We start from the raw sequence: 72,089 nt of genomic DNA on the forward strand, positions 1-72,089 counted from the left end.
GTTTTCCAAGCATCCAACGGACTACTTCACATGTGGTTCACTTCTCATATAAAAACCTTCCAACTCCGAGTAGGGTGTTATGAGATCAATGAGCACGTTCACCCTCTTAGATCCTTCCTAAAGTGTCAATCCCTCATACCCAAATACTCTTTCAAGAAGTGGGTTGAGCTATTGGATAACTTGAAGCCCGAATATATTCGATGGCGTTTGACTTGGCCCAAGATCTTGGAAGCTCGCATCATTGGTATTGAAGATAGCCCTATCCCCTTATTGGGATGTACTAGCGCCGTGGCATATTATCCCATTCGTGTGGTAAGGCAATTTGGGATTTTACAAGAAGTGCCACCGGATGTTTGTCCCGGGATTTTCTCATTTGACATGACACGGGGAAAGCTAACTAAGGAAGCGAAAAAGTTGTATCGGGCTCGGATCAAGCTCATTCTACATGCTTTGAAGAACTCCCTATTACAACAAGTTGAATGGCTCGATTATTTAGATGATGAGATGAATGTCCATAGGGCCTCCAAGGTGAGCCGTATGTACACGAGTGCGTATCTCCTCGCATTGAAGAGGTGGAGTACTACGAGCCCGAGTACATAGTACCGTATGTGCCGGGAGTGGAGCCGTACATTCTCGAAGATCCGGAGTAGTGGGTGTCTGAAGAGGGAGAAGACCCATACCTGTGGGATTCTTATGAATCGGAAGAGCAAGAAGAGTGGAAGCGTCCTCGACTTGGATAGATATGTTCCCCATTTAGATTTTACATACTTGTTATCTTTTAGATACTTTCGAACAATCCGGTTCGTGATAAATGCATATTATTCCTTTTTATGAGCATTTCATGCATACATATAGAAAACACAATTACCACGGATCAATCCTCTCAAAATTTTTTAATACTCTTGATATTGATTCGATCTTTGTGAAAAACGGGTGATTGATAAACACGAGGACTCGTAGCAAGACGCGTCAATTAAGAATGGAACAAGAAGAGCTCGCATCTCGTGTGAGTAACTTGGAGAACCAAATGAATATGATCGCCACAATGGTGGCGGAAATGAAGGCGATGATGATTGCTAGTCATGAGAGATACCCCGTTGATCCTAATACTCAAGCCCCGTCGGGCACGTCGGATGGTACAAATGCTAATCCGGCACCTACCGCGAATCTTGCCCCGAATCCGGAGCGACCGCCTAAGGACCCTCCCGTTTTGATTAATCTGGAAAAGAAGGAAAAGCAAGTCCTCAAAATGGAAGAGGAGATCAAAAGACTCGCCAAGATCAAAGAATGTTTGGCAAGTCGGGGATATGAACTCTCAAGGTTTGACAAGGTCACACCATTTGAAAAGATTGAGGTTCCTGCTGATTATAAGGAACCAGACTTTGTGAGGAAATATAATGGGACCGGGTGTCCCAAGGCGCATCTAAAGTATTATTTGCGCCGAATGTCTCGGTTCTCGGACAACATCCCACTACTGGTCAACACTTTCCAAGAAAGCCTATCCGGGGCAGCCTTGGCGTGGTTTATTGAATTGGAGCCTGAAAGGCTTGCCGATTGGGACAAGCTGGCTGACGAGTTCCTTCGGCAATACAAGTTTAACACCACGACTACCCTTACGAGGGAGGATATCCTGAGGACCGTAAAAGGAAAGAATGAGGCCGTTCGCGCCTATACCCAAAGATGGAGAGCATTGGCCGTGCAAGTAAAACCGCCCGTCCCCGAGGAAGAACTGATAGACCTCTTTCTCAAGGCATTGCCCTTTGAGTATTTCGACAAGCTGAACACCTCTGGGTGTCGGACGTTCGCGCATCTAATCAAAGTGGCGGAATGTCACAAATGAGCACTAAGGGAAAAGAAGGTACCCGAAGCACCTTTCAAATGCCAATACCCTTTGAGGAGGGACAATATGGAGCAAACTGGAGAAGTGGCCTTTGTCCCTAATCCGCCTAAGCCCAAAAATTTCTCGCCTTCAACCCCTACCCAAGGAGCTTCTTCCTAGACCGCGTCTAGGCCGTTGGAACCAAAAAGAAGGAACCAACCTGTTTTCACTCCATTACCCCGACCCTTATCCAAACTACTACCCATGTTGTTGGAGAATCGACTAGTTGCAAAAGAGCCGCCTAGAGCTCATCCTCCAAGATTTCCCGGGTTTGATGAAATCCAAACATGTGTATACCATATGGGAGAAAGGGGGCACAACATGGACAACTGTCTCGCTCTCAAGTACAAGGTACAAGCTTTGATCGACGGTAAAGTCTTAGAGTTTGATAAGGTTGAACCGAATGTACAACAAAATCCTTTACCGAGCATCGCGAGATGAACGCGATTTTCGAGGGTGAAGAGGAGGATACTGGAGTTCATAATGGATGTGCGTAAAATGCAAGACATCTTAGCATTGGCCTCACAATACCCGGAAGGAGAGAGTATTTCTTGGGAACAAAAGGAGGCATGCTTGGAGAAGTTAATTAACCTAGGCGTCATCGGAAGAATGGACAATTCCTCTTTCAAAGGAACCTACATCATTATAGATATGATAGCGGAAGAGTTCACAATGAAGGCTACAAGAGGAAAAACCTGGAGAGTTCCATCGGGGTAGTTGATGAATATCCGAGATGGCTAGGAAATTGAAGAGATAGACGAGTATGAATTGCGCCATGAAAAGGCCCGTCGAGGCGATAGAAGATTCATACAGAAAGCCCTTGAGAGAGGCGAAATAGTTGATAATCTCGGAGAGGATAGTGGCGGTTATAACTTCAAAGTTACGTATTCAGCGCCACCAAGCTTTTTCGTCGATTCCGGAGATATAGTTCCCCATGGTTGGGGTGGCATGGATGATCCCGAAAGCGAAGAATTCGTCGGAACGGTTGATGAAGCTAAGAATCAAGAAATTCCTCACGATGAACAAGGAAATCAGGAGGTCGATATGCGGCTTTCCAATTTGGAAACTCATATACGTCATTTAATAAACATGGTGGCCGATTTGTCGCAATTGATGGCCTAAGACAATACCACAACCGTAGAGGAGAATATGCGGATTCGGAGATACGACGAGTCATGGAGACACAAAATCGAAAGATCGCTCTATTGCAAGAGCAAGGTGATGACGTGTCAAGAAAGATGGATGAGTTGAAAGAGTTGATTACGCCAATTACTCAAGCGAGAAATGTTCCGCCCCAAGGCGTGAACCCGAAAGTGACCTTTCGCACGAAGTATAATGGTCTTGGATGTCCTTCGGCGCATATCTCATATTATCTCCGCCAAATGGTTGGCCATCATGAAGATGACAAAATGCTAATCCGGAATTTCGGACATAGCTTGACGGGCCCCGCACTAATATGGTTCCAATCGATCGACCTAGGACCGGGTCCCGAGCTAGGAGAATTTATCAAAGTACTTTATACGGCGCTTTGAAGTTGGGATCATAGGGTATTTTACCAAGGCTAATTTGTTGAACATCGGGAAAAAGTGAAGACGAGAGTTTTAAGCTCTTTGCTAGGAGATGGAAGAAACATCTTTGTGATGGTGCAACCGCCACTGTCGAGAGAAAGAGATGCTGGAGTTCGTGCTCAAGTCACTTCCGGCGAGAATATTTTGATCGCATGTATGCATGACGTATTCTTCATTCCAACATCGGTGGAAATCGGCATGAGGATTGAGGGAATAATCTTGAGAGTTAGAAGGGAAAGGCAAAGGCGTCTGGATGAAGAAAATGCCACGCCAATAAGGCCATGCCCGGAACATAACCTCGATGAAGTTCATGAGGATGAGATGATCGGGATGGTAGATACCCCGATTCGTTTTGTGATTGATTTGAACAAAATAGATAATCGGGAGGCTGAAGCTTCTAGCTCGGAAAAGACGCTAGCACTAGAATCACCTCGGGAGGAGATCGGGCCGATGAAGATTAAATTGCCGCTTGTGGAAGAGTATAACTTGAAGGCGGTTCACCGGGACTATGGAACGGGCGAGATTGACGCCATTATGAGATCGGGAAGATGTTATCCACCAAGGAAGCGGAGCTCGAAAAGAAAGCGCCAACCGGGAAGAAGTTGAGAAGTTGCAATCGGTCGTGAGAACCGGTGAATATGAGGTCGTCGACCAACCTGTGGAAAATGCCGGCCCGGATCTCTTTGCTAGATCTCTTTAAGAATTCTGAAAAGCACAAGAATGCCCTCCCGAAGGTACTAGATGAGGTCCATGTCTCGGAGACCATTAATGAAGTTCAACTAGGAGACTTCGTAGGTGCCATCCTCTTGAAAGACCAGATCTCCTTTCAGATGAAGATTTCCCAAGGGAAGGACGTGTGCACAATAAAGCCCTTTATATCGCCGTGAGGTGCCATGAAAAGGAGGTACCTCATGTCCTAATTGACAATGGCTCGGCCTTTAATCTTTGTCCTCCGAGTACTTTGAGAAGCTTGGGGATAAACGAAGATCTCGTTAAGACATCCAAAGCCACTATTTGGTCATTTGACGGAGTCTCCAAGAATGTAGTGGGAGAGATTGAACTAGACATCTCCATCGGGCCGGTGACCTTCTCTGTACCGTTTCAAGTCCTGGACATTCCTAGTACCTTTATCTTGCTTCTTGGAAGACCGTGGATTCACGTGTCGGGAGCGGTACCTTCCTCCTTGCATCAAAAGGTAAAATTCGTGGTCGGGGGTCAGGTGATCACCATCCATGGCGAAACAGGGCATCGCGCTTCGCTAAAAGGAATGGTCCCATACATCGAACCCTTAAAGGAAGAAGAGCTGAGTTATCATACTTTTGATATCGTATCTGTCATGCACGTACCATCCGACGTGAGGATGATCACTCCAAGATTGTCGAAACCCGCAACTATGGCAGGAAGAATACTACTCTCAAATGGTTTTATTCCGGGTGCCGGATTAGGGAAATACGGTCAGGGGATCCGTAACCCTTTGAATATGAGTTCTAATGACCATAAGGTAGGTTTGGGCTATAAAGAGATAGTAGGGCGTAATACGGGTCGAGGCCGAGGTCGAAACAATCGTTACGAAGACCGAAGAGGTCGTGGACACCAAGGTAGCCGTTTTGTAGGCACCGATGCGTGGAAAGCTAGAGGGAAGATGTTCCTAAACCCCTTATTCGAAGTGTTCTCCAAAGGAGGCAAATGGCTGGAAGATGGGGATATTTCTGAAGATGCGGAACTGGACTTGTTCAACCCGTTCCTGGATAATCGGGTGCACGTGATCATTGAGTGGCTGGAAGATGATTTCCCCACCTCGGAGTAAAATGCTCTTTCTAAACTTTACCTTTTAATGCATTTTGATTACTGCATTTATTTTTCGCTGATTTAGCACCCTTTGGGTCTCATGCTGTGATCCAAGAAGTGCAGATCTGTATTACTTTTAGTTGCATCTATTAACGAAAATCATCTCGGGTTTTATTACGGACATGTGGAACAACGGATTGGTCCGATGATGACAATTGCTTATACCGTGAAACTTGAGGCCCGATCCGCCATGTAATCTTGAGTTTTAAAAATGGCTTTTTGAGAATAAAGATGTCCGGAAGAATTGTGGACTAGTTCTCTTTCCTTTTTCTTCAAAAATCGAATTCAAAAATGTTTTCATGTTAAAAAGATCATGCATTCTTTAATTTTGTTATCTTTGAATATTAACTTTTCATGATGGATTTCAAGCATGTCATTCCACCCATGCATAACAGGTTAATATGTGACTCGGATCGGCTCGACGACTATGCATATGAAATCGATATAGAAGAGGCTGATGTGAGCGATATTAAAAGGGAATGGGATTGTTTTGAAGAATCCAAGCCTCCCATCTCCGAAGAACCCATTACTATCAACCTGGGAGACTCTACTTGCGTCAAAGAAGTGAAAGTGGGAGGACACTTATCTGCAGCAGATGTTTTAAGAATGACGGCGTTACTCAAGGAATATCAAGATATTTTCGCTTGGTCATATGCTGATATGGCAGGTTTAGATCATGAAATAGTGGAGCATGCTCGCTCTACGGATCCTGCTTGCACACCGGTTAATCAGCCATCTAGAAGAATGAATCCCGAATTCGCAGATAAGATCAAAGAGGAGGTGATGAAGCTCCTCAAAGTTGGATTTATCGAGGTCTGTCCCATACGTCGATTGGGTTGCCAACATCGTACCGGTTAAGAAGAAAGATGGAAGAATTAGAATATGCGTGGATTATCGAGACTTGAACAAAGCTAGTCCAAAAGATGATTTTCCCCTATCGTACATTGATGTGCTCGTTGATAGCACTACGGGCTTTGAGTTATTCTCCTTTATGGATGGATTCTCGGGATATAACCGGATCATGTTGAAAGAAGAAGATAAAATCAAAACCTCATTCACTACACAATGAGGGATCTTACGTTATAAAGTCATGCCCTTTGGTTTGAAAAATGCAGGGGCAACTTATCGAAGGGCTATGGTAACCCTCTTTCATGACATGATACATAAGGAAATGGAGGTTTATGTGGATGATATGATCGCCAAATCCAGACCTGGAGAAGATCATATTCGGGTGCTGAGTAAATTATTTGATCGATTAAGAAAGTATAAGCTCAAGCTGAATCCCGCGAAATGCGTATTTGGCGCAAGATCTGGAAAATCGCTTGGATTTATCGTAAGCGGTCGTGGAATCGAAATCGACCCCTCCAAGATCAAAGCCATATGGGAAATAGGGACTCATTCCCTTTGTTAAAGAAGTGAGGGGTCTACTTGGAAGATTGAATTATATATCCGGATTTATATCGCAGTTTGTCGAAACGGCGAAACCCTTCTTCAAACTTTTAAAGAAAGGCGCGAAAGTGAAATGGGATTTCGAATGTCAACAAGCGTTTGAGAAGATCAAGAAATACTTGGTACAACCCCGAGTCTTGGTACCTCCTATCCCTAACGTTCCTTTAACTCTATATCGACGAGTTCATGATGAGTCCTTGGGAGCTTTGCTTGCTCAAACTAACCCCAAGGATCGAAAGGAACGGGCCATATATTATCTAAGCAAAAAGTTCACCACATCTGAAGCTAAGTACTTATCCGTGGAAAGGACTTGCATAGCATTGGTTTGGGTCCTCCATGGACTAAGGCAGTATACTCTGCATTATCATATTCAATTGGTCACCGAGAATGACCCCATCAAATATCTCTTGGAGAAACCGGCCTTATTAGGAAAAATGGCCAAATGGCAAGTGATGCTTTCGGAATTCGACATTAGAACCTCTCCCCAAAAATTTGTCAAGGGAAGAGCAATTGCCGACATACTAGTTGAAAATCCTCCTAAAGACATTTCAGAGCAAAACAAAGGAGGTCAAATTTTGAACATATCCGAAGATAAGTGGACTATGTATTTTGACGTCGTTGTAAATCTCACTAGATCAGGTATGCGGGCGGTCTTAATATCCCCCGAAGATCAACATTATCCAGTCTCGGCCAAGTTGGTATTCCCATGCACCAACAACATTTCTGAATATGAAGCCTACACCTTTGGATTACAATTGGCCATTTCATTAAAAGTGAAGAAGCTATTGGTATATGGAGATTCCATGCTAATCATCTTACAAACCCAAGGAGAGTGGAAGACAAAGGATCCCAAGCTTATCCCCTATCATAAATACCTCGAAGAATTGATCCAGTACTTTGAGGAGATCACTTTTGAGTATCTACCAAGAACTCAGAATCACTTTGATGACGTTTTGACCATATTATCAGCCATGTTACAAGTACAAGGTGGCCTTGAGATAGAGCCGTTAAGGATTGAAATCCTTGATCAACCCGCATACTGCATGGTCATTGAAGAAGAACCTAATGAAGAACCTTGGTATCATGACATCAAGAATTACTTGCTAAAGGGCGAATTCTCACAAGACAGTCAACCGGAAGATAAGAAGTACATTAGCAAGATGGCTTCTAAATTCTTCCTTAGTGGACAGATCCTATATAAGAGATCCTTTGACTCGGTCTTACTGAGGTGCGTAAATGCCAAAGAAGCAAATCTCATTATGAAAGAGATCCATGAAGGAGAATGTGGGCCGCATATTAATGGTCACCTCCTTGCCAAGAAGATCATGAGACTCGGGTATTCTTGGATGACTATTGAGTCGGACCGCAATCAACACGTTAAATCTTGTCATCAATGCCAAATATACGGCGACAAGATAAACGCATCTCCAAATGAGCTACATCAACTGTCGGAACCATGGCCATTCTCAATGTGGGGGATTGATATGATTGGCCCTATCAACCCAAAGGCCTCGAATGGACATCGCTTTATTCTGGTGGCTATTGACTATTTCACCAAGTGGATTGAAGTCGGCTCATATGCTAACGTCACTACAAACAGTGTGGCTAAATTCATCAAGCGGGATGTCATCTCAAGATACGGAGTTCCAAGGGCCGTCATTACAAACAATGGCTCCAATCTGAACAACAAGGTAGTCGATCACTTATTGGAACAATTTAAGATACGACACCTTAATTCTTCACCTTACCGCCCACAAATGAATGGGGCTGTGGAAGCGGCAAACAAGAATATCAAGAAGATATTAGCCAAAACTGCCGAGAAATATCGAGACTAGTACGAGAGATTGCCATATGCACTTATGGCCTATCGAACTTCGATTCGCACTTCAACCGGGGCAACTCCCTACTCTTTGATATATGGTATGGAAGCAGTCCTACCAGTAGAAGTGGAAATCCCCTCTTTAAGGATCCTGTCTCAGTTAAACTCTCGGAGGATGAGTGGAGCCAGCAGATACACGAATGATTAAATCTGATTGATGAAAAATGATTGAAGGCTATCTGCCATAGTCAAAGCTACCGGAAGAAAGTAGCCGGGGCTTTTAACAAGAAGGTCAAATCCAGGAATTTTGAAGCGGGGATGCTGATTGTGAAGAAAATGCTCCCAAATGCCCAACATCCAGGAGGCAAATTTACGCTAAATTATGAAGGCCCCTACGTGATTCGGAAAGTCTTATCCGGGGGAGCTCTTATACTTGTAAACACGGATGGAGAAGAATTGGCAAGTCCAGTAAATACAGACGCCGTGAAGAGATATTATCCTTGAAATAAAATCAGGCTTCAAAGCGATTGATGAGCGGACTCGAGTCACATAAAATTTTGCATTCGCATGACATTTGCATACATTTGTATTTTGCAGGTGAACCGGGAGTCATGAAGAATCCTGCAGAGCAATGGGTCAAACAAGGAAGTCACTTTTAGGATTTAAAAGTTTAAACATCTTTAATTGATTGGTTCCTCTTGTTTATGCAGGAAACGGGAATCAACATCCGAAGGAGATAGGAGGAAGTTTCTTCGGGATTTAAAATTTTGAATATCTTTAACTAATCGTTTCCCCTTGTATATGCAGGTAGCGGGAAGCGATATCCGAAGAAGACAGGGGAGGAAGTCGCTCGGGATTTGAAATTTTGAACGTCTTTGAACTAATTGTTTCCTTTTATTTACGCAGGAGACGGAAGTCAACATTTGAAGAAGACAGGTTTGAGGTTCTCCTCTTTTATGAAGTATTTTCATACACGGTCGAGTTTGAAATTGAAAAAACTTGGATTTGTAAAGCCATAAGGCCCTTTCAAAGAAACATCTCTTTCAAGTTTCAGAAACATCTTTTGAATACACTTTTTGATGAAAACTTTTTGCAAATGATGAATTTTGATGGAAACGCCCTGAGTTTCTACAAAAGGGCATGTTTTGAAAGTTTTTCAAGAAGATGATCCTTGGGATGAAAAGAGGCAAACCTTATCCTTAAACACGTCCCCGATACACTTGAGCGATGAGTGAGAGTGACAAAGAGAAAAAGTTTAATCTCGGGACGTAGAGATCATTCACGGTGATTACATGGATTGAAATGACGAAAGGCATTTCCATTTCAAAATTATCCATGCACATTTATATCCCTTGATAACCACTATGAACCAAAAAGAGAGAATTTTCTGAATAAAACCCTGTCAAGAACCACCCCACACTGGGGCATATTTGGAGGTTCATTGGATGATCCCTTGGAGAAAAGATCAATGTAAGACTTTATTGTGCTAACATGCACCAATCTTTTTGTGATAGCTTCGGGTGATTTCTGGCCGAGGCTTGGAACACCTCAAAGTGAGGAAAAGTGTTTCATTTTTATATCCCCAAACACTTACCCTTTGAAGAGTCAATTTGAGCCTTTAATATTCATTTCTAAACCATTGTTGATGATCACCTCCCTACACTGGGGCAAAGCGAATGAATTGCCAGCAATAAATCAAAAAGCATAATTGGAAGAATTTTGATCCTGGTCTCAAAAAGAGCCAGTCAATGCAAAAAATAGCAAGAAACAAAAGGGCTAGAAAAAGCAAGTGCCTGGTAAAAGCAAGGCCAAAGCCCATGAAAAAGGAGTATCCCGAAAAAAGGGACAAAGTTTGAAAAATCAAGATGAAAGGAGGAAAATCCTCAAAGCAAGTGAAAAAAAGCTGATCATGAAAATTCCTCGAAAACAAATGATTGTTGGTTAGAATATTAAGGTGATCACCCAAGTTCACCCTTTCTTTGGAAAATATGGCCTTTCTTAAAAGCCCACCTTAAGCCAAGATACAACCTGTCACCAAAACTTTTCTGATCTAAGAGGTCTCGGGTTGATGCAAGAGATCACACAGGAAGCTACCGCTTAAAGAGGTAAGTACAATCCTGTCTTATAATGTCTGCAGGGTTCTTGACTTGTAGACCCAAAGAAGCTATTTTTGATCAAAATACATTTCTAAGCCTCAAAATGAATATCCTTTGATAAGCCTTCGACCTGGCCCGAATTATGGTCCCTTTCAAAATGCCTTCTCTGATTAGTCGGATTGTATGCATCTCGAATGATCCCGAAACCTCAAGGTTAGGTTTCCTGTGAGTGGATTCGTGTTTTGAGAAAAACCTTTCCAAATGGTGAGAAGCCCTCTTGGATGAAGGAAAATCCTTTTGAAAAACCTTTAAAACAACCTTTTTATAAAACACTCGGGATGTGTCATTCAAAATCCATCCCCGGTGAAAAGTTGAACTTGTGTTTAGACATGTTTCTTTCACAAATACACTTTGAAAAATTTGCTTGGAATTCTTAAGTTTCTCCCCCAGAACTTAGAATTGTCATTCTAATGATGTTTTATTGGACTTTTCGTAGGTTCCCTAGTGACCCCAAACCCTCGGAAAAGTTACATTTTAAAAATTTGGCTAACTTGGATTTTCTGCAGGTCTTCTAGCATCCCCAGGTCCTCGGATCCTCAACTTTAAAAATTTGAAAATAGGATTTGAGCTTTTGTGGGTACACTAGTAAACCTAGGTCCTCGGATGGCACCCTCTCATTTGAAAAATTTGGAAATAGGGTTTGAGCTTCTGTAGGTACACTAGTAAACCTAGGTCCTCAGATGGCACCCTCCTCTTTTAAAAGGTGAATCCCCAGTGGATAGCCAATGTCTCTAGATGGCGAGTCCCTTCCTAGAGGATAGCCAATCCATTTTAATCGGCGAGTCCCTTCCTAGAGGATAGCCAATCCATTTTAATCGGCGAGTCCCTTCCTAGGGATAGCCAACCCATTTTAATCGGCAAATCCCCTCCTAGAGGATAGCCAACCCATTTTAAATCGGCGAGTCCCTTCCTAGAGGATAGCCAATCTCATTTTAATAGGTGAAACCCCTTTGTTACAAGGGTGAACCTCTCTTTCCAGGACGGTGAGTCTATTCCTAGAGGATAACCGATCCAGCGTTTCAAATGGTGAATTCCTTCTTACAAGATAGCCAATTTCTCCGGATGGTGAATCCCTTCCTAGAGGATAGCCAATCTCATTTTAATAGGTGAAACCCCCTTTGTTACAAGGGTGAACCTTTCTTCCGAATGGTGAGTCCCTTCCTAGAGGATAATCGATCTGCGTTTCAAAAGGTGAATTCCTTCTTACAGGATAGCCAATTTCTCCAGATGGTGAATCCCTTCCTAGAGGATAGCCAATCTCATTTTAATAGGTGAAACCCCTTTGTTACAAAGGTGAACCTCTCTTTCTAGGCGATGAGTTCCTTCCTAGAGGATAACCGATCTGCCTTTCAAATAGTGAATTACTTCTTACGGGATAGCCAATTTCTCCGGATGGTGAATCCCTTCCTAGAGGATAGCCAATCTCATTTTAATAGGTGAAACCCCTTTGTTACAAGGGTGAACCTTTCTTCCAGACGGTGAGTCCCTTTCTAGAGGATAACCGATATGCATTTTAAATGGTGAATTCCTCGCCAGGATAACCAATTTCTCCGGATGGTGAGTCCCTTCCTAGATGATAACCAATCTGTTTTTTAATAGGTAAAACCCCTTTGTTACAAGGGTGAACCTTTCTTCCAAATCTTCAAACCACAATTCGACACCGGACGGACGGCCACCATCACAAAATCTCGCGAACCATTCAATGGTAATTCCATACAATCACTTACTCAACCTCGGATTAACAAATCTCGGACCATAAACGGGTAATCTACGGGTAAATCTCTCTCTTCTCATCTCTCTTTCACATAAAATGAGCATGAATTGGAAATAATCCCCAGCGGATTCGGAGCTTCAACGGCAAAGGTAAGGCAATTGAATGTTAAGACTAATTTTCTTTAGATTTCTCCCAAGCAGAGTGGATTAAGGACTCATGTGTCACCTTGTCTTTGAAAGCAACCTTTAACAGAGATTACTTTCAAAGAGGGGCAGCTGTTGGCACCTGATTTTTAATCATTTTTTCTTTAGTTTTATTTTCTAAAATTCACTAAAAATTCACAAAAAATTAAAAAATTAAAAAATTAACATTGGAAGCCTTGGCCAAGCATAAGGAACCAATTTTGAACAAAAAAATAATAATTTTTCATATTTTTCACATTTTTTAATATTTTCAAAAAATAGGAAAATATTAGAAAATTCATAAAAAATATTTTTCGAGGTCATAAAAATATAGAAAAAGGTCCAATATTTTTATTTTAATTCCCTTTTCATATTGGCTTCAAGAAAAATTGAAAATTGGATTCAATTTTAGGTGTTTCTTCATAACGCTAAGGATTGAATTCACATAAAAAAATATCAATTGAGTCTTTTTATTTGCAATTTTTGCACATTTTAAGTCTAGACATTCAATTACAGTCCTTTCAAGTTTCAATTTGATCAATTGCACCCTCAATTGCGCGAATTACATGAATTAGGCAAGAATCCCCAAAAGTTTTGCAATTTAGTCCCTCAATTTGCCAATTTTTGAAATTACCTTTAATTGGGGGACTTTCTCTACAAAATTGGACTACCCCTAGGGTTTTAACTCATTCCGAATCAATTGGCATAGGTGGCTTGGTCCAATTTGATCATTAGGGCATCCAATTGAACATTTCCCCAATTTGCGATTATAGAAAAATTTTGGATTTTTGCATAAATCGATGGAAAATTTTGGGCAAAACCACATTTCTAGATGATATTCAGGTCCCTAAATGAAATTTTGAAGTTTAATTGCAAAAATTCCCCATCAATTTTGTTTAATTTCGAAAATTAAAGGAAATTCACTGTATGAACAGGTTCAGACCGGTCTGACCGGTCGAACCGGCTCAAATAGTGTCGTCTTCAACCTTCCACTTGCCCGATTCTGCGGGTTCAGTGACGAACTTTGGTGATCAAATTGAGGAGCAATTCGATGTTAATTGAATTAATTAATTTAGGTTTTTTGATCCTCGGGTCAATGACCGTCGATTGCCAACGGCGAAAGGGCTAATCGTCGCGAAGCGCGGCGGAATCAACGATCAAAGCCCCGACGTCCAAAAGTCAACATTTTGCCTAACCGTGTGAATTCGTGCTCGTTTTAGCTCGACGGTGCAGCCCAAACGGATGTTGACAGAATCACAACCGATTCCGTCACCATCCCGGCGACCTATTGGCACGTGAGGAGTGCTTGGCCAGCTCACAACCGTGCGCGCCAATTTTCGAAAGTTGATATAAATAGCCAAGAAGGTTTGCGAGAGGAGGAGAGGCTCATTCTCGTCGTCTCGCACCCGAATAGAGAGAGAGAAAGAGAGAGCGAGTGGTGAGAGAAACTCTCGAGAGCTTCACCGTAGCTCGCCGGAGCTCGGATCGCACGTTGCCCATCCGGTCAATCCGGGCGGAATCGAGGCTCGAGATCGTTCCCAGAAGCTTCATACGGGTGCCGAAGTCGATCGCGCCACCTTGATCGACCATGCAACGATCGAAACCGGTGAGTCGAGCTTTACATTCTTCCATTGTGCGATCATGGCATCTCATCTTTGCGATCATGATTTTCTCAATTAACGTGTGCCTTTTATTGCTTGAACATCACTAATCACGCTCGCATATCATTTTTGCATTGATTTCTCCCTAATCGCCCGAGTCGAACCTTCCACTCACGCCGGTGCGGCCAAACACCGGCTAGGCCATTCCGGCCACCGCGAGCTCAATCGGAGCTCGAGGTAAGTCCTCTAAACCTCCTATGATGCTCTTGTATGTGTTAATTGCTTTGGTTTGGCCTTGATCTGCTTGATTGAACTTCGAATTGATGCTCTGTGCGTAGTTCATAACTCGAAATTAGCTCGATGAAATCGTTCGATCTTTGGATATGTTATAGAGGAGGTTCAGACGAGTTGTTTGACAATGGTCTCACGTCATTCCGGCGAGATCTCACCGTTGGATCTCGCCGGAGGAATGTCAGCCGTTCGTGTAGTCGTCGTCGCAAGGTTGAAGACAAGCCGACTGGCCGGGTTAGCGAGTCAACGAAGCTGAGGTGTCAAGTCCTGATAGGGCCGGTTCGAGTCCGAGTTGGCATGGCCGTTGGCGGGAGTAGTCTGATTCGGCTTTGATCCGACGGTCGAAATAATTAGGTTAGTTTGATTTTAAGCCGTTAGATTAGAATTTTTGAATTTTAGATAATCTGTTAGAAAATAAAAAAATTGAAAAGCAACGCCATATAGGTTAAGTGACGTGCGACGTCGTTTAAGGTATGATCAAATGCGTCGTCGTTTAAGCTTTAGGATGGAGTCGACGGCCCGGATCTAGTGTGAGTCTTAATCGTGACCGTTCATTAGTTACATGATGCGGCACCGTTTTGCATAAAGAGGCAGAAGTGTTGTCTTTTTATATGTGGAAGGAACGAACGGCTCGGATCGAGCCTTAGGATTTAATCGTGACCGTCCGTGCCTTTTAGTTATGCGGCATCGTTTTAGCATAGAGGAGTCGACGGCCGGATTAGATTTAGGTTAGATCGCGGCCGTCCATTTGATTAATGAAGACAGCGTCGTTTTTGAGTGTGGAGACCGAGACGTCGTCGTTTCGTCTAAGAGGGAATCGACGGCTGAGATTGATCTAGAGATTGATCTCGGCCGTCCATTATTTTCTTTTATAGTTGAATATTAGAAAACTAATTCTGAAAATCAAAAAAATAGGTAATAAATAGATCCGACGTCGTTTGGTGTCGAGCGGTTCGCGATTTGTCTAGACCGGGTCGACCGGTCGTTGATCGGTTTGACCCGGTCCATAATATTAATAAAAAAATAAATAAAAAATAAATAAAATTTTCAAAAATCCAAAAAATTGTAAAATACTTAGAAAATTCATAAAAATACCCGGATTTTCCAAAAAAATTTCTAAAAAATTTTCTAGATCGATTTGGGACTCTTATAGTCTGGATCAAAAATTTTGAGACTTCGAGGGTCGATCTATGTCGATCCGGAAAATTCCCAATTTTTAGAAAATAAATAAAAAATTCAAAAAAAAAAATAGAAAAATTCTAGAAAATCACAAAAAAATGGGAAATAGCCACATTCAATTGGCCCGACCTCAATTTTGTGATTTTCGAATCCCGAACCCCCAAAAATGACCATTCTATCCTTACGGGCCTTTTCGCCCCAAATTTTTCTCGAACTACCCCGGAATCCAAACTCGATATTTACGTGAGTCGATAGGGCCATTTTAGATACGTCTATATGATTGATTGATTGGATTGACTATGATTATCCTGATTGTGCATCAAATTTGTTGATTGTGACTGTTAGGGTAGAAAACTCCCGTCTGCATGATATCTTAAGATCGTTAAAGCCTACTTCACCCAAAATTTCATCTGCATGAATTCGTAGGTTAGAAAATCACTCGACATCGATAACCGAAAGGGCGTCAATGTAAATCTTGGCGTAACCAAGTCCCCGGACCCAAATCTACGGTTCTCGTAGAACCGAACGGTTTCTCCCGACCTCTCGGTTGGATTTTCTGATCATACTCTCCAATAAATTGATCGGTGGCGACTCCAAAATGCATGTACACTATACACATGCCACCCGACCACACTAAGGTCGATTTTGATAAATTTTTCTCTACATTGCGATTCGAGTAATGGGTCTTGGGAGAGACCCGCGATCCCAAAAAAATCCCGCTGACAACCGGGGTCATATAAAAGGATCGGCTCGTTAACCCTACTCGTCTCGGAAAAAGGATGAAAATTTTCGGGAGGGTCACGACATCATCCTAACGGTATCATCATCATGCACCTCCGTAATGTCATATATGATACAATCTGGTATTAAAATCGGAAATCTATATATCGGCTTATGAATATCTTGGTTGGGTGTTATATTCAACACGCTATCTATTATAGCACGTAATTCATCAAATGTCGATATATTTGTAAACTCGAACATGGTAGATTGTCCACCTTTGTAATCATGCCCATATTCTTTATGTACTATTCTACCTCTCCAATATACAATCGCAAACAATGTAGATGACATTCCGCTAAATAAAGAAATTACAAATTATTTCGCACATACAATTTATTAAACACTATCCCGATTAACAAATTAGTATTGTAACAATCAATATATCAAATAAAATAAATGAATGCTATAGGCCTAAGGGCTTAGAGAATGTGTGATCAAAGTGCATGGGCAAATCGCAAAAATTTGGGAACCAATTTTTCGGAAGGGGAAAAATCATCATTTTCGAAAGAACGAAAAGTCAAATTATCGAAATTAGGATTTGGCCAATTGATTGTGGTCATTTCCTATTTTTCAGAATTTTTCAAAATTTTTTTAAATTTTTTTGGTAGAGATTTTGCTAGAAGAGCAAATTGTTATTTTTTTTAAAAAATTCGGGGGCCAAATATCCACAATAGTCTATGGCTAGTTGATTGTGGCCATTTACTACTTTTTTTAATTTTCAATGATTTTTTTTTCGATTTGTTCCTAATTTTCTATGATTTGAAAACATTTTTTTAATCAATTTTCTATTTTTTTTTATTTTTTTATTATTTGAATTTTCAAATTATTTTAAAAGACTATTTTTCGGATTTGGTCAAATTCAGCCTGCGATTCTCGAGCCATCTGATCACCTAGAAATGAATATGGACATAATTGCGAAAATGAGTCCCAAAAATATTTTAACAAGATTACGATGAATTTTTTTTATTTATCCTATCTCCAAGTACTCTATAGTGTTCTCCTTCATGGCTTTCTCTAGCAACCCCAACAGCTTATTTTTTTTTAAAAATAAAGCCGCTAGAGAAAGCCATGAAGGAGAACACGATAGCGCTTGGAGATAGGTAAGTAAAAAAAATTCACCCTAATCTCGTTAATTTTTTTTTACCGGGTTAAATCTGGTCGCGCTTCTTGTGTCGAGCCATCCGATAACCTTTTTTTGTTATTTTCCCAAAAATTCATTTTAAACTCCTAAAATAGTAAATATTTTTAAACAATATCTAAATTCGTAAACATTATACTATTATCAAAACATTCGCAAAAATTTAAAATAAATTACTAACAACCTATAGGTAATATAGATGGTTCAAATATAAATAATAATCACATAAATAGATCTAAACTTACGAAATTGCAAAAAATAATTACAACGAAATTTACCTCAAATTATCGACGGAGCGCATGCATCGAATGAGGAGCTCAAACTGTCAAGACAAAGTATCAAATTAATTTAAATATTACAAAAAAATTAACATAAAAATGTAGTACTAACAACATATAAATAATATAAAAAAATCCATACTTAATTATAAAGAAAAAGCATGTAAGGGAGAGTGTTTCAATGGCAGCAAGAACGTCTAAGGGAGAGGGAGACCGTTTGAAGGACAAAATAAGTGCTAGAATGTTTTGAGATGGAGGAGTTTGAAGGAGAGGAAGAGCGAGAAGACGTTCGAAAAATGGAGAAAAATGAGGACGAGAGAACAAGGAAGACGAAGTTTTAAAGAAGGAAAAGCAGAAGAGGGAGGGAGAAGCGCGGGGGCTATAACACCCGTGAGCCTGCAGCGTTTCGGACCTTGCGGTGCGTAAAATGCAGAGGAGAGCGGGGACCCCTACTCTCTCTTGACAGTTCAAGAGTAAGGGCCCTGTCCCCAAAAATCGGGTTCTTGAGCCGCACCGGGCTCGGCGGCTAAGGAAAGGGGTCCCCCCTCGCTCGACAACTCCACCGCCGAGCGAGGGGTAGGGCTAGGCCCCCCTCCCCCCGCACTCGGCAGTCCAACTGCCGAGTGAGTGGAGGGGCCCACTCGCCTTCTCACTCGGCAGTTGAACTACCAAGCGAGAGGGCCCCCCTTGCTTGGCATTTTATCCGCCGAGCGATGCCCAAATTTGTAAATATTTTTTAAAAAAAATAATTTTGTAAATGTTTTTTTTTTTAAATTAATTTGGGAAAAAAACCCGACATTTGCCCCCCAAAACAAATTCAAGAGCGACGTACAATGAGATATTACTTCACTCTATGATACTAGAAACTTATATTAATTATAAGATTTTAGGGGATCATTGCAACTTTCCTAGAAGGTTAAGCAGTTAGATAAATGGGTGCCTTAATAGTTAAATAGTCTAACATTCTCCCTCACGCGTAGATGAATATGTAATTAGGGAGGTAAATAGGATTTGAATTCAGAACCTCTTGTTTTGATATCGTATGAGATATAAATATTAGATGAAGGCATGACTGAATATCCAAATAGTCTAATACTAATCTCATGCGAGCATATAGTCATTGATGTGGGCGCGGCTTCTGACAATCAAGTTTTTGAATGGTTCAATTGGTAAACTTCCCACAAACAAGCTCGGGGATAGAATTTTTCTTTTTTTTGGGTGACCCGGGGAACCCCCGCACGGCCGACAGCCCGGGGGTAAACCCCGGGGGCAACACATGCTAGCCACCACACACATGCCACTGGGTAAGTCATCTCGCGACGCTTGGGATTCGAACACTCGACCTTTTGCAAGAGGAAGAGTGCGCGCTCTAGCGACGCCACCCGGATGGGTGGTAGCTCGGGGATAGAATTAGCACGCTATTATTATGTTTTTTTTTTGTTGTCAAAATGCTATTATTATGTTGACCAATGATTTTTCGTTCAAAATAAGTCACTAGGTTCGCCATATTGATTGAAAGCTCGTTCAACGTCCTATCTCTAAGCTTCATAGGTTACGGCTACCATGCGACTAGCGGCTCGAGCTAGACTCGAGATGATGGCACCACGGCGGGGAGAGAGAGAGAGAGCGTCGCCCGAACTAGACTCTAGATGATGGCACAACGGCGGGGAGAGAGAGAGAGAGAGAGAGAGAGAGAGAGAGAGAGCGTCCCGACCTAATTTTCCCCGGCGGGGTTGGAAAAGGAAACGAGGTTCGGGGATATTGTCAAAAAGGCAAGCCGAATGGCCGATCAATTTACACGCGGGTTCTCCTAAGCCCATACCTCGGGTGACATTGGATTTCATTTTAAAGCTTTTTAACAACCTAAATAATTAACTAAGACTCGCCACTATCTATTCGGGGTCAACTATAAAGCCATCAAGAAGCATAATGTCATCTCAATTCTTACGCAACTAGAGATTCTAACATCGGGGTTTTGTATCTAATTAGCGCACTTTCGGTACCTATCTAGTTGTTTGTTTCCCTAAATGATTATGCATTCTTGATAACAATTAAATCTTAGAAGCATTACCAATACTAGGTGATCATACAAATGTTTTTGTGATTTTTTTTATCAAGATTCTAGTATAATCTTAACCTAATTCTAGGAAAGTTAGTGTCGCAACCTATTTTTCTCTGGCGTGGTTAGGAAAGGGAATAGATTTAGGGGTATTGCCAAAAAGTCGGGCTGAATGGCTGATCAAATTTGGCGCGGGCTCTCCCAAGCCCATTCCTCCTATGACATTGGATTTCTTTTTAAACTTTCAACATCCTAAATAATTAGCTAGGAGTCACCATTAGCCATTCGGAGTCGGCTAGAAACCCATCGAGACGCCGGATGTCATTTCGATTCCTACGTGGCCAGAGATTCTAAGATTCGGGGACTTGTTTACTCTAATTGTCCAAATAACGCATTTTCCGTACCTAACTAGTCGGTTGTATGCCTAAATGATCATGCATTCTTGATAACAATTAAATTCTAGAAGCGTCACCAATACTAGGTGATCATGCAAATGTTTTTGTGATTTTTTTTATCAAGATTCTAGTCTAATCCTAACCTAATTCTAGGAAAGTCAATGTCGCAGGGAATAGGTTTAGGCATATTGCCAAAAGGGCGGGCCGAATGGCCGATTAATTTAGGTGCGCGCTCTCCCAAGCCCATACCTCATGTGACATTGGATCTCATTTTAAAATTTTTTAACAACCCAAATAATTAACTAGAAGTCGCTACTAGCCATTTGGGGTCGGCTATAAACCCATTGAGACACGAGATGTTATCTCGATTCCTACGCAATCAAAGATTCTAATATCGGGGGACTCGTTTACCCTAATTGTATAATTAGCGCTTTTTGGTGCCTCTAGTCAATTGTTTACCTAAATGATTCTTGATAGCAATTAAATCCTAAAAGCGTCACCAATACTAGGTGATCATGCAAATGTTTTTGTGATCTTTTATCAAAGTCCTAGTCTAATCGTAACCTAATTCTAGGAAAGCAAATAACACTTAATTTATTGAAAGCTAGTATGATAGTTAAACACTTAAATATTGAAAAGATATAATTAAGTGCTAGAAATGAAAACTCGCAACCCGTTGGATATTTAGTTACAATGCTATATTAAAACCCGAGACATGATCGGATGTGCATAAGTAGGATCGGATTGAACATCGATCTATCACCACTGATCCTCACATCGGTATATCAATTTCATACATTCACTCATATAATCGAGTAATCATGCATTTAATCAAGTCAAATGATCAGTAATGTTCACCAAGTCAAGAATCGAATCACCTCGGAATTGGCTTTTGATTATGTAGAAGCCACCTTTAATTGACTAGGGGTTCAATTTGAAAAAGGTTGACTACACTTACCCCTCACTTGCGCGCACAAGGTAGTAGGCTAGTATTGTCAACCTCTAATTAATTTCTAATCACCTTTCTAAACTACCCGTCGAGATATGCGTTGAATTTTCGCTTAGCATCTACTCTTGAAGGAGTTGGGACTATAGCAATGTGCTTATATCTCCGGCCAGAACAAGTCGTCTCAACTTTTTGTTCTAGCTGTGGTATAAGTGCTAAAGGAGGAAACTCTACATGGGAGAACATATGTATAGCAAGGGTTTTAGCTATATCTGGTTCAATTTTTTGAGTTCAACATTTGGCATTGGCTCAATAGGGGAATAGGCTTCTCCGGGTTTGAGTGGTTCTGGTTTACAAGAGGAATTTTTCTTAATCCACTTGTAAACAAATTTATAGTAAGGGGAAATGGGTTGCTATTTCGGGGGATCATCAAGCTTATGATTAGGTGGTGGTGAAGGAGTTGGAGTAAGGTTTGATTCTGCATAGGATACCGTGAACTGGTACCTTCCACCATCTTCACCAAGAGGACTTATGGAGGAGTCTCCATCTATGTATCATTGGTAAAAAGAATCTCGAGCGTTCTTCTTCTTTCTTTTGGCCGAAGGACGATCATCCTTTTCAGCTAAATAAGTGGTGCAAAGGGTGCACTAGCAACCCAAATCCCAGAATGAGTGTCCTGTAACTGGGTCTTTGAAGTGATAAATAGGGTTACCACTCATGTCAAACTAATGGATAGGAGGTCCCATTTTAGGCTTGTGGTCAAGTCTACCCCTCTTATCTTCTTGATAGTCTTATACAGGTTAGACCATAAGAAGAGTGGAGAAGATAGAACTAAATGCTTTTGTTTTTTGCTCTGTGCGGTCAAATTGAATAACCACACTATCATCCTTCTTCTTGGTAAATTTTGGCTTAGTAGACTGGATTGGATGAACATCCTTGTGGAGCTTTTCATAGTTGGTTGTCCAGGTTTTTGGGAGGAGCTTAAGTAACTCTTCCTTGGAAATTTGTCTAGGAACATAAACACGGGACGTCGTATGGTTATTGTGTAACGGCCTGGGCCCCACACGCTTCTGCTACGCCACTTTGCAAGATATTGTCCACTTTGGACACACGGTTTTTACGGTTTTGTTCCTCCAAGCGTCGCCCATACAACGCTCGGAAAAGGCCTCTTGCAATTCTAAGGGGCACCCCAAGGCTTATAAGGCCTTCTCAAGACCTCCTCCTAGGCAATGTGGGACTAGGGAGTAGTTGTGACAAACTTCCCCCCTCAAAGGCATAGCGACCCCCCTGTGCCCTCTAGCACCAGCAAGAGCCCGCCGTGGCCCCACACGCTGTCGAAGGTCGGTTTCGATACCAACCGTAACGGCCTGGGCCCTACGCGCTTCCGTTGTACCATTTTGCAAGATATTGTCCTTTTTGGACACACAGTCTTCACGGTTTTGTTCCTCCGAGCGTCGCCCATACAATGCTCGGAAAAGGCCTCTTGCAAGTCTAAGGGGCACCCTAAGGCTTATAAGACCTTCCCAAGACCTCCTCTTAGGCAATGTGGGACTAGGGAGGAGTTGTGACATATTGTCTAACGAGATCATTAAGGCTTCTTCTGTTGTTGGGAGAGGAAGATCTATGACATAGTTTTGAACTCGATACACCATCTAATATTGTAAGGTAGCAATAATAGAATTTGCCCCCTGAGGAGCTCAATCAATTTGGAGTTGGATTTTTAAGGCGGAAAGAAGTTGAGGGTCGGAAAGTGCCACATTGAAATTTGGAAAAAGAGTAACAAATATTGTTCGAGCATTTAAGGTTGTCTGGATTATCCCAATACAAGCATGTTGGTAGTCAAGAAACCTCGTATCTAGAAGAACCATACAAGCAACAATAGGGTGGCCTTTTCGACCTTGGAATGATAAAGCAAGTTTGATTACACCGTAGTGCAAATGAGTGTATTATTGCTGAATCCATTGTCAAAGGAATTAGGAGGAATTTAGAGAGTAATAAATAGCTCTTGCTGAGTAGCAAGGATAGGGTGCTAGTCAAATATGGTGGATTATACAAATTCTTTCACCTCTTTTCGGGTGTGATGGATTAATTGTCTAATAGAACGGATAGGAGAGAAGGAAGATGTGTGCTTGGCAAAAGCAGCATATGGATTTACAAGAGGAAGTGTAGTAGGAGATATTTTTTTCAGCTTCATTGAGGTCGATACCTCATAAAGCCAATCAATCTTAGATGAATCGAGTCGACAAAGGGAAGTGGATGGAGTTAAAGTAAGCGGTACGTCCTTAACAACATGAGAGTTTTTAGGGTTTTTTTGTGTCGGTCATGAGATCAAATGCCTTCTCTGTTTGGAAAGGACATGTCAACTAAGATAGAATTATAGTCTTAGATTGACCTAGATGCAATGGCTCGATACCATAAGAGGGTCATAGAATAGAAACACAATGCTCAAAGTAGGTATGCTATCCCATACCGGAAAGGTTACCTCAAGCCATAACTAGAAAGCGCCTTTTAGCTTTTGAGCATTATGAAACTATCCTATAAAACTTTCATACTTTCGGATTTTCCGATCCACAAGATTTACAAAGTGGCGGGTAAAGAGCATACTTATAACCAAGCATCATATCAAGCTGACAATACCATTCTAGCTAGAAGAAAACACCACTCTAGGGAGAAGAGGAGAAAGATTTAGAAAGCCATAGGGATATAAAAAAACATACTTATATTTAGAGGAAGGCTCATTTTCCCCAAACCATTACAACACATTGTCTTATATAGGAAAACACAAGAAGTTCTCAAAACTCGTGAATTACAATAGGATAATAGACACGACAGTGAACGGTAAAAAGTGAACAATGAATAGTGATAGTGAACAGTATCCTGTTCGCCATTATTTACTACAATGTCACTATCGGTTGCTTTTTCAAACAATAGAAACACTATTTGCTACGGTGAAAACATTATGCATCACGTACACCTGTTACGTCTACAAATCTACAATACACTTTTTGAGCTTTCGCTATCTGATGAGGTTAGATCTTTAGCATTGCACTCATGGAAAAAAATATTCCTTCAATGCTCTTTTGATTTCTCGAGCAGCTAAAACTTTTTCAAAGTTATCTTCGATCACACTAACCTTTCTTTTTCTTCTTGGACTAGAGGTATTGGATTTTCTTCTCAGATCATCTGCAAAGCATTGGGTTCTCTTCTTGGCATCCGGAGTTGAGGCCACTGGAGAAGTCTGTGTTTTCTAGAACATCACATGGTGGCACATTATACGGAGGCACATCAATTAGTTTGTCGAGGGAAACCAAAATCCTACAGGTCTTGAGAAAGAAGGTCACCCCAAGGGTTTGCTTGCTTTGATTATTGAGGATGACTTGCATTGAACTCCACAAGAGCTTGCCGGATACCGTCTACGGTAGGTTCATGGGCCTTGGAGTAATCTCCTGGTGCTTTTTCATCATAAGCACTTGGCCGGATCTTTTTGAAATTACATGGTTCTTTTCGTAGAGCATCTTCGTATGGCTATGTATTCTCTATCAAGGTTTACGAGTACTACAAACATAAGACTTGTAGATTGTAGCGAAAGAAACAGAAGGACCAAGGTATTCCAACTCATGGGTTTGAGGAGGATGAAACCTATGAGTAGGGCGGATATATCTCTATGTTCCGTGGAAAATTACAGGTGGTTTGGACGATCCTTAGGATAACCATACTTTATCCATAGGTTATTATTAATCTACATTTCAAATCGAACTCGCCAATAGCATATGGCCACTACCACCTGAAGCATTTCGCCATATGCTTGAAGTAGGAGTCTTCATGCCCTTCTTCATATAGGTTGATATATCTCAAAATTATTGTAGTAGGGAATTCAATTGCAATAGTGAAATTGTGAAATATATACAAGAAAAGCCATTTGAGTTACTTCGGGGGAATGCAACTAGGCTGATGGTGAACACATGATCGAATGGATAATCAAGTATCATCCCAAATGGTTTGCGATTAAGCCCATCATACTTGTCCCGAAGATCTTGAGTTGGAATTCCCACATCATTTCTCTACATCTAGGGTAAAATTTTTCTTGTTGGTGGAGATATGGGATTTCTAGAGGCATGCTCATATCCTATCCTGAGGAATTTGAACTAGAATAGGAGCCATGAAACATAAAGACGAATATTATGGCCAAATCTTCTTTAGGCCCAGAGAGAAGATTAGCAATAAAATTTTATCTCTCTTTTGACATGCTCGGTCTCAAAGGAATACTTTGAGAACCATTCTAGCCATCGCAATAGCTGCAGATGTGGAACCATCTTTTGCTTAAACTCCATCATTTGAGGGAAGGATGCTATGTCCATTTCTACAAGAAAATGATGACCGATAAGATGGAATTCAAACTTTTTTATCCCATACTTAACAACCAAGATTTCCTTGAATGTAGAATGGTATTGCATCTCGGCTTGGGAGAATCTTCCACTTTTGAGTCCACAAATCCTCCTCTTTCCATCTTCTTCTTCCAAACGGATTGCTGCTCAATATTTATCATTGGCATTTATTTGGAGAATTCCTTTCCCGTCGGAAGGAATTTGCAAAGGAGGCAAATTCTGTAGCTTTTCTTTCAAAGACTTGATGGCTTCTGTTTGGGCTTTCCCCCACGATGGAGGGTACTTTTTCAACATATTTTGTAACGGGTGGAAAAGCTTAGAAATATTGGGGACAAAGTCCCAAAGACAATTTACTATGCCAAGGAATTGCTAGACTTGCTTGCAAGAAAGATCTTCATTTGGAAACTTGAATACTTCCTTAACAACATGATTGCCTGGTTGGAATGCTCCATTTCTTAGGTGCATCCCCAAGAATTCCACTTCTCTTTGGGCTATAAACATCTTTCTTTACGAAAGCATGATACCATCTTGCTTGACAAGATTGTCGAACTAGGCTAGAAACTTATAATGAGATTCCTTATTAGGACCGAATAAAAGGATATCGTCAATGTAAATTTGGCAACTAGCATTAATTGACTAAAAAAATCTTGCACATTGCCTTCTGAAAGGGAGAAGGTGCTGTCTTTAACCAAAAGGGAGTACCTTCCACTTGTAATGTTTATTAGTAAATGACAAAAATGCCCTTTGGTCGGCAAGGTAAGACCTTCTTTGAGATTGATAGAACCACTTCAAACCTTTATTTGAGAAAATAAGGGCATTTTAAGCCCTTATTTGGAATTTTCCCGCTACATGATATATTGTCCAATGCTTCACTTGGCATGCCACTTCAACAGAAGTAACGGGGTCTCCCTAGAATTTAATGTCGTTTCTATTATTAAGATGATAGTTTAAGTGACCATTGGATGAAAAATAACCATTTTTAAATAAATGGTAGAGACATATTTTTCCCTCTTCCCTTTGCTAGCCAATCTTGAACTCGGGCGAGGGCCACCTTTACCCTTGCCGAGCCGACAAGCCAAGGCAAGGCGAGGGCCGCCCTCACCCGAGGCTGGCGGCTGTGTTGGCTATTGACGAGGTGCGATGATGTCCGGGTGATGGAAGAGGAAAAAAGAAGAAAAGAAAAGAAAAGAAAATTTTAAAAGAATACATTTAGAATTATTTTGACTAAAATACTCCTTTTCCGATTGTCGGAATAGTCACATGTCCGTTGCCCATTCAAAAGTCCTTAATTGAGACGATTTGGCCATTTCATGCCCTAATTTGAGACGATTTGGTCACTTCATACCCTTATTTGAAATAAGATTCACTTTGGCCCTTTAATTGAAAAAATGAGAGCACTTTGAGTTTGTATTCGACAATTTTCCCTATTTGCAACTTAGTGAATGATCAATTATTATCGAAATAAATTGAGGTGAGGGATTCTTCGAATAAAGTTAGAATACCATACGATAATCTAAAAGTAGATAAAAAGGTCGGGCTTCTCTCGCATATTATTATTTGTGTTTTTACTAGATGTAATTCTCGTTTCATGAGTCTGACGAAACTTGTGGGGTTTTTTTTTTCCAATTTAATTTTTTTTAAATATTTACGAAATTATTTTTAAAAAAAAATATTTACAAGTTTGGGCCTCTCTCGGCAGCCCAACCGCAGAGCGAGGCTGGGCTTTTTTTTTTTTTAATTTCATTTTTGTAAGTGTTTTAGTTATTTATACTTATAATATAATTTTTAGTTTATTCCATATTTTTTTAACATGTTTATATTTATTTTATTTATAATTTTTTTCTTGTGAAGCTTATATTTATAACATAATTAGCAATAATTAATGTAAAAATTTATTAATATCTATAATTAATAAATAATGTTGTAATTATGTAATTAATTTAAAGTGTTCATAAATATAAAATTAGTAAGATATATGAAAAAAATGTGATTTTCATGATACATTCATCTATTGGAATGACAGAAATCCAATCGGAAGGCGAAACGGTGATGTGTCAAGAATCGGCGGATCGGGTCGACGACATTGGATCGGGCACAAATTTGGTCACTTGAAGCGAAACGGCGTCCTAATCAATATTCACTACCGTTGGCAATGAGGAACGATGGATTTTTACGATTCGAGATCGTCTAGATGGGTTTTTCTATTTTTTTTAGTATTTTCGGGATTTATTAAAGAGAAAAATCTCAAAATTCAATAATAATCATCGTCCTAAAAAATGTTATAATAACACATTTTATAGGGTGTTAATCCTAAACCTAGCCCTAGTAGGATTTTAAATATCAAAATCCAAAATTACAAACATTTCTCTTTAATAAATCCTGAAAATACTAAAAAAATAGGAAAACCCATCTAGACGATCTCGAATCACAAAAATCCATCATTCATCCCCGCCAACGGCGATGAATATTGATTAGGACGCCGTTTCGTTTCAACCGACCAAATTTGAGTCCGATCCGATATCGTCGACCCGATCCGCCGGTTCTTGACAAATCACCATTTCACCTTCCGATTGGATTTTTGCTTGTCCAATAGATGAATAAATCATGACAATATTTTTTTTTTCATATATCTTACCAATTTTATTTTATGAATATTTTAAATTAATTACATAATTACAACATTATTTATTAATTATAGATCTTAATAAATTTTTACATTAATTATTGCTAATTATATTATAAAGATAAGCTTCACAAGAAAAAATTATAAATAAACTAAATATAAACATGTTAAAAAATATGAAATAAACTAAATATTATATTATAAGTACAAATAATTAAAACACTTAAAAAATTAAAATTAAAACAAAATAAAAAGCCTAACACCGCTTCGGTAGCTGGTGGGTGGGCCTTGGCAGCCCAACTGCCGACCAAGCCTTGCTTAGCGGTTGGGCTGCTGAGCGGGCTTCGCTCGGCAATCCAATTGCCAAGCGAGACCCAAACTTGTAAATATATATTTTTAAATAATTTCGTAAATATTTTTTTAAAAAAATTAAATTGAAAAAAAACCCAAACTTGTGCCGCACTAGGCCGTTTGGCTAGGAGACAACCGCAAGAACTATGCCTTTGTGAAAGCTTCTCTATTAAGAGTGAGGCACGAATCTTCATGACGAGCCACTGGAACTGGAACTAACACTGGCTCCTCCCCCTCCTTTGACCGACGTATACCAGTTAACCTCTTTAGTCTCTTACGCACCGCTAATAAAGCAGCCGCAAAAAAAAAAAAAAAAAAAAAAGGAGTTATGTCATAACAGCAGCAAGTGCAAAAAGTGAAGCTGAAACTCTGATTCTGTCTAAGGTACGAAAGAAGCTCCTCTCTCTCTCTCTCTCTCTGTATAGATACTATAGATGCCCAGAAACGCTGCGATAAAATCTTAGGTGTTCTTCATGCTTTCATCATTCTGCTTGCGCGGTCATGAAATCTCTCAGTTTCAGGTGCGTACACGCTTCGCTTGTGACCATGACGAGCAGTGATTTCTTCTTGTCAGATCTGAGGGTCAGGTGGATTCTCCGGCTCATGAGCCGAGGGTTTCTACGTCCTGGGTCGTGCTGGATCTAGAAATTTCTCAAGATTTAGGGCATCGACGCAAGAAAGAAAAAACAAGAAACACCCATGTCTCCAATGTCCGATTCCAGCAGCATGGACGCACAGCTGGGTTTTGTGCCGTAGTGGGTAAGGAGGAATAAATTAGGGGGATAAGGTTGTCTTTTTTTTTTTTTTTTTTTGGATTTTCATCAGTTGGTTTTTTTTTTTTTTGGGTTTCTCGCATGTCCATCTTTCACGCACATAGCAGCAAATTAAAGGGAAGAAAAGGGAGGAAGCTGTGTACTGATATAATCCCTCTTATCTGTCTTCGGAGATCCTTTTTTTGGGTTTGGTCTATTGGTAGTTTATCATTGTCTGACTCATCAGCGACCATAAGTGGGGCTTAGTGACGGTTTATTTGCCTCTTCTGGCGATTGAATACGGATGGCGAATCGGTGGTGGGCCGGGAATGTGGCGATGAGGGGCGGAGATCCGCCGCCGTTCCAGCTGAGTAACGCGGACGAGGACCGCAGAGGCGGCTTGAGCCGGGGCATACCTCCGATTAGAGAACAAGACTTCATGGACAACGCCAGTAACGCGAATGCCACGCCCACCAACAGTAGCGGCACTAGCAAGACTAATCCAAACCCTAGCGAGGCCGACTCTCAGGATGACGACAGCCGCGACAACGATGGAGCTGGCGACGACCCAGGAGGCTCCATCCACGAGACCCCTGAGCCCCGCAGCGGCAGCAGCAGTGGCGGCAGAAGCGGGCGAAGACCCAGAGGCCGGCCTCCCGGGTCAAAGAACAAGCCTAAACCCCTATTGTGGTCACCAAAGAGAGCCCTAACTCACTGCGTAGCCACATACTTGAAATCAGCAGCGGGAGTGACATCACGGAGAGCATCGCGAACTTCGCGCAGCGGAGACATAGAGGGGTTTCTGTGCTCAGCGGGAGCGGAATAGTGAATAATGTCACTCTTAGGCAGCCCACTGCACCCGGAGGAGTGATCGCGCTTCAAGGAAGATTCGAGATCTTGTCCCTGAATGGTGCGTTCTTGCCCGCCCCATCGCCGCCGGGGCCACCGGACTGACGGTCTATTTGTCGGGTGGGCAGGGGCAGGTAGTTGGGGGCACAGCTGTGGGCCCGCTGGTCGCGTCGGGGCCGGTAATGGTTGTCGCAGCCACTTTTAGTAACGCAACGTATGAGCAGCTGCCAGTGGAGGATGAGGCGGAGGAGGCGAATGCGGCAGTGGGGGAGGGTGGCGAGGCAATGCAATTGCAGCCGACATCGGCCGGATTGAGTCATCCTGGAAACAGTGGTAACCATAATCCTGGATCTCAGTCTTCTCAGGGATTAGCAAATCAACATCACGCTTCGTCTTCCATGCCGATGTTCAATTTGCCTCCTAATTTGATGCCCAACGGACAAGTGCCTCATGATATGTTCTGGGCCGCTCCTCGTCCCCCGCCTTCTTACTGAGTGTCATTTAGAGAGAGAGAGAGAGAGAGAGAGGAGAGAGCGAGATGGTGATGAGGTAGCTTAGGTTCATTTTCTTTGTTTACTTGTAATTTCTGCCTGTTGTTTGAAGATGGTCAACAGATCTTCAAGGGAAATTGTCAAGGAAAGGCAGGACACACCCTTTGCTTATATTACTTGCAACTGCGTTTTCCTAGTGCATGTAATTTGTGCGTTGCCTTATTCTTCTTCCTCTCTGATCCATATTGGTTTTCTTTTAGAGAGAGAGAGAGAGTCTTATGTTCAAATTAGTTTCAGGAAACGAAGTTGGATCAGGCTCAGAGATGACGAAATGGCTCTCAAGTCCCAACCACGAGCAAGTAATCTCTGCAAAACTTCTAGGCTGCCTCTCCGTAGGTATGTCTTCTTGGCTTCCTTGCACTTCGTGATTAGCTTGTGGCTCCGGTGCTTACCGAGCGTTTCAGTTCTTTCCGACTGAGAGAGAGAGAGGAATAGTTTTGGTTCATGTGTATCTCGCCCGAGCATGTCACTTCGTTCCTGTCGAGGGTAGGGATTTGCAACCGCAACTTGGGTTCTGCATGGCCTACACTTGCCGGGCCTTTTAGGGTATAATGCAGTACGGGGCGTGAAGGCTGATCACTGGGTTGACAGATCTCACTGACATCTGTCGTCAGAAAGCTTCTTTATCTGTCTAATCTTTGTTCATTTGTCATCTCTAAATAGGACCTTGATCAATCTACTGTGACGAGAACAATCTACTATATGACCTTCATGGGTGGAAAATCATCACATAACACGTTATTAGCCAGAATAGCACCATATTTATATATTTTAGTAGATGTACTTTTTAGGGTGATGCATCCTTTGTGAAAGTGAAATCCGTCAAATGAAGTGAAAGCACGAGTGTCCTTTCAACTGAGGAATGTTATTCCAAAGAACCATTTATGGAATGACTTTCTTTAGTAAGCACCATAGAGTTTGAAGAAATTGAGGTAGTTTCTTCCTAAATACATTAGCGGCCTCACTTTGGGTAATTACTTAGCACATACTACATATAGCATTGCCTTATATACATGATTCGTTTCACCATCGGTGAAACCGTTACTCCCGATTAATCGTGTGCTCGAGTCAAGATAAAATTTTGACCATCATCCGATGCAATAATTTCCCGCATGTTTTAGCTATCGGATAAGGCAATTTTATTGCTATTGTCCCACTGATATTGCGTTGTGTTTTCTTACATGTTGATCAATTATATAAATCGTGAGAAATTTAGTTTCTTCGCGCGCGCGCGCGTGTAAGAACTTTAGCTCTTAATCTAGGTCACACCCTTGTTGTTAAGTAGTTCATGAACCATGATTTCTCACGCATTTTCACCACTTTATAATTAAGGATCTAGAATTTGACTTAAAGACCATGCTTTAACCTCCTTGGGGCTTCTCAATTATGTGTTTTTGTTTTGCATATAGAGGCTGCAACACTGCTTCCGAAAATCTTGTAGCTTATGTGAACAGAGTGACACACACTTTCTTTTAGCATGAAAAAGGTAGATTCAATTGGGTCTACATTCCATTTTATTGGGTACTACGGCAATATTCTCGTACTCATGTCATATCTTTTGGATAGTAGAAAAGATTTGGTACTCAATTGGCTCACGTATTCCATTTATCTCAATGGAAAGTTCTCCAACTAATTGAAACCCTTCAACGATATCACCATCCATTAAAAAAGAAAGACTAAGAGAAAGTGAGCATGTTATGTGGTGTTCTACATCTGTGTCAAGTAATTAAAATCTTTTCCTTTTTTCCTTTTTCCTTTTCTGAAGTTATATGGTCAGATGATTGTGTATCAGCGCTCCTCATTGTCATATTTCTCTTGCGATTTTGTATTAATGTATCAAACAGTTTAAGTTGCGTGATGTGCGTGAACGACATTGCATCCTTAGGTTACTAGAGTGGTTGGGAGAGAAGTAAACTAATGTTGGTGATTTGTGACATCAATTTGTGGTCGGAGCTGTCCATGTGCAAATTGCAGTTGCATGGACAAGTTCCTTTCTGGTAGTTAGATGTGTGTTGACAAAACTAAGGACAAGTGTGTGGATTATTCTTATCTTGGAGAAAAGATGTGTTTTTTTGATCAAATGGAGAAAAGATGTGTTGATTGGTAGATTTGTTATGTATGTGGGTGGTTGGTAGGAATTTATCATCCGAATTGACTTTTGAGTGCAATTTGTTCAGGAATTCCCACCAAACGTCGGATTGGGTTTCACTATCAGGTGTGTTAATGAACGACTCTGCTTCTCAAGTGGAGATGAACTGGTTATTCTGTGTTTTGTTCATTGTTCGTACAGGATAATTAGTATGCGACACGCTCTCATGTATGATGGACGATTAGAAAGGTTCAAACTAGGTTTGATTTGGGGCAAAATTGTCTAAACAAATCCTAAATTTTTTGTAGGACGATCAACTCAATTATAGAATTTTCAATTTGGCCAATTTAGGTATGAACCTTTTGATGATTTATCAATATTATCGTTTACTCCTAAATTTGGTTGGAAACCACCGATGCGGATATCAGCTTTCTTACGTGGCATGATTAGCATTAAGGTAGACGATTTTTTGCAATTTTTACAAAAGTTCTCTGTTTTTTTTTTTATTTTGTTTCCCTATTTACATCTTGGACAATTATCCCTTGATTTTTTGGTATATCAAATCGATCCTCGTCAATGGCCATTTGAACTCGATCGTTTTCTCGAAACACAAATTTATATTTGCACACTTGCACGCACCCTATGCCTCCACCTTCTCAATTAAGGAAGGTTTCTGACTTCTTTTCTAATCTGCTAAGATACAGGGCAATGTTCAAATTGATTGCATGAAATTGCAAGACATAGAACTGTTTTTGTCCATCTCTGGTGGTTGAGTTGAGTCAACATTGGGAATAGCTGGTTACATATTGTTGTCGCCTTGTAATTTTGTACCTAATAGAGTATTGGAATTATATTAGGCAGCAGCTCAACAAAATGGTAATAGAGGATGTGACATGTTGTCGATCATTATGGAGAGGATCCATGTCTTTTCCCGATGAAAATCAGGACTTGTCAATTCTAGTTTAAAGCCCCGTTAATGGGACCGGTCGACCATCCGAATGGTTGTTTCTATCACTATTGTTGTTAAACAATTAGTTGCCAATCCAAATTGGCAGATGGAATGATAGCCGCAAATCGAACCGCTGAATCAATTATTCTCTGAGAGACGCCTCAAATCTTGTTGCGAAAGAGTCGTTTGCTACTAGTTGTGCATGAACACCCTTTGTATCTGGAAAACACGACCTCGAGTTAATATCTTAAACTTTAAGAGAATATGCCATCATTGAGCGATTCAATGTCGGATTCATTTGCCTCGATTTTGTTGATTATTTTTGTGATGGCTAGGGTACGGACCATGTGTTTTTCCTGATTCCTTTCTAGACAGTGCGAGTAAGATTAAATTCAAATTCATTCAAGATGACCCAAAGGAGCCTAGCCTCATGTTTGGAAATGTCGTGGGTGGAGAGTCAGCTTGGGGACGAAGGTGCGTATAATGAAAAAAGTCCTGCAAAATATTGGTAGCACAACCTCGAAACTTGGTGGCGAGACCTTGAATTGTGGATTGTTAAGCAACCTCACATTACGACCGCGCGACCTCCAATGCAATTGCGGAGAGAGAGAGAGAGAGAGAGAGAGAGAGAGAGAGGATGGAGGCGCATGACAAGAGAAATGGTGTTGATTAGAGAGAAAATGGAGATGCGGCTTCTTCTTTGGTGGGGGTTGCAGGTAGGGGTGACTAGTGGGCATGGCCCGAGTGGGTAGGGTTCATACCTAGACCATGAAACCAATCTTTTCATAACCAGTTCTCAATTTTTGGAACCGAAAACCGACCATGTTTATTCTAGAACCTGTTTTGGAACCGATCATGTTTTTCGATCCGATTCTAGGGTCTACCCAAGAACCCGTTTTCCTTTCGTTTCTTTTTCTGATTTCATTTTTTCCATCAAAATAATATGAGTATCGATGAAATAATCTAAAGTAAAAGGTGAATAATAAACCTCATTATCCCCCAAAAGCAACAATCTCTAACATGAGCAATAAAAATGACAATTCATAAAAAACTACAAGTGTTTTTTTTTGTGCAAAAAATTTAAAATTGAGAAAATGATTGGTTATAATTGATGTTTAACTATTTTCGTGGGCGATTGAAATATTTTTATTTTATTTATTTTCGTTAGAGATGCAATGTATCATTTATTTTCACGGGTGGTGAAAATATTTTGGCTTCATTCATTTTAGTAAGCGATATAAGCTATCATTTTATGAATTTCTTTTCAAATTTTAAAGTTTTCAATATTTCCCCTAATATAACGGCCTTTCTTGTTCCTTTTGACCAATTTGAATGGAATGTTATGCCTGTCGGATTAAAGAATGCTCCTTCTGAGTTTCAAAGGATTATGAATGATATCTTTAATCCTTATTCTGATTATATCATTGTTTACATCGATGATGTTTTGATATTCTCTTCTGACATTGATTCCCATTTTAAACATGTTAATCAATTTTTGAAAATTACCAAACAAAGTGGATAAGCTTTATCTCCAACAAAGATTTTGTTATTCCAGACAAAGATTAGATTTCTTGGACATTATATTGAACGGGGTACCATCATACCTATTGAATGTTCTATTCAATTTTCTGACAAACCTATTGAACGTTATATATGAGTAGGATCATTTGCGTCTTTTAATGTTTTAATTATGGTACGGCCTGTGGACAAAACCAACATGACTATAAACTTTATCACTGAAGTTGGAAAGTTTTTGGACCAAAAATAAAGTTGGAAAGTTTTCAAAATCCCAAAAAGAAAAGGAAAAAGAAAAGCAGGGGAGTATCAGAACGGCTCCCCTCAGCACTGGAGCCACCAAAACGGGGAACTTTAAAGGTAAACATAGACGGATCTTACCCCCGAAGGAACAAATGAAGGTGCTATAGCTGGCTTGAAATTGCAAATGAGGGAGTCTTTTGCAATTCAGATCGAAGCATCAGCTCTCCTGGAAACACCTGCAAGTACGGACTGGATGAGTGAGAAAGTACAATTCGTACAAAATAGGCCCGGTTCCGTTTTAAAGCTCTTCTCTGATCTCACTCCGAGCCCATTTCAACCGTGAAGCCGACCAAATTAGCGGACTGGGTCGCTAATGTCTGAAGACGAAATTTTCTTCCTTCAAGTTGGGTTTCTCACCCCTTCAATTCTTTTGGGCTCTTTTCTCTCCCGAAGCTTGGGAAATTTTCTTAAAAAGTCAATGAACCTTTTCTTTCTTTTTTTTTACAGATTCAATCCTAAATCTTTTATAATTGCGCTAATTTAGTCCATCTGAAGAATTTTGGCCTATCGGCGACTTAATATTTTAATAAATTTTTTAAATTTTTATTTTTTTTTCTTCCATTTCCCCTTCCCCCTTACCTGTTCTACCTCTAGCCGATTGTTGGACCTCGATGATCGGCTAGGCTCTCGCGGGTCTCACCTTTGCTGGGCGAGGATGACCTCGCCATATTTAGATTAGCGAGGCTCGACCTTGCCATCGTTGGGCGAGGTTGGCAAGAACCTTGACAAACAACGGTGAGGTCAAGTCTCGCCATGACCGGACGAGGCTCGGCTTTGCCTCGCCCGGCCACTGCGAGGCCTGCAAGAGCCTCCCCGGTCATCTTCTAGCTGGTTGCGTAGGTCAAGCATAGGTAAGGGGAAGGGGAAGGGGAAGGGGAAGGGGAAAGGAAAAGGGAAGAAAAAGAAAATAAAAAATTAAAGAATTCAAAAAATAAAAAAAATTAAAAAAAATCGTAATTTTTTTTTTAAATGAGGTTGCTTGTGAGTCAAAATTTGTCGGAAGGAATGAATTGACACAATTGCAAAAAGTTTAGAATTGAATTGGCAAAAAAAAAAAAAGTTTAGGATTAAACTGACACAATTGTAATAGATTTAGAATTTTTTTTTGATAATTTTCCCTCTGAAGCTTCTATTGTGTATGCTCAAACTTAAGCTTTTTCAACAAATCGTATCTTTATGACAAAAAAAAAAAAATTTTGGAAAGTTTGAAAAAATATTGCGAAGAATAAGTAGGATCAATTGTGCAAAGCGGTACTTCCCTTTCCTTGATCTCTCCAAGCAGGACTACCTAATTTTGTTTTGTTTTGTTTTTTTTTTTTGTTGTTGGGCCAAGCAGGACTACATACGACACGAAGTTTTGTGGCATTCTGCAAACCTAAACGAGTTAGATTTCCTTCAAGGGGAAAACGTATTACGACCATGATAGTAAGATGTTTTCTCCGAAATAAATCATGATAGATTAGTTAACTAGGTAAAAAAAAAAAAACCATATGCATGAATGATCAAGAGCGATAGAGATTGGTTTTTGAGAATTGAGAGCAAGAGATCGAGAGACATAGAGATAGATTTTTCTGGGTCTTGGCCATATGCACAATTGTAACGCCTAAATTTAACCATTCATAGTGGTTTGCCCACAGTTTCATGTAGACCTCCATGTCGGGCTGGTTGATTCTTGAATAGGTTGGTTCCAATTCAAGAACTTAGAACCTACTCTATCAAAAAGCCGATTCACAATTTTTGAAATCAAGAGCTGCATCAACGAACTCCAAAAATTGTCTGGAGCCGAACCGGCTTGTATTAAATTCGACTCAGGATTTGGCCTACCCCTTTTTTTTTGCTTTCTGTTTCATTTTTTCGTTCAATTACTCTACTTAGAATCTTCTAGGTCAAAATTTTACAATCCTGTTCGGTGAATCGAGCTTAAATTAATGGAAGACCCAAGTACCTCACGAAATCTAAACTTGAAACCCACTCCAAGAAATCACTTGAAATGCCGAAAGTATAAATCTCTGTTTTCTGTGGATTTAGTTCAAGTCCAAACGTTTTATAGAGCTTTCTACCAAATATGTTCATGATTTTCTTCAGAGCCCCATTACTTCCATGGTAAGTAGCAGATATCATTAGCAAAATATAAATATGTTAAGTTGATTTTAGAAGACATTGGGTGATATGGAAGCTTACCTTTGTCAGCATTTTTGTTTATCATCTAGATATCATAACTGTATAAGAATGCTCAACCTCATTATTTTTTTAGCAAAAGTTTTCAATTAAGAGACTTGAAGGTTTGATTTTGAACTGTTATACAACCAATTAAGCTGTCACCGAACCGATTTGAACTTGACTGTCTTACATAAGAACCGAACAGGTATCGGTATAAATTGGCTTGGAACTAGTCGAGTAAAGGTAATCCAGTTGGGTTTCCGGGTTGAACCGAACATGCTGCTTGCCCTTTCCTTAAGGTAGTCGGGTCTCTACGACCATGCTCCTTGATTAGAACCACAAAAAAAAAAAAAAAAAAAAAAAGAAGAAGAAGAGGAAAGAAGGTTCTAACTCCTATTCCATAAGATGCCACATAAATTTAGATGATGCCCATTTTTGTGTTGCTAATGGGCCTGAGCCAATAAGGCTGAAGAAAAATGTCAAAGAGTACCAACGATCAGCCATCACACTCATTTCTATGCTGCAAAATTTATGGAATATCTCTTATTATCCCAAGAATGATAAGACGGGAAAATCGTATAAAACTCGCAAGAAGATTTTTTGTCGCACGGGACAAAAACCCTTCTCCCCGCTTCTCTTTCCTTTTGCCTTTGTAGATCTTCGGGTAAAAAATCGCAACACTAATTGCCGACTTTGACAAGCAGAGGCCCAGACACAAACAAAGCCCGAAGACACCAGGGATCACACGACGAAAGTGAGAGTTTGTTTCATAGGTTGTGTGGCAATTAATGGCCGCGAGACTTCAGGGGAAGAGATAAGGTGCTTGAACTCCAGCCTCAAGTGCTGCATAGGGGCTCTCTAATTCTGCCACGTGCGATCCCCAGGCGATCAGCATTGAGTGGCCGTCAGGGAGTTTCAGATGCCCCGTCGATTGCTGGACACACACCCGATCTTTGCTAACTATAAGTTATCCGCTCTGCTCACTTGACTCCCCCACTCAAAGCTTTGCTCTTCAGTTCCGCTGCTGAGTGGTTCTCTGCTTCCCGGAAAAGCTCAGGGAAAGCCGTCCGATTGTACCCGGAGATGGCCGCCGCCGTACCCACCGTCGGAACTGTCAACGGCGCTCCGGTAATGTGTCTCTGTCTCTCTCTCTCTCCGGCGAGTTTGGTTTGGTACTCTTCGCGTACGCATCACTTGTAGAGATAGAAATTAGCAGTACAAGATCGTCACGTGCGATCTATAGTTTCTATTTTTGCCCGAGGCATTTCTTCTGTTCTTTTGTCCACGATTTGGCAAAGAATTCCGACTTAAGGAATGGAAGTCCCCCTTTCCTCGTGCGCAGAGGTAGACCCTAGACGCATGCATCGAGATTTCCTAGGTCGTGTGCTTCTGTTCGTTGAGAAATATGCATTTGAAATATTATGCAACCCTGTTTTTTTAGCATTGGTCGCGTTGTTTTTATAGTTCTCCTTTTCGGAACTCAGTTGTTAGGCGCTCGTCGATTAGTTTCACTTTTCTGTGACGACCCGATTCATATCCTTTGATAAGCTGAACCTTTCACTCATTAACTTAGGATACCAGCCCTTGATCTTTGCGCGACATCTTCAGCTTCCATTATGCCAGAAGCCGGAGCTCCAACGAAGCATGCCTTCGTCGTACTTTGATCCTATTTCTAATGACTTGATCGGAACGCACATAGGTCATGAAAATCACCTTGGAGATTATAATGTTGAAATTCAAGAGTACGACTGTAATCAAAACAGTGGGAACTCTTTCTTCCTAACTTAATTAATCAGCTATGCCAATCTTATTTTCAATATTGATAGTGGGAAAGAGACCTCTAGTTCCTTAATCGATCATAGGCATCTCTCATGTTGACATTCGTGGATGGGTTGACGAGAAGTTTGGTACATTCATGTTCTGATGAGCGGATACCAATGCAGCTCAACCTAAATGGCTCGAACACCGGAGCATCGGCTCCCAGCTCGGCCTTCTTCGGAAGCAGCTTGAAGAAGATGACTCAAAAGCTCCCCAAGGCCGCCTCGCCCTCTGGTGGCTTGAGAGCGTGTGCGACGACCGGCGACGAGGAGAAGCAGACCGAAAAGGACAAGTGGAGAGGGCTCGCATACGACACCTCAGACGACCAGCAGGACATCACCCGCGGGAAGGGCATGGTCGACTCCCTCTTCCAAGCTCCTATGGACAGTGGCACCCACTATGCCGTCATGAGCTCCTACGACTACGTCAGCACCGGGCTCCGCCAGTAAGGGGGAGAAAAAAAAAGAGACATTCCTATTGATAATATTCTCCTTTTCTTTTGGCGGAAACTTTCCCTTGAAATGGTTCCGCTATCGCTAAGCTTCATTAGATTTTCGTTCTCGATATCTCGTCAAGTGGTGCAACTAATAATCTTTCATAAACTTTTGAATGAAGGTATGACTTTGATAACACCATGGAGGGATTCTACATCGCACCGGCCTTCATGGACAAGCTTGTTGTTCACATCACAAAGAACTTCATGACACTCCCTAACATCAAGGTCTGCTTCAAGTGATGTAGTTCATCCTTTTCTGTCGGTAGATTTCTGACTAGGAATTTAATGAAACATGAGTAAGATGTCCCGTTTCTGTACAGATTCCACTAATCCTCGGCATTTGGGGAGGCAAAGGTCAGGGAAAATCTTTCCAATGTGAGCTTGTCTTTGCCAAGATGGGAATCAAGTAAGTCTCCCATGTATACTCTTGCAAAAAGCGTTTCTTGCTCTCTTAATTGGCTTTTATGTTCAAGAAACAAGAATCTGAACTCTTTCCCTTAAGATTGTCACTTCAAAATGGAATCAGGATGATTCCGAGTTACCCCTTGATGTATCATTTTCAGATCTGGGAGATTATAAAACTGAAATTATTGCTGGTCGCCCAACTGAAAATAATTCGATTCTATCCTGTTTGGTTTGCATTTTAGCCCCATCATGATGAGTGCCGGAGAATTGGAAAGCGGCAATGCCGGCGAGCCAGCGAAGCTGATCCGACAGAGGTACCGTGAAGCCGCCGACATCATCAAGAAAGGCAAGATGTGCTGCCTCTTCATCAATGATCTCGACGCCGGTGCCGGGCGTATGGGCGGGACCACCCAATACACGGTCAACAACCAGATGGTCAACGCCACCCTCATGAACATCGCCGACAACCCTACCAACGTCCAGCTCCCCGGGATGTACAACAAGGAGGAGAACCCGCGGGTCCCGATCATTGTCACGGGGAATGACTTCTCCACGCTGTACGCGCCGCTCATCCGCGACGGGCGTATGGAGAAGTTCTACTGGGCCCCGACCCGTGAGGACCGCATCGGGGTGTGCAAGGGGATCTTCAGGACTGACAATGTGGTTGGTGAGGATGTTGTGAAGCTTGTCGATGCTTTCCCCGGACAATCCATTGGTAAGTGTCCTCAAGCTCTTTTCACCTAAAAATCGAATGAGAGACACGTTCTGAGAATTGAAATTGTTGCAGTTTTCTGTCATAGGACATCTGTGTTCCAATGTAATAAAAAAGGTCGATCGTTATTATAGTCAAATTAACTACGAGATTGTACGAAAATGGCAGATTTCTTCGGGGCCCTGAGGGCTAGAGTGTACGATGACGAGGTGAGGAAGTGGATATCGGGCGTCGGGGTGGAGACCATCGGGAAGAAGCTGGTGAACTCGAAGGAAGGGCCTCCGACGTTCGATCAGCCGAAGATGACCCTCGAGAAGCTGCTGGAGTACGGCAACATGCTTGTCCAGGAGCAAGAGAACGTCAAGAGAGTCCAGTTGGCCGACAAGTACTTGAGCGAGGCCGCTCTCGGAGATGCCAACCAAGACTCCATCAATCGGGGCAGTTTCTACGGTCAGTCCAGACTTTCCTTCCATTTTTACCTCTGTAGAGACATGTTTATTTCTGTGCACGCCCTGTAGATTTGGATATGCAAAAAGCATCTTTTTTGTTAATTCGCCTTCATTCATCCTTCATTTTACTGATAATACCATACTATTACCATATTGAAAACAAACTATTTTTCTGATTAGTGTTATATTGTTCCGGATTGTTCTTGATCAGGCAAAGCAGCCCAACAAATAAATGTACCCGTGCCTGAAGGATGCACCGACCCGAATGCGGAGAACTTTGACCCGACAGCGAGGAGTGATGATGGGAGCTGCCTATACACGTTTTAGAGAGAGAGAGAGAGAGAGATTTGAGTTAATCATGATTAAGGTTGTGAGATCAATGATCGAATAATCTGATACTTTTACGCATTCCTGCGTGTTAAGATCATGTTGATGTGCCCTATGAGTTTGTGTCGTGTAATCTCAATGTGTACAAAATCTGAATCGTGAAGTGCTGTTCTCTCACTGCTTGCTGTCGTGAGTTCTGCGAGGAGACTAGGATGTCCCTTCTTACAAATAGAGCTGAAAAATACGATACGGCGAGTGAACGCGATTTTTGTTTCGTCAATTGCCGGGAAACTTTGAGCAATCTGACCTTTTTAACGAGGGACCGCTACCGTGCTTGGACCCGACATGCGTTTTCAATTGGGCCAACTTCAACAAGTTCACTGTAATGAATTAGCCCAATTCATATGGGCCGAGCATATACAAGCAGGAACAAGCGGTAACCATTTCAAATGAGGGTTTTACTTATTGATAACATCGCAATCGCAAGTCCTATGCAACAGGGTGAATGGGTATGTTAGGTTGGGTCATAAATGGTCCAATTCAAATTGGCCTATTAACCTATTTATGACCAATTTATTGTAATGCAATTTTTTCAACTCATACACAACTTAACCCATATTATCAAAACATGTCCATATTTAATTCAATTTAGCAAAATTAATAAATTATTAAACAAATTATATTGCTAAAATATTAGGAGTGAGTAAGATGGATCGATTGGACTGAGAACCACTCGGACTGGAACGGACCAATGTGTTTGGTTCATTAGAGTATTCCGGTTTCTCATGGTGGAACTTGTGTTTGGGCGGTCCGATTCCCGGTTCTAAGGGGAATAGGATCAATGAACCACCAACTCGGACCGACAAAATAATGCCATGGTAATTCTTTTGTCCTCTTGACTCTGTTGCTTCATCCAACAATAAGCACATATTCTTAGACTATCATAGTTATAAATGATCACTTGAGACGGCATATTGGATTCGTGTACACATGAACTCTTGTCTTTTTTTGCGACTTCTCTTTACTATAGATTCTCGGGCTTTACTTTCTGATGCGTAGAGTTTCTTTAGCTGATTTGCTGCCTTGTTATGGTATGATTGAATTCTACTATTGTGTATTAGTCATTGAATCTCTGTTGGATAAGAGAAGACCTCTAATGGAAGTATGTCACCACGTAAGTATTAAATTGAAAATGAACTAGCTGCCCAAGCGGGCAATCGAAGTCTAATTATTCTAGTTGGTGAATGTCCAAGCATATTTTTCGAACCACAATGAGCATGTGAGCTTTATCGATCATGTCTAACTTGACTACAAATATTGGTGATACCTGAAATTTTCGCTCAAAAATTGTCTTCTGCGTTTTAGAAAATTAGAGAGTAAATTTCTTGTTACGTTGACACATTTGATTCCAAAGCACTTACACGTTTTATTTTAATTTTACCAATTTCATTAGACCGCTCGGGAATCGGATCAGACCGGTCCTTGGTTTAAAAAATTGAGAACTGGGACCACGGGTCCAATCCACGGTTCTTGAGAAAATTAGACCAACCAATTTTTATAATTTTTTAAATATAAAATAAAAATAAAAAATTGATTTTTTATTTTTATTTTTAGTATTTCCTTTTCCTTTTTTATTTTATTTTATTTTTCTTCTTTTCCTTTTTTTCAAAGTTTAAAGAGGGTTGCCCGACTCTCACCAGTTAGGCCGATGACCCTCCCCCGGATCTGGCTAGGGTTTCGCGACCCTCGCCCAATGTCGGCAAAGGTCGCCTAGTCCTCGCCTACGATTAGCGAGGATTTGATGGTGATCCTCACCTGTGACTGCTAAAGGTCTTTCGGTGATCCTCATCCGACTTGTAGGGAAAAAAAGTAAAAGAAAGAAAGAAAAAATAAAAATAAAAATACAAAAATCAGAAAATAAAAAAATAAAAAGAAATTAGCAAACATTTTTATGACTCACTTAAGATAGTAAGATAACTTATTTAGGACCCGTTCATGACCCAATAAGTTATTAAGCGACTCATTTATGACCCACTAAGTTTATTTGTCAACCCATTTATGACCCACTCTTAAATGTGGGTTAAGATATGGGTTCTTGAACCATTTTATCACCTCTAGGAGTGAGCAAAAGGAACTAACCGGATTGGACCGAACTAGTTAGTTTGGTTCCATCTCCGAGAGTGCTGGGGATTCCTAATTCTATAAAATTAGAATTTTCAATTTGGTTCTAGAGGTAGAACCGCCCATCTAAAATCGATTATTTATTTTTACATTTAAATTTTATTTCTTGAAAATATTGAAAAAAAGTCATTTCACAACTCCTCTTACAGTCTCTGCGCGCCTATTCGATGTGGGACTCTCGGAGAGTTTTGATTTCCGTCGTGAATAAGAGCTTTGGGAAGGCGCATGGCCAAGGCCAAGAGTCCCACGTCGAAGGGGCCTCCGGCAGGAAATGATGATTGCGGATAAAATTTTTGGCCAGGCGCATGACCAAAGCCAAGCCTCCCACATTTTGTTAATTATCCAAGCTTGTTGTGAGATAGCCAAGCCATGCGCTTGGTCATAACATACCTTGGATGATGAGCAGAGAGTAAGGGAGGATAGGGAGAAGAAGACGGCAGTAAAGGTGGCCTATGGCATGGCTAGACAAGCGGCGGTGGTCTGCTTGAACGTGGAGGCGGCGATTCGCCGACGAGGACAGTGGGGGAGGGACGACGGTTAGGCATGAGGGGGTAAGAGGAGGAAGAGAGAAGCTAGGGTTTTATGGGATTAGGACCAAGTGTGATGAGGTCTGTAAGTGGGTGGATGGATGTTGCCATCTTGTGAGAATAATAAAAAAAAAAAAGACAGATGGGTTCCCAACAGGGAACAACAAACCTGCATACCATGTATAACTAACCAAAATTAAGTGCGGGTAATCGGTTCAATCCATACTAATAACACATCAATCAGAGACATGGTCGAGGGAAGTTTAAAAACCATAGCCCCCAAAAAAAAAAAAAAATTTCCTTCATATACGTCACTAGAGATTTCTTCTTTTTTCTCCATATAATATTTTTTTTTTTATGACCAAGGTTCAACGCGGCCGGCGAGCTTCGCTCAACACAGCGCTGGAGCACGACTAGTCCTCGGGAGGGGCTAGCACAGGAGCCCACCACCACGACCCCCAACTTAAGATACCAGCGCCGAGGAGTTTTGAACCCAGACCCTCTCGTGAAAGGAAGTGAACTCAAACCAACTCGGCCACCGATCGGTGGGTATATAATACTTTCTTTTCTCTCTTCTTTTTCCAAAACTTAACTTTTTATACCCTTTTCTCATGTTCAAACATAACCTCAAGGAAGCAATCTGATTGCGTGCGACAGCACAAGTGTATATGGACATTAAAAGCTGTGTAAAGCTGTTTGTATGTTTTTAAAGTTACAAAATTATGTCGGATAGGGCAAAGTTTACTTGTTCAAGTTATTCCTATCGACTCTCAAACAAATTAACCTATGGTTTTTCTTGTTGTCTTTTTATGTCTGTACGAGATATTTGATTAGCATCTGATTAGTAAAATTTATGCTTCTCTTGCTTGACTGGACGAAGCAACCATGATACATTCAAGCACGTATTCACTAAATAAATCCGATTTGGTATAGTAAAACAAAATAAATGATCACACTGTACACGAAACTCACACAAGTTGTCTAGTTTTCTGCTTAAGCTCATGGAAGTGAAGGAAGGTTTTGATCGACTTTTAATAATTCCCTCCAAACATAGGTGCTATCGACCTTGGCTAAAGCCCTCCCAAATACTTGAAACCTTCCCAAAACTTAGATGTGTTTAATGTCAACGTAGGACAATAATCATAAGAATGAATTGAAGTTTCTATTTATTCATGTTCTTTTTGTTAAGATTTTGTTTTCCAACTTTTGTCCCCACTATTTTTGATAGAGGAATAATAGAGATCCTAAGAAACCTCACGAAAAAACCTCTTTGCTATATGATAAGTCAAGTTTCAATTGAAAGCTAGTTGGATGATTGACTTATTTAAGCATTGAATATGAAATTGTCATGTTTATTTGGCAAAAGAAATTAGTACAATTTTTAAGCACATGTTATACTACTCATAGGTTGGCTTGGGGCTATTTTTATCTTAACTGCGCAGGAATATGAACAAAACACGTGCATCTAAGAGTCACGCCTATGGGTGCTGCCCCCAAACACGGTTGGGCAATGAAGGATACTAAATCCTTTCGTATAAACATTGAATTTGTGGAAACATGCCCAAAACATAACTTGCATCACTAATCGGAAACGAATATATCACGATGACATACCGTAATTGCCATATACTAGATATCGCCTTTACAGTCATGAAAGTCCCTTCGCTTCGGATGCGATTCAATAGTTGTGAGGGAGAAAGTGTTGTTCGTGCCCTCTGGAGTACGACCGACTACTGTGTGAATGGAGAGGAGATAATAACGTCTTCCAAAAGACGTGATTCTTCTCACATTCAAAATAAGATAACTGCTTTTGTAGTTATCTATAATGGGTGGGTGTTATTGCCCACATGGGCACACACCATAAAACCTATATACTAACAAATCCCACTCGCCCATATAGGGCAAATAGCTCCCACATGCCCACGAAGGACCAACAACTCCCACTCACTCTCAAAGGGTCAAACATAATTCTCTTTATCTTTGCAAAGTTCATATTGACAAATAATTTGTGCGACCAGCATATATTGTGCTTGTTGTCATACATATGTTGGGAGTATATGACAGCTTCGAATGGACATAATCAAAGGTAGATTTTTGTATGTTGTACCCTAGATCGATTAGTCACATACATATATATATATCTCAATCTCATTTAAGTATGATATGTTATATTCACAGTTATGATCACACTAAATAATCATAACTAATCGGTCCGTGAATACAAATCTATTATGTGACTTAAAAACTCTAAATCTATCTTCTTCTTCCATTAGACCTCTTAACCTCGGTTTAGCTCGCTTTTCTAGAAGTGTCCTTTAGACCGAATCAATTTCATAACCATAAACAACATTCTAAGATAGCGAACACTAAATAGAAATCTTGAGAATAATAAAGAGTCATGAGGGCACCAAATGAGAAATTCTTATCCTCGAGAGTTTCACACGGTTTAGAAAAGTTGAGATTTAAACTTTTGCCTACTCTCATTGGTCGACTCACGCATACGTAACATGAAATACATATTACAGCATTTTCTCCTTCCTCATGGAGCGTATGTCTTTCTATTTAATACCATACGGATGATAGCTTAGACACACTTAATCTCTAACTTGAGTTTACGTAACTACTTTGCTCAAAAGTATTCATCAAAACTCACATCTGGCAATAAAGACAAATAAAGTAAAATATGTAGGTTATTTTACTTTCGGACATAATAAATATTAAGTCTTCATCTCAACATTCTGTTAAGGCGACATTAGTACTTTAAGCTTGAGCTCTCAATTATCACCTAGATAATAAACTTAAAATTACCTTATCTCTATTCATCACATAATAAATAGAAACGATTACCTGTGAGTGGGCTAATCTCTCATCTATCCGATATATCTTCTTAATATAATGCACCAAACATTAACATGCATAAATATCAAATAGACTTATAGACATCAATATTGACAAACAACATCATCTACTATGAACATTTAGGGCAAAAATAAATATTCGGTACATTAACTTCTACGCAGTTCTAGAGTCTTTACATGATTAAGAAAAACATCTCAAGGAATCGGCTTTTTCATAGGATTTACTAACATTCTATGCGTTTATATATACTGTAGGTTCACATCCTTTCGTGATACCATGTCCTTGACATAGTTATACTTAATGTCTATATATTTGGTCTTTTAGTAGAATTTAGGATAGTTAGTGTAAGTTATTGTTGTCTAACTATCACAATAAACTAATACATGATTTGTAGCATCTCTAGCAACACTCAAATGATCCAAAAATCTTTTAAGCCAAACACCCTCTTATCTTGCGGCCGACAATGCTACGAACTTGGCTTCCATAGTAGACAATGCTATATATTGTTGCTTCTTCTTGTTCCACAATATGGCTCCATTATTTAATAAGAATATATTTCCAGAAGTAGATTTCCCCTCATCCAAGTCTCCTCCCTAGTCAACGTCAATGTAGCTTTCAAGGTGTATATCACTTCCTTGATATGTTAGTGAGTAATTAGCATTTACTTTTAGATACCTCGGGATTCTCTTAACGGCAGTTCAATGTGCTGGACCTGGGTTGGATTGGTATATACTAATCACTCCAACTACATAACAAATATTAGGTTTGGTACGCATGCATATATCATGTTTCCAATAGCACTAGCATATGGAATGTTTTTCATTTGCCCTTGTTCATGTGGAGTTTTAGAACATATTACGTGGCTTAATCTTTACCTTTTACGATAGGAGTATCAATGGGTTTACATCTTGCATACGAAATCATTCAAGGACTTTATTTATGCATGTCTCTTGAGAAAGAGATAACAACCTTTTAGAACAGTCTCTTAAAATCTTAACTCCAAGAATGTTTGCAACTTTACCGATATCCTTCATTTCAAAATTAGAAGACAGCTAATTTTTTACTATATTGACAAACTCCATATTATTTACAGCAATCGGTATATCATCAACATATAATGACAGGATCACAAATTGATCTTTGGATCTATTGATATATACGTAATTATCTTCATTGATCATATTAAAGTCACATGCTATTGTGGCATTATGAAAACGTATATACCATTGCCTTGAAGACTGTTTAAGACCATATATCGATCTCAAAAGTCTATATATTTTTTGATCTTGGTCTTTGGTAACAAACCCAATGGGTCACTTCATATAAATTTCTTCTTCTAATTCTCCATTGAGAAAAGTCGTCTTTACATCCATTTGATGTAGTTCTAGATTCAAGCTTGCTATTATTGCCAAGATAAGGCGAATTGAAGTAAATCTAACCACAAGAGAAAAAGTTTCCTCATAATCAATTCCTTCCTATTGGTTGTACCCTTTCACAACAAGGTGAGCCTTATACCTCTCAATTGAGCCATCAAATTTACGCTTTATTTTGAGAACTCACTTGTTCCCAATAGCCTTACTTCCTTTTGGAAGATCAACCAATTCCTAAACTTGATTTGATTCCATTGACTTCATTTCCTCTTTCATCGCATCCATCCATTTTTCCTTGTCGGGACGAGATAGAGCCTCATTTACATTCCTTAGCTCATCCTCTTCTTATTGAGCGACTTATTAGAGATATACCCTAAAGCAACCATGTAATAGTTACATGTTAGGAATTTCAATTGTACTTTCAATTTCTTATTTAATTAATGGCAAAGACGTACTTATTCATTTGTCCAATTATTTAAATATATGAATAAATTCCATAAGATCGGTTGTGACTAGACCTATTCTTGAGGTGTTGAGAATATGTATGACAGGTTCACATTTAGACTGAATCTTTAAACTATTCCCGATCGATGGATCATTGAATGAATATCAATGATCATGTTAAGACCGGTGTGTTCTTAACTTCACCATTGAGCATTGGATACTTAAGAGAATGACGAATCACAAGTTATTGGGTATTGCAATGCCCGAGTTAGCACACAAGTGCTTGTACCGGACAAGTTCACTAAACATGACACAAATTGAACGATTAGTGACATGGAAGCTGTTAGCGTGGTCAATGTCTAATTGTTCATGCTTTGATCTTGTGTAAATAATCCTTAAACTTGAGGCATAGTGTTGAATTATGTGTTGGATGACTATAGTTCACAAGGACACATATTGGCTATTCGCCAATCCGTCCCTATACTTGATGGTAATAGTTCATGCACATATGAAGTACACGTGTGCACAAAATGGAATCTATCGCTTTATCACATGTAAGGTATGATGTCATATGCGATCTAATTATGGCAATGTATTGAAATCCTCAACCGGGGTTGTAATTAAGAATGAAATGTTCGTATCTCATATAAATGTATGTCGAATTAGATTTGTACATATAATCGAATTGGTGGCTTGACAAATATTTCATGGTCTTTGTTTAATCGGGATATAATAAGACAGAAGGATTGAATTACACTATAGCCAAAATTAAGAGGTTCATTATGTTCTTAAAATATTCATACTGTCTAGGTAGCCATGACATATTGCTAGATGTCACTCATGGCTTGTAGGACCTAGACGTTGATCGAGACAATCAATTCTCTTGAAAATACTAATGTGTTAGTGCATGTCTTCTTGCCGGCTCGGTGATGAACGTAGGAATGTCACATGCTTTAACCAATACATGATGACATTGAACGAGAATGATGATATTACAAATATGTTTGCAATCACGACTATTGAATTAGTTGGGCTGAAATTAGATTAAATATGATTTAATTTAATTCTTATTTTTGGTCATGGGCTACATGCACAAGATGCACACGCACTCTCAAGTGGACACATATTGATGTGCCCAAAATGCACACATGTGGTTGCACTATTATTTTTTTTAATTAAAATGCATTATACATAATTTGGGGTATATGAAGTGTAGTACGCACATGACATGTACGTGCCACACTAAAGGTCAGCATAATGAGTTTTCATGCTGACCATGTGCATGTATTTTATTAAAAAAAAACGAAGCTAATAATAGTGCAAGCACACAATCGGCAAAAATTGCTAACCGTGTGCTGTTTTGCCCATGAGCATATCGTGTGCCACATTCGCACAATCTGCAACGTGTACATGTCCACGATTAGCAACGGTTGCTTATTGTGGAGAAGAGGCTTCGTTGATCGTGTGCTTGTGTAACATGATCAGCAAAACGCTTATCATGCGGCGCCCATTAACATGATTAAGAGGAAAAGTTCTCTTTAAAAAAGGGATGTGCCATTTTGCAGAGTGTAAGAACTAAGAGGAAGTGCGAGAGCAAAAACAGAAAATTCTCTCTCACTTTTGTTCTTGCGATGACCAAAATATTGAGAGCACAGAGAGTTGTATCTGCGATATTGCTAATACAATTGAAGGTGTGATCATCCACAAGTTCTTTATCTCTTTCGTCATTACGATTAGTGGTGTATCTGAACTAGAAGCTCGATATTTGTGGGGTTCATATTGAAGAACATCCGAACCTTTTTCGTTTCAAGCACGCTTCAAGAGGCAACCCGTTGTTGCACATGATTTTCGATTGAAATGCATGAACTACGGCTCGGGAGATACATGTATGGGTTTATTTATTTTCCCTGCGTTTATGTTTTATATGCCAATGTTACGTGTATCCCAACGGTGGTATCAGAGCCAATCCGTAAGCGTTTTCGTGTATTTAATTGATTTAGGTTCGTATTAATTTTTGCTTTCTGATGGCCAATTTGTTGTCGGTGAATTGTTCGCTCTTACATGGCCTAGAAAAGTTGATTATTTTATATGACAGATTTAATCAACGTAGCAAAAATTGAGAGCGAATCAATTTTGAATCGAAAATCTATAGCTAGTTTTGTATTATTTATGAATTCTACAAAAATGATTCATGGCTACGAATCTAGTGGTGATAGTGCTATTATCACTTTAGGATTATGCACGTAAAATTTGTTTTGCTGGCGTTAATTTCTTGAGTGGCTTTCATTGCTTGACCATGAATTTGATTCGATGCAGAATATTTTTTTGTGCCTTCCGAAGCTTTAAATTGTGAATTTATTGCATACGTGGAAGGGTGGTGATCATGGAAAAACCCCTAATCAATGTGATTGTTGTATAAATGAATGTATGATTATATATATTTTGGGTTGTAATTATTAAATGGAGGCTGCAACCTTCTCTCTTTTTTTTGTTTTCATGTAATCTTTATTTTTAGCGTAGTTTAGCATAGTCAATTGTTGATGCAAATGCTACGAGGATTACGTGGAGGAGCCATTAAGCCGGAGAGCTCTATGGGCCCGGTTCGTGAAGAGTTCGAGGAACCAAGAAGAAGTGAAGAGCGGTTCTCCGTTTTTAAAACATTAAATCATAATTCCATGATCACCACGTAGGATAGATATTTATGCGTTTGGCATCTATTTATTTATTATCTTTATGTGAGCATGTTAAATCGGTTAATGTACAAAGTGAGACCTTTAATAATGATCGAAACCTCCTTAAAATAATATTAAGTCGTAACGGGTTTTGGACTTGTAGCCTTCTGTCATCGTGATTTGATCCTATATAATAGTGGTTGATTGATCGGCTATCGATACATAGGGGTTAATTACCATTCATAATAATGGACCACTATATTCAGCATATGATGTTGTAGGGTTAGAGCCAAACGATTTCTAATAACTATTAGGTGAGGGGATCATTTGTGTTTTCAATACTTGCATGAGACAATGGGTTAGACTTAACTATAATCATGAGGTCAATAATTGTCGGGTGAGACTTTTATGGTCTAGAAGCTGAAGTTATGATTGGGACTCGTATATGACGCGTTAAATAAGTTGATTCACTCATTAAGTTTATAGAACACCAATAACTGTTAGGTGAGGTAGACTATGAGCTAGTGAGACTCCGATCTCCACTTGTAATCTTTACCCAACAAAGATTGTTGTTTCCCATTTTAAGGAGTATGGGATCCGAATATAAATTTAGTGGGAGACTCTATTTCATTTAAATGCTAAAATGAAATAGTTATTTGGAAAGACGACGGCTAACAATTTATTTTTTACATAGATATTTATTACTTTGAAAATGGTGAATACAAGCCCGCTTGCTTCAATACTTGAGAAGAATTGAGCCAATTTCATTGACTGGGTGAGGAATTTGAGAATTGTTCTCAATTCGGAAAAAACTCGGGTATGTTCTTGATGAAAAAATGCCAACCTCTTTTTTTTAGGGTGGGACCCAAGAGGAACGCATCACTTATGATAAGTGGCATGATGATGACTTCAAAGTTTGGTCACATATGCTTGCTTCAATGAATAATGAATTTTAGAAGAAGTATGAAGCAATGACAGATGCTAGATCGATCATATTGCACTTATAAGAATTTTTTGATGAGAATAGTCGAACCTCTAGATATGAAATATCTAAGGCATTGTATCGTATGAGGATGGCTGAGGGATCATCGATTAATAACCATGTCTTGAAAATGATCTGGCACATAGAAGAATTGGCTAGGCTGATTCTTGTCATGGACAATGACTTAGGCGTGGATTTGATCCTTCCAGCTTTACCCGATTCCTTTTCTAGTTTTGTCCAAAACTCACACATACATAAGATGGAGAAAACTCTTGCTAAGTTACATAGCATGCTGGTAGTTTATGACAAGGAAATGGACAACATAAGGCCAAATGTAGTGGCTATGGCTAAGGCTTCTTCTTCAAGAGTAAGACTGTTTTGAAGAAAAGAAATGGAAGAAGCTTGTGAAAGCTGCTGTGCAATCAAAGCCCAATGTTGATAAAGCAAAATGTTATTATTATGGTGTCATGGGCATTGGAGGAGGAATTGCAAGAAGTACCTTGGAAGCTTGAAGATCAAGCCCAAGAACCAATCTTGCGAAGATATGATGTCTATGCTTATTGAAACTAATCTTATGGTTAGTCTTGAATCCGACTTATAGATTCTGGATTCTATTGCAACCTCACATATTTGTATGTCTTTGTAGAATTTGGAAATAAGCGGGATGCTGAAGCAAAATGAGATTGTCCTAACATTTACAAATGGGGCAAGAGTTGTTGCATTAGCTATAAGGACTTTTCATTTATATTTTCCTTTTGGACATATTTTGGTTTTAAAGAATTGTTTGCATTATGAGAATGTTGTTCGGAACATCATCTCTATACCTCGTTTGGGTAAAGAGAATTATAAATTTTCTTTTGCTGATGATGTATGCTCTATTTATTATAATAGAACATGTGTTGGTTCTGGATTATTAACCAATAATCTCTATACTATTACAATGTCCGGTAATGCGAATACCAATGTCAATAAGTAAAATAGTCACAATGTAAATGCCATTACCAATAAACGCCATAGAAACAGTCCAAATCCAATGTATGTTTAGCATCTTTGATTATGTCATATTGGAGAATACATGATTAACAAATTGAGTAATGATGGATATATTGATCAAATCGGTTTTGAACCAAACTCGACTTGTTATATATGTCTTTTAGGAAAAATAACCAAACCGCCCTTTGTAGGACATAGTGCGCGAACTGGCGACGTATTGGTATTGATACATACAAATGTATGTGGACCAATTAATGAAACTGCTAGGAGTGGTTATTTTTACTTCATTATCTTTATCGAAGATTATTCACGGTATGGCTAATTGTACTTAATGAAGTATAAATCTAAGTCATTTGAAAAGTTTAAGGAATTTAGATATGAAGTTAAGAAACAAACGGGAAAGAACATTAAGGCTCTTCGATCTGATCGTGGAGGTGAATACCTTAATACTGAATTCTTGGACTATCTTAAAGATAATGGCATTTTATCACAGTGATATCTTCCGCAACTCCAGAACATAATGGTGTATCCGAAAGGAGAAATCACATGTTATTGGATATGGTGCGATCTATGATTAGTTACACCGATTTGCCAATATTCCTTTGGGGATATGCCCATGAGATAGCTACATATTTACTGAACAGAGTGCCATCCAAATCTATTCCAACTACGCCTTATGAAATATGGCATAGTAGGAAATCAAGTCTTAATCATATCAAGATTTGGGGTTGTCCAACTTTCATCAAGAAGGCGAGAACGGAGGAATTGGAGGATAGGTCCGAACAAGGTCGCTTAATTGGATATCCAAAAGAGACTCTTGGATATTATTTCTATTTTTACTATGACTAAAGAGTTTCGTTCAATAGGCATGCTTCTTTTATGGAGAATCGGTTCGTTCAAGAAGGTGGTGCTGGGTGGAAAAAAGTCTTACAATGAGAAAATAATGAAGTACCAAGTAACCAAGTTTAGACACCGATCAACGATTCGGTGGGAGCTTTTGATACACAACCTCTTAGAAGGAGTGCGAGAACGTCCCGTTTTCCTATCATTATAGATACTCGGTTGAATATATTGAGTCACTATTCATTGTGAATGATAGTGATCGAGTGAGTGATCCTAGCACCTAAGAAGAGGCGATGTCGGACATCGATTCTAGTAAATGGCTAGAAGCCATGAAATCCAAAATGGATTCAATATATTCCAATAATGTTTGGACTCTAGTTGATCTGCCTAATGGTATTATACCAATTGGTTGTAAATGGATCTTCAAGAGAAAGATGAACGCTGATGGTCAAGTCGAAACTTACAAAGCATGGCTGGTGGCGAAAGGATATCGTAAAAAAAGGGATCGATTACGACAAAACTTTCTCACCTGTAGCCATGTTAAAATCCATTCGGATTATATTCGCTATAGCTGCACATCTTGATTATGAGATATTCCAAATGGATGTCAAAACGGCTTTTCTTAATGGTTTCCTCGAGGAGGACATTTACATGGAACAACCACGGGATTTTGAATCTAGTGGTGAAAGTCGGAAGGTGTGTTGGCTTAAGAGATCCATTTATGAACTCAAACAAGCCTCAAGAAGTTGGAACGTCCGTTTTGATGAGGTAGTCAAATCGTTTAGCTTCATCGAGAATCTAGATGAATCTTGTGTATACAAGAAGGTCGGTGGGAGCACAATTGCATTTCCGATTACGTACATCGATGATATACTTTTGATTGGGAATGATGTACCGATGATATCATCGATCAAACTATTTTTGTCACACAAATTCTCCATGAAAGATTTGGAAGAGGCAACCTATATTTTAGGTATTAAGATCTATAGAGATAGATCAAGAAGATTAATTGGCCTCTCTCAATCTACCTACATAGACAAAGTGTTAACACTTTTTAACATGCAATGTTCCAAAAGAAGATTCTTGCCTTTTAGGCATGGAATCCGTCTTTCCAAGGAGATGCGTCCCAACACTCCTGAAGAAAGAGAGTGGATGGCAAAGATACCTTATGCATTTGCAATTGGAAGTATAATGTATGCTACACTATATGCGCGACCTGATATTGCACATCCTGTAAGCATCACTAGCAGATATCAGTTTGATTTAGGGGAAGAGCCTTGAATAGCGATTAAGAATATCCTTAAGTACTTATGAATGACTAGGGATTTATTCTTGATATATGAAGAAGGAGAGTTCAAAGTTGAAGGTTATACTAATTTTGATTTTCAATCGGATCCGAATGACTACAAGTCTATATATAGGTTTGTCTTTACACTCAATGGTGGTGCGGTTAGTTGAAAGAGTTCCAAATAAAGCACAACTACTGATTCCACCACCGAGGCAAAGTATGTAGCCGCTTCTCAAGCAACAAAGGAAGCTGCTTGGACGAAGAAATTCATTTCTGAACTTGGAATTGTTCCTTCCATTGAGCAATCGATTACATTATTTTGTGACAACAATGGGGAAATAGCTCAAGCTACGGAACCAAGGTCTCACCAGAAGTTCAAGTACATTGAGAGACGCTTCCATCTCATTAGAGAAATAGTTGGGAGAGGTGATGTTGCCTTGCAGAAAATTGCCTTAGCGGAAAACGTAGCAGATCCCTTTACTAAGGCCTTACCTCGGTCTTCTTATGAAAGACATCTTGACAAAAAGGGTATGAGATACCGGACTTGTAACATTCTGAATTTTATACCATTTCGAGGCTATTGAATGAAGATTATCTACCAATATACTTCAGTTTTATTTCTACGGGATCTTATCAATCCCGATTATACCGACCAAAAAGGGAAAAGCTAAAGCACGACAATGCACGTGGACCTAGGAAACTCGAATGAGAATTGACATTTTGACCATAAGGATTGTCGAGGGAATATTTAGAGCCAGTAAAGGTCGATTTATGAACGATTATGGAATCCTTTGCTAGTGTTATATGATTGGAGCGCGGGTGATTCCGCTTAACCAATTTATAATTTGCGAAATTTTCCTAAATCGGATTCTGATAATTGAGATCTAATGGACTAGTAATAAATCTTCGCAATTACATGACAACCAAAATGACCATGACTTGAGTAAGCCTAAGAGAGATGAAAATCATTGAGTCGATACGCGTAATGTCGTTGCAATAGCCGTCCGTTAGTTTGAGATGAACTGAAGTTGCATTCGAATGAAAATGAATCAGGAGATGGATTCTTGAAACTGGGAAAATGGAAATGAAGAATTCCAATTTTGGTTTTGAATTGGACGTCGCCTCATCGATGGTAATTTGGTTTGGAAAAATCGAAATTTTTGGATGACAAGTGTAAAATGACCATTTTACCCCTCAAGCATTAACCTTACCTTAAGTGAGCTAAAGGGTATTTCGGTCTTTTGTACACCTTAGCTACTAAAAATTTGCTGGAGCGAGAGAGAGAGAGTCAATGAGGGTCAAACCTTCTAGAAGAAATTCTTGGATAAGAGACAAATTGGATATTTACACTTCATTGACCCATGTGCTCAATTATTCACCTTTGGACTAAGCATATAATTGGCATTTAACTCTCTTTCATCCTTTTTTCTCAGCTGAAGATCATCCCCACCCTTGTTCTTCACGTTAACCCCATTTTCCTCTTTAGTTTGTTCACCCATAGAAAGTCGCTCAGCCCGTCCAGCCCCAATGCCCTTCACTACTCCAGCCATATCTCCTTTGTTTGACGTCGGATTAAGGTGAGACTACCTCCATTTGAAAGCTTATCGTCTTATCTTTCTAGGGACATATTATGATCAAAATTTGGCCCAGTATATTTTCCTGTAGGTCCGATTGAATGGACAAAGGTCCAGTCGGGATTGAATCTGACCCGGTTTGAGAGAGAGCTCTCTTACAACGGTTTTAAGAGCTCATTTTGCTTCAAAATTTTTGTGGGATGTTCTAGACATATAGTACTTGACTTGTATGAGTTAGGATTGCAAATTTAGTTGAGGATTGATGAGTAATCATGGCTGAATGGAGATGGTTTTTGAGGAGCAGAAACTGCTTGTTTGCATGTCTGAAAGAATTGGACGAATTAGAGGTCTTCAAAGTCTTATTTTGACTTCAAAATTTCGGTGAACTCATGAGACATATAGAATAAGGTTTTAGCAAGTTGGTTTTGCATTAATTTGGAGCTTAGGATGAAATTATGGACTATTGGAAATGGTATAAGCAGAACCATTTTCTGCTTTGTTCTGGGAAGGTGCTGTCCGGTTCTGTTCAAGGCTGGAATTGGTGTCGCCTTGGCTTGAATTTGTCGTTTAGACATGCTACGACCATTTATGAATGTGATATTGAGGAGTATGTGCAGTGGATTGACGATTAGAGATAGTTTTGTGGCTAAATGGCGCGATTGAACCTAAATCGCACTCTGCCCTGTTTTGGACAGAATTGATTTTGGACTTGGACGCTTGATTGGAAGGTTGTGGTAGCTCAATTGAATAGGTAAGTTACCCTTAACCTTTTATTAAGACATTAGGGTACTAAGGGACCTATTTGTGATCCAATTGGGTGATTTATGAGTTGAATTATGCATGATCGAATGAATTGAATAACTATATGATATTTAATCCTTTGTATGGCACGGGAATGAATTATGATTGAATTGACGAGAATTATGCTTGTTGACTTGATTGCATGTTGGTGCAATTTGTGCTGGGCCTAGTGTAATGTGGCCTTGAGTATTCTCGTGTGCTATGGATTAAATGCTCGTTAAGTCGAGATGTACGCGATCATGAAGTTGTTTGAAATGTGAGGTGAAATTGTGGACCCTGGGCCAATGGGAAATATTTTCGATTGAGAATAAGTTTGATTGGTCGACTTGCGAATATATGAGTTGTGTTAACCTGATGCGTTATGACGCTAGTTATGAGACTATTTGTACCCTAAGGCATTATGACGCGTGGTTTTGATATTATCCTGAGGCGTTAAACGCGGGATTTGACCTGATGCGTTATTACGCGGGTCCTGGAAATTATATATATAAACCTGATGCGTTATTACGTGGGTATTGCCAAGTACATCAAGATAGCCCGATATGTTATTACACGGGCCTTGATATCAAGAATGAGATTATTGTACTAGTACGTAGAGCTTGGTTTTAAACTATTGAATGCCTGGTTATTGTGATTGTTTAAATTGTCAATGTCTATGTTTGTGCCCGCATCATATCCATCTTGATTTTATTGACGTCTTAGGACGTCTTTGATTTAAGAAGTAGTCTGGAGGTAGTAGTGGCTTAGTCTAGGGTTAGGGTTGATTTGCTGAGATTTATTCTCACCCCGTCGTAGGATCCTTCTTTTAGACCCCGGACCCTGAAAAAGCCACTCGATCGCCTGGGTGACCCCAAGGAGATGACCTCTACTTTCGACGAGTTTCTCGATGGCAGAGGTTTTGTGTATATTAGGAAATGTACTACCGTGCGGGTTGAAGAAGGGAAGGACCATTTGATACCCCATCGTTTTGAGGCGTGGTATCGCCGAATTGGAAACTTTACCACTGGTCCACTGAAGCCAACCGAGGTTCCTAGAGGAGTCGTACCCACTTGGTGTCATCCGATCCGAGATGAGGTTGAGCTGGAGATTTTTATAGTCGGTTCAAGGAACATCCCCAAGAGAACTCCTACTCCTGAAGAAGACATAGAGGTAATTGAGATTTTTGATTTCGAGGAGGAGGAGAGAGGATGCCACTAAGGTGCGATCCGATAGTTCTTCTGATTACGACCCTAAAGCGGATCAAAATGAGGATGAAGATGAGACTAACAGTTCGGTGTAGTGGTGGTAGGTTGTGGCATATTGGTTGTCTTTTGCTAAAAACTTTTGGTGGGACCAAGTGGATGTCTATTGTATTTTGACTTGACCTTCCTATAAAACTTTGATGCATATGTTAATTATGTATGGGGTACCTCGGTGTATCTTTTGTTTGTCGGGGTTATTTATTTACTTCCGCGTGTGCATCTAATTTGAGTTTTGTCATCGTCCGGATCATGGAGTATGACGATCGTAATGGGATGTGGCGAGCGCTAGGGTACGCGGGCGTGACATCCCCATTTGTTTTGGTATTAGAGCAAGGTTAGCTCGATTCGAGATGATTGAGGATTGGAGTAATAAGGAGGAATGAATTTTGGATTGGTGGGTAGCGAGACCCTAGGAGATTCGCTAGAGTTAGGCAAGAAATACATGTCATTTGAGTTGGCGCATGTGATTGGCATATTGAAGTGGCATCATTGTGGGTGTGTAAGAGGTTACCAAGATATTTTAGTGTTTGAAGGTACGTGATGAAGAGAAACTTTTATACACCATGGAAACTCAGCAAGAAGACACCATGCTCGCTCCCATACAGCATCAATCTCCACTTTCCCTTGCATCACCTCCAGAGTTACGCAATCATCTCAATAGACCATGACCAGACATCTTATGTTCATGTTCCCCGGCAAATACCCGGAGAACAGCTCATCAAGCTCCTTCCTGATAGTTGGGTAACCAATTACGAAAAACTTCACCGGAACACAAGGCCGGTTCGGTCAGGTGAACCCGCAACCAACATTGACTTCAGAGGAAGCCATTATTACAGACAAACACACATACAAACAAACTCTGCTGCCAAGCCTGACTATTCTTACAAAGTGGAGCGGGAGAGTAGGTAAACACACGACGTCTTCTTCTTAGATTTCTGATGGAGCACATGGCCTTGTCTGATGGAGCAGGTGGTGTCGGACAAAGAAAATGCAATTTGGTCACGTTACGAGATAGAGGTCCACCGGTCTTTCGGGGTTCCAATGAACTTGCTAGTGAATTCTAAGAGAACCTCATAAGTGCTTTGTTCGAGCTAGATTTCGGCATTGAGCCATGTATGGAACTCCTGGATTTTCATGGGCCAACGATGGTAAGGAACATCATCAAAGGTAAAGTATGTGCTTGATGAGGAATGGGCTGGACGAGATGATGGGCTTGGATCCGAAGGGGTTTTAAGATTGACAAATTCCACTTCTTCATCTTCTTCTTTTGGGGTTGCCCCATGACCATCATAATAGCTGGGATTTGGCCCGAAAGTTCAGGATCATTTTCGATTACGAAGAAGGAGATGTTTCTGACGGTGGTACGGATGATGTCGAAGAGGAATCATCTTGCTCAATAGCTTGAATTGTGGAAATGGATGGAATTTGTTTCCTCAAAAAACTTTCAATGGGATTGGAAACCATGAATGAAGGTAGCTTACGTGAAGGGGAATGTGGAGGTGAGTCGGGAGGTTACGGTGGTGCTAGGGGAGGAATTGGAAAAGTAGGAAGCGATGATGAAGTGTCGGAGAATTTTGTTCTTTCGGCATCGGCTTCAGCCTTCTTGATTGCTTTGAGACGAGCACGAAAATTTAAACTTTCCACCACTTAGAAAATTTTCTGACCCTCGGCAACAGTATTACCATGCTCCTAAAATACCTGCACCAAGCGAGATCGACCCACACGGGAAAAAGAAAGGTCCAGCTCCATTCGAAACTGTTCTCAATTGGCAAACAGAAAATGCCTTAGCCCAGAATGTCGCTCTTGAGAAAGTTTCCACTCAAGTAGATCGAGTTGATCAAGCTTCCACACACATCTGCAAGATGCTTGCAGATTTTCAAAAGAGAGTCTACATGATGGAAAATCAGCAGCTCCATCATCATTACCTAGAAGATCAGACTCCTCAAATAGAGAAGCTGAAGAGACAGATCCTCATTCTTGAAAATCAAAAAGCTCAACTTGAGTATCGACCACCTTTCCCCTCATTCACCCCTCTTGTTCCTTCATTTCCATCCTATATACGATCTGCTACTCGTTCGTCACAAGCCTCTAGCCAAACTTCTTCGTCCCCTTTCCAAGAAGTTCTTGAGACGGTACCTTCGGACTCAGGTCTAAATGTCCTTGCCCTTCGTGCTCGTCTCAAAGCAATCAAGAAGGCTGAAGGCGATGCCGAAAGAACAAAATTCTCCGACACTTCATCATCGGTTCCTACTTTTCCAATTCCTCCCCCAGCACCACCGGAACCTCCTGACTCACCTCCACATTCCCCTTCACAGAAGCTACCTTCATTCATGGTTTCCAATCCCATTGAAAGTTTTTTGAGGAAACAAATTCCATCCATTTCCACAATTCAAGCTATTGAGCAAGATGATTCCTCTTTGACATCATCCGTACCACCGTCAGAAACATCTCCTTCTTGGGAATTCGAAAATGATCCCGAACTTTCGGGCCAAATCCCAGCTATTATGATGGCTGCGGCAATCCCAAAAGAAGAAGATGAAGAAGTGGAATTTGTCAATCTTAAAACCCCTTGAGATCCAAGCCCATCATCTCGTCCAGCCCATTCCTCATCAAGCACATACTTTACCTTTGATGATGTTCCTTACCATCGTTGGCCCATGAAAATCCAGGAGTTCCATACATGGCTCGTTGCCGGAAATCTAGTTGAACAAAGCACTTATGAGGTTCTCTTAGAATTCACTAGCAAGTTCATTGGAACCCTGAAAGGCTGGTGGACCTCTATCTCGAAACGAGGACCAAATTGCTTTTCTCCGATGAACTTCAATCGGGGCTATGCGAGTCATCCACCGTATTTTGTTGGTCAACCCACCGGTGAAAAAGAACTCAATCGAAAGGAGTTCTTTGAAAGAAAATGCTGCTCCACTTCTCGAAAGGATCTTGACAGACATTTCAAAGAGATGATTCGACTCTTTTATCATCTCGGAGCGAGACATCAATCTTAAACCAATCTTTTTAGCCTCCATCCCTAAAGAGATTGCGAGATGAAGTTGATAAACATCTTCAAAGGCCTCTCCTCGAATCTACACTTGGAGAAATACGACAAGCTGTTCATATTGCCATTGAAGAAAAATGCGGAAGAAAAAGACAGTTCGACCCGAGTTCTTGAAAGAAAACCGCAAATATGACAAGAAGCTGCGAAAGGCCGAATGGAAGATCAAGTGCACCGTAGGCGCAATGATCCGTCTTGTGCGGGTCACAAGAAGAAAGTTCATTTCAAGAAGTTTTCATTTGCGAAGCCTCGCAGAAGCAAGTGGAAATTCCTCGGAAAGAAATCACGAAGTCGTTACGCAAAGCACCGCAAAAAACCCAAGTCGACGGATGTTATATTTGCAACAAGAAGGGTCACTTTGCAAAAAAATGCCCCCAAGCAAAGAAACAGGGCAGCTACATGATCCGGAAAATCTCTCAAAACACCGGGATCTCCTCGGTGATGAAGACGTTGAATCCATCTTCTCCATTGAAGAAGAACCGTCTCGGACACCTTGTGTGCCATTGAAACTTACTCTTCCGATTCGGACTCAGCCCGGGAGATATTCTCTCCTTCTTTCCTCTTCTTGATTCTTTGAATCCACTCCCCCTACATTCCATCCCCCACATTTTCCGAGTCCAGCTCCACCTTCCAGAAAAATCCATCCAAGTCATTGCCCTCATTGATACTTGGCAAATTTGCATCCCCGCTAGATACCAAAATCCTTCCGGAAGAATCTTGGACACCATATACCGGATATTTCAGCGGCAGCCTCGGGAGAAACTTTTACTACCAAACTGCGTAGTAAACCTCTCACCATTCATATTCTCCCTGGTTGTGAAATCACCACCCAAATCCTTGGATGTCCATCTCATGACAAAGACCTCATCATTGGTTGGGATATTCTCTCTAAACTCCCACAGCTCAAGATTAACCCTAAGGGGTTAAAATTTCAAAAGAAGTTCCAGGAGTTTGTTGAAATCCGGAGACTCTTTCTCATCCAACCAGAAATCCTTGATCCTATCTACCAATCTCTTCTCTCTCACTGTTCAGAATCTCATCAGCGGTTTGCTCAGATTTGCTCCAACCCTCTTTGGCAAAATTCTGACTTTTTTGTCAACATTCCCTTTAAGAAAAATGGAGAAATCAATCCCACCAAAGCAAGTCATTCGGGCATGAACCCGGATCACCTCGCTCTAGCACAAGCAGAATGTGCTCGACTTCTTTCTCAAGGACTCATTGAGCCCTCGATTCCCCTTGGGCATGTGAAGCCTTCTATGTCAACAAAAGAGCGAGAACAAAACCGTGGAAAGGCTGCGGTTAGTCATAAATTACCAGACCTCTCAATCTATTCATCCAAGATGACAAATTCCCTTTGCCCCATAAGAACTCTTTGTTCTCTAGCCTCGCCGGGCCAAGATCTATTCCAAATTCGATCTTAAAGCGCAGGCTTTCGGCAATTAGGAATTCATCCCTCGAGGCAATTCAAGGCTGGTTTTACGCATCCCTAACCAAGCACTTCCAATGGAAAGTCCTCCCCTTTGGACTTAAAAGCTGCTTCCGTCCTTATTTCAAAAGGCTATGTGCAAAATTTTCCAACCCATCCTTGCCAATGCCCGGATCTACATTGATGATATCCTCTGTTTTCCCATGATGAACATTCTCATGCCCAGCTCCTTCGACAATTTGCTGAAATTGTGCATACTCATGGCATCATGCTATCACGGAAGAAGATGATCATAGCTCAACGAGAAATTGAATTTCTCGGCATGCGTTTGAAAAATGGAACCTATTGCCCTGGCCCACACATTGCGGAAGATCTCCAGAAATTCCCGGATGAAAACCTCTCCATTCACCGGATTCAATCCTTTTTAGGAATTGTCAATTATCTCGGAGATTTCATCCCAAAAATTTCTCAGATCCTTTCTCCTCTGCAAAAGATGTTGAAAAAGAATCCTCCCCCTTGGTCACAAAAACAAACCGCTTCCATTAAAACTTTGAAGGAAATACTGCAAAATTTGCCCCCTCTCCAAATTCCTTCCCTTTGGAACCGGGAATCCTTCAGACGGATGCCGGTGACAAACATTGGGCAGCCATCCTCCTTGAAGAAAATCAAGGTAAGCGAAGAATTTGTGCATACAAAAGTGGAAAGTTTTCAGAGCGGCGAAATGCACTATCACTCCACTTTCAAAGAAATTCTTGCGAGTCAAAAATGGAATCAAAAAATTTGAATTTCATCTCATTGGTCATCATTTTCTAGTCGAAATGGACATGTCCTCTTTTCCCCGGGATGCTCAAATTCAAGCAGAAGCAAGTTCCTCATCCTCAACTCTTGCGTTGGGCAGAATGGTTTTCTAAATACTCTTTCGATTCAAAACACATTTCTGGAAAGAAAAATATTTTGGCTGATTTCTTTTCCAGGCCAAAAGAACCTTTCGAGTCCATAAACATGTTCATTCGAAAGAGTTTTGGGATCCTTCAAAACCCGGAATATGCGTGAACACCGGTGACCATCACACAGTATCCACCGATATTCCTCTACTCCTCAAACAGAATTCCCTCTCGATAATTTTCACAGATTATTTTGGAATTATCACTATGTCATCTTTAAAGATTATGGTGGATTATTCCTCAAACCAGGTCTCAATTGTGATTATCCGTTCATACATCCACTAAGATGGTCTTCTACCATCCCTTTCCCTTCGATTTAAAATGGATGTTTTGGTTCATGTTTCATCTCTACCAAGTTGCCATAGAATTCCCTTTAGACGAAATCATTAAGGTTTTGTCGATTCTCTTCGGAAATTATCGGGACCATCCCCGGAAGTTCTTCCTTGATATTCTCACTTGGTTCCAACCCCTTGAGGCATGGAAACACTTGTTTATTCTTCAAAGACAAGTTGGTCGACCAGAACCTTGAGCCACGCGGTTGTCCTTTTTCATCATCCCTGGTCATTCATCGGACCCTCGGGAGATAAAAGATCAATGCTACGAAACAGGCACCACCGCCTTCAAGCTTGTACTCCAAGATCAAGTCTTCAAGATTCACAAGACATACTCGGGTGTATTTGATATTCCCCATGAATACGAGAGAACTCCGGCGAATACTATGTCAAGAGAATAAGGTTATACCCACGAGATATGGCCTTACGGCTCGACAAGTTACTCTTGGGATACACCCAGGACCCATCCTCATGTATTCGAAGCCCTTCAAGAGTACAACAGCAATCAACCAAGCTCTTCCATGGACCACGAGATACTCGGTCCTTTGACCCATGGGGCGGACATTGTCACAAGATCCATACTGACTACCCGCAGCCGTCATGCCGAGATGTCCCGTCCTCATCCGAGAGCACTTCGGGCGTTCCACATGATCCGCACTTGGACCGGATCATCTCGGACTATGAAAAAGAGCGGTTATTGCAAGCCTACGAAGTCGGAAAGATGGCCCTTCGACTATGACGGACCGGCGGCTCGGCTCGGACGGACGCCAATTATCATCGACCCCAGGCGAGAGACGATAATGCCACTGCTCCATCGAGACATGGCCACTGCCCATCCATTTTCTCTGTCGACACCACCTGCTCCATCGAGACAAGGCCATGTGCTCCATCGAAATCTAAGAAGAAGACGTCGTGTGTTTACCTACTCTCTGCTCCACTTTGTAAGAATAGTCGGGCTTGGCGGCGAGTTTGTTTGTATGTGTGTTTATGCGTAATAATGGCTTCCTCTCGAAGTCGGTGTTGGTTGCGCGTGCTTGTCGAACCTCAATTATAGAGGTTCCTTTGTGTGTTCGCCTATATAAGGTGTGTTTACCTACGTAATGAGCGAGAACTCAGCCTCCTTTGTAAAATCCAAGTAAAACCTTGCTTCATGAGTTTCTAAAAAATTCCTCTTTTCTCTTGAGCGAGATTCTTACTGTGCTAAAATGTCTCTACTTCTCTATTATGATGGTTGGTTCGGTATGCTCTCCACTTGCCATGAATTACGTAATCATCCGGAAAGTTTGTTAGATCCAATATTGGATTAAAGCGCGTAGAGTCCGGCGGGGCCTCTCTCCACTTGTTGATTAACTTCGCAAGTGGCCTGGATCTATCAATATTTGGTCGGGATAAACCTATGGTGGTAATGGATAGTGGATCTGTGGATCGAAATCGATGTCTTAAAGGCTTGGTTCCAAGAGCGAGATCTAGAGACTAACGGGCGGTCCCTTGAGTGGCCAAAGGGCCTTGTGGAGTAACTAAAAAGGTTTTAAACACTAAATTCTTATTTCCTCTCTTTCTAAAAAAGAAGAAAAATCTAAGACAATTATGTTATCCCACACGGCTCTCCGGCCACTCAAGGGACTGCCTGTTAGTCTCTAGATCTCGCTCTTGGAACTAAGCCTTTAAGACATCGATTTTCGATCCACAGGATCCACTATCCATTACCACCATAGGTTTATCCCGACCAAATATTGGATAGATCCAGCGCTCACTTGCGAAGTTAATCAACAAGTGGAGAGAGGCCCCGCCGGACTCTACGCGCGCTTTAACCCAATATTGGATCTAACAAACTTTCTGGATGATTACAGAATTTGTGGCAAGTGGAGAGCATACTAAACCAACCATCATAATAGAGAAGTAGAGACATTTTAGCACAGAAGAATCTGCTCGAAGAGAAAAGAGGAAGTTTTTAGAAACTCATTATGAAGCAAACTTTTACTTGGATTTCACAAAGGAAGTCCAGTTCTTTCCAATACAAAGGTAAACACGCCTTTTATAGGCGAACACACAAAGGAACCTCTATAATTGAGGTTCGATAAGCACGCGCAACCAACATTGACTTCGGTGGAAGCCATTATTACGGATAAACACAAACAAACAAACTCTGCTGCCTTGTTTGACCATTTTTACAAAGTGGAGCAGGAGAGTAGGTAAACACACGACGTCTTCTTCTTAGATTTCTGATGGAGCACATGGCCTTGTCTGATGGAGCAGGTGGTGTCGGATGGAGAAAATGGATGGGCAGGTGGCCATGTCTGATGGAGCAGGTGGCATTATCGTCTCCTGTCTGGGTCGGGATGATAATTGGCGTCGTCCGAGTCAGAGCCGTGCAGTCCATCATAGTCAGAAGGGCCATCTTTCTGACTTCTGTAGGCTCGCAATAACTGCTCTTTTTCATAGTCTGAGATGATCCGGTCCAAGTGCGGATCATGTGGAACGCCTGAAGTGCTTGGATGAGGACGGGACGTCTGGCATGACGGGTTGTGGGTAGCTGTATGGATCTTGTGACAGTTGTCCGCCCCATGGGTCAAAGGACCGAGTATTCGTGTCCATGGAAGAGCTTGGTTGATTGCTGTTGTACTCTTGAAGGGCTTCGAATACATGAGGATGGGTCCTGGGTGTATCCCAAGAGTAACTTGCTGAGCCGTAAGGCCATATCTCAAGTGGTATAACCTTATTCTCTTGACATAGTATTCGCTGGAGTTCTCTGTATTCATGGGGAATATCAAATACGATCCCGGAGTATGTCTTGTGAATCTTGAAGACTTGATCTTGGAGTACGAGGCTTGAAGGTGGTAGTGCCTGTTTTTCGCAAAGCATTTGATCTTTTATCTCCCGAGGGTCCGATGAATGACCGGGGATGATGAAAAAGGACAACCTGTGTCCTCGCAAGGTTCTGGTCGACCAACTTGTCTTTGAAGAATAAACAAGTGTTTCCATGCTTGAAGGGGTTGGAACCAAGTGAGAATATCAAGGAAGAACTTCTGGGGATGGTCCCGATAATTTCCGAAAAGAGAATCGGACAAAACCTTAATGATTTCGTCTAAAGGGAATTCTATGGCAACTTGGTAGAGATGAAACATGAACCAAAACATCCATTTTAAATCAGAAGGGAAAGGGATGGTAGAAGACCATCTTAGTGGATGTATGAACGGATAATCACAATTGAGACCTGGTTTGAGGAATAATCCACCATAATCTTTAAAGATGACATAGTGATAATTCCAAAATAATCCGTGAAAATTATCGGAGAGGGAATTCTGTTTGAGGAGTGGAGGAATATCAGGTGGATCCTGGTGTGATGGCCACCGGTGTTCACGCATATTCCGGGTTTTGAAGGATCCTGAAAACTCTTTTCGAATAAACATGTTTATGGACTCGAAAGGTTCTTTTGGCCTGGAAAAGAAATCAGCCAAAATATTTTTCTTTCCAGAAATGTGTTTTGAATCGAAAGAGTATTTAGAAAACCATTCTGCCCAACGCAAGAGTTGAGGATGAGGAACTTGTTTCTGCTTGAATTTGAGCATACGAGGAAAAGAGGACATGTCCATTTCGACTAGAAAATGATGACCAATGAGATGAAATTCAAATTTTTGATTCCATTTTTTTCGCAAGAATTTCTTTGAAAGTGGAGTGATAGTGCATTTCTGCTGCTGAAAACTTTCCACTTTTGTATGCACAAATTCTTCGCTTACCTTGATTTTCTTCAAGGAGGATGGCTGCCCAATGTTTGTCACTGGCATCCGTCTGAAGGATTCTGGTTCCAGTGGAAGGAATTTGGAGAGGGGGCAAATTTTGCAGTATTTCCTTCAAAGTTTTAATGGAAGTGGTTTGTTTTTGTGACCAAGGGGGAGGATTCTTTTTCAACATCTTTTGCAGAGGAGAAAGGATCGAGGAAATTTTTGGGATGAAATCTCTGAGATAATTGACAATTCCTAAAAAGGATTGAATCTGGTGAATGGAGAGGTTTTCATCCGGGAATTTCTGGAGATCTTCTGCAATGTGTGGGCCAGGGCAATAGGTTCCATTTTTCAAACGCATGCCGAGAAATTCAATTTCTCGTTGAGCTATGATCATCTTCTTCTGTGATAGCATGATGCCATGAGTATGCACAATTTCAGCAAATTGCTGAAGGAGTTTGGCATGAGAATGTTCATCATGGGAAAACAGGAGGATATCATCAATGTAGATCCGGGCATTGGCAAGGATGGGTTGGAAAATTTTGCACATAGCCTTTTGAAATAAGGACGGAGCAGTTTTAAGTCCAAAGGGGAGGACTTTCCATTGGAAGTCTTTGGTTAGGGATGCGAAACCAGTCTTGAATCTGCTCGAAGGATGAATTCCTAATTGCCGTAAGCTCCGCCTTAAGATCGAATTTGGAATAGATCTTGGCTCAGGCGAGGCTAGAGAACAAAGAGTTCTTATGGGGCAAAGGGAATTTGTCATCTTGGATGAATAGATTGAGAGGCTGGTAATTTATGACTAACCGCAGCTTTCCACGATTTTGTTCTGCTCTTTTGTTGACATAGAAGGCTTCACATGCCCAAGGGGAATCGAGAGGGCTCAATGAGTCCTTGAGAAAGAAGGCGAGCACATTCTACTTGTGCTAGAGCGAGGTGATCCGGGTTCATGCCCGAATGACTTGCTTTGGTGGGATTGATTTCTCCATTTTTCTTAAAGGGAATGTTGACAAAAAAGTCAGAATTTTGCCAAAGAGGGTTGGAGCAAATCGAGCAACCGCTGATGAGATTTCGAACAATGAGAGAGAAGAGATTGGTAGATAGGATCAAGGATTTCCGGTTGGATGAGAAAGAGTCTCTGGATTTCAACAAACTCCTGGAACTTCTTTTGAAATTTTAACCCCTTAGGGTTAATCTTGAGTATGGGAGTTTAGAGAGAATATCCCAACCAATGATGAGGTCTTTGTCATGAGATGGACATCCAAGGATTTGGGTGGTGATTTCACAACCGGGGAGAATATGAATGGTGAGAGGTTTACTACGCAGTTTGGTAGTAAAAGTTTCTCCCGAGGCTGCCTGGAAATATCTGGTATATGGTGTCCAGTATTCTTCCGGAAGGATTTTGGTATCTAGCAGGGATGCAGTTGCGCCGGTATCAATGAGGGCAATGACTTGGATGGATTTTTCCGGAAGGTGGAGCTGGATTGGAAAATGTGGGGGATGGAATGTTGGGGAGTGGATTCTGAAAGAATCAGCAAGAGGAAAGAAGGAGAGAATATCTCCCGGGGCTGAGTCTGAATCGGAAGAGTAAGTTTCAATGGCACACAAGGTGTCTGGAGACGGTTCTTCTTCAATGGAGAAGATGGATTCAACGTCTTCATCCGAGGGAGATCCCAGTGTTTTGAGAGATTTTCTGGATCATGTAGCTGCCCTGTTTTTTTGCTTGGGGGCATTTTTTTGCAAAGTGACCCTTCTTGTTGCAAATATAACATCCGTCGGACTTGGGTTTTTTGCGGTGCTTTGCGGAACGACTTCGTGATTTCTTTCTGAGGAATTTCCACTTGCTTCTGCGAGGCTTCGCAAATGAAAACTTCTTGAAATGAACTTTCTTCTTGTGACCCGAACAAGACGGATCATTGCGATCTCTGGTGCACTTGATCTTCCATTTCGGCCTTTCGCAGTTCTTGTCATATTTGCGGTTTTCTTTCAAGAACTCGGTCGAACTGTCTTTTTCTTCTGCATTTTTCTTCAATGGCAATATGAACGACTTGCTGTATTTCTCCAAGTGTAGATTCGAGGAGAGGCCTTTGAAGATGTTTATCAACTTCATCTGCAATCTCTTTAGGGATGGAGGCTAAAAAGATTGGTTTAAGATTGATGTACGCTCCGAGATGATAAAAGAGTCGAATCATCTCTTTGAAATGTCTGTCAAGATCCTTTCGAGAAGTGGAGCAGCATTTTCTTTCAAAGAACTCCTTTCGCTTGAGTTCTTTTTCACTGGTGGGTTGACCAACAAAATACGGGTGGATGACCCGCATAGCCTGATTGAAGTTCATCGGGAGAAAAGCAATTTGGTCCTGTTCTGAGATAGAGGTCCACCGGTCTTTCGGGGTTCCAATGAACTTGCTAGTGAATTCTAAGAGAACCTCATAAGTGCTTTGTTCAGCTAGATTTCTGGCAACAAGCCATGTATGGAACTCCTGGATTTTCATGGGCCAACGATGGTAAGGAACATCATCAAAGGTAAAGTATGTGCTTGATGAGGAATGGGCTGGACGAGATGATGGGCTTGGATCCGAAGGGGTTTTAAGATTGACAAATTCCACTTCTTCATCTTCTTCTTTTGGGGACTTCGCAGACCATCATAATAGGCTGGGATTTGGCCTGAAATTGTTCGGGATCATTTTCGGATTCTGAAGAAGGAGATGTTTCTGACGGTGGTACGGATGATGTCGAAGAGGAATCATCTTGCTCAATAGCTTGAATTGTGGAAATGGATGGAATTTGTTTCCTCAAAAAACTTTCAATGGGATTAGAAACCA

At 40.7% G+C, this 72,089-nt stretch overlaps 1 protein-coding gene, 1 long non-coding RNA gene and 1 pseudogene across 2 annotated transcripts; all 3 read left to right on the forward strand.

The window, feature by feature from the left end:
- The first annotated feature begins 19,551 nt into the window (after positions 1-19,551).
- LOC125316233 lies at positions 19,552-42,135 on the forward strand. The gene is made up of 2 exons (XR_007199538.1): positions 19,552-19,591; positions 42,020-42,135. It is a non-coding gene; the product is annotated as an uncharacterized LOC125316233 (long non-coding RNA).
- Positions 29,035-30,942, forward strand: LOC115726858 (annotated as a pseudogene).
- LOC115726859 (ribulose bisphosphate carboxylase/oxygenase activase 2, chloroplastic-like) lies at positions 38,782-42,135 on the forward strand. The gene is made up of 7 exons (XM_030656926.2): positions 38,782-38,940; positions 39,756-40,075; positions 40,246-40,351; positions 40,447-40,532; positions 40,774-41,246; positions 41,412-41,693; positions 41,904-42,135. Exons 1-7 carry the CDS (start codon positions 38,896-38,898, stop codon positions 42,017-42,019), a joined length of 1,428 nt encoding a protein of 475 aa, XP_030512786.1. The 5' UTR covers positions 38,782-38,895; the 3' UTR covers positions 42,020-42,135.
- Positions 42,136-72,089: the final 29,954 nt, after the last annotated feature.

Source organism: Rhodamnia argentea, chromosome 8 (assembly GCF_020921035.1).
Source record: "Rhodamnia argentea isolate NSW1041297 chromosome 8, ASM2092103v1, whole genome shotgun sequence".
NCBI classification, from domain to species: Eukaryota; Viridiplantae; Streptophyta; class Magnoliopsida; order Myrtales; family Myrtaceae; genus Rhodamnia; species Rhodamnia argentea.

Excerpts from the sequence above, each read along its gene's own strand:
- LOC115726859 (XM_030656926.2), top strand. The coding sequence starts at position 38,896 with ATGGCCGCCGCCGTACCCACCGTCGGAACTGTCAACGGCGCTCCG. Across the intron at positions 40,352-40,446 it reads TGACACTCCCTAACATCAAG|ATTCCACTAATCCTCGGCAT; the intron begins GTCTGCTTCAAG and ends GTTTCTGTACAG. Across the intron at positions 40,533-40,773 it reads TTTGCCAAGATGGGAATCAA|CCCCATCATGATGAGTGCCG; the intron begins GTAAGTCTCCCA and ends TTTGCATTTTAG.